Genomic DNA, 72,089 nt, shown 5'->3' with positions numbered 1-72,089 from the left:
CCCAGCAGTGTTTCTGCGTTCTTCCTTGTTCCGCAGCGGATGTCCTCCCACCTCTTGCGGCAGTGGGTGCCCCGTCTGTTGTGGACCCCCAAGTTCCGGACTTCCTTGGCGATGGCACGCCAAATCTCGATCTTCTGATGGGCGCTGACCTATTTGACATGTACAGGGTGGAAAGGAGGAAATCATCAATGACCTGCATGTTAGATGTGATTGCTCCCCCCTCCAACTTTGCCATATGGCACATGCTCTCATCTGTCGGGCGTTGCACTCCTCATTCGCCCCCCACCCCACCAACTTACATCCACCCCAATCCACACAGGCATAGCCCATTCCATGTGCACCCGGTGTACTCACTTGTTGGTCTGGAGGACCGTAGAGTAGCGCATACTGGGGGAGGACCCCATCCACGAGCTTCTCCAACTCTTCAGACGTGAAGGCAGGGGCCCTTTCCCCAGTCGCAGCAGCCATTGTATCTTCCAGACCGAGGTCACAGCAGCACTTGCAGTATAGGTCCTCTCCTGTGGATGATCAGGTCTCGAGTGATTAAGCAGATAGAAAATGGCGGTCACGCCCGCGGCGGTGCGTACCGCGGCGGTGCGTACCGCGACCGCCGGCGCACTTCGTCATTGGCTCCTGAAACCCATAGGCTTCAATGTTAACCAATGCGGCTTTGCGCCGCGGTCTTCGACCGCCTACCGCCACGGTGTGCCCCGCCAGCGCATTGACCTCACATCCCATTGTCCCACTTCACAGGTCAGGCAGCCGCCATTTCAAGGGCCTACATGGCTTAATTTTGACTGCGACACACAGGCCTAGGCCTTGCATTGCCACACATACACGCCTTTCAACCCATTGCCATTCTTTAACTGTGCAAGCTGTCTGTACGTACCTGTGGTTTGGCTGACTCTGTGCTCCATGTTGTCCTTCCTAGGCACCGTCCGCTGGGACTTGGGATGAGAAGGAGGAATCCTCGCGTGTACCGACCGCTGGTGGACCTGTCGACAATGGAAGAACGCCATATAATACTTCGATACAGACTTGACCGTGCCACTATCCATGAACTGTGTGCCCAGCTGGAGCCAGACCTGATGTCCCCCATCCGCCAACCCACAGGGATTCCCCCTCTGGTGCAGGTTTTGTCAGTCCTCCATTTTTTGGCAAGTGGGTCATTCCAGACCACAGTGGCCATGTCATCTGGAATGTCTCAGCCTATGTTTTCTAAGATTTTGAGCAGAGTGTTGTCTGCCCTGATGAAACTCATGCGGAGCTACATCATTTTCCCAGAGGAGGGTGACTTGCCTACAGTGAAGGGTGATTTCTATGCCCTTGGACATATCTCCAACATCATTGGTGCCATTGATGGGACCCATGTGGCTTTGGTACCCCCAAAAGACGATGAGCAGGTGTACCGAAACAGAAAAAGTTATCATTCGATTAATGTCCAGGTGGTCTGTTTGGCTGACCAGTACATCTCCCATGTAAATGCCAAGTTCCCAGGGTCAGTGCATGACGCGTATGTGATGCGAAATAGCAGCATCCCCTATGTGATGGAGCAGCTACAGAGACAACGTGTGTGGCTAATAGGTGACTCTGGTTACCCCAACCTGCCGTGGCTACTGACCCCAGTGAGGAATCCCCGGACAAGGGCAGAGGAACGCTACAATGAGGCCCATGGGCGTACTAGGAGGGTGATTGAGCGAACCTTTGGCCTCCTGAAGGCCAGGTTTAGGTGCCTGCATATGACCGGTGGATCCCTAATGTACTCACCAAAGAAGGTGTGCCATATCATCGTGGCGTGCTGTATGCTTCACAACCTGGCTTTGCGACGCCAGGTGCCTTTCCTGCAGGAGGATGGTCCAGATGGTGGTGTTGTAGAAGCCGTGGAGCCTGTGGAGAGTGAAGAGGAGGAAGACTCAGAGGACGACACAGACAATAGGGACAGAGTGATACAACAGTATTTCCAGTAACACCCAGGTAAGAATCACCCACACCATTTCACAATTGCTTATAGCCTCCTGCATCTGTACTTTCTGTAGTTCCCACCAGATCTTTTTGGGTAATTTTTGTTTTTCCCTTCCCTTCTCAGTGCTGTATGACTCAGTGCCTGACTTCTGCTTGGTTTGCCCATAAACTACAGCGTATTGACATTGGTATGTTGTCATCACTAATTGACAGAACAGATATTGAACAGTAATATGTAATACATTTGCTAATAATACAGCATGACTCCAAACTGATTTGTGTGCAATATGTGATTTATTTACAGTGCTAGATATTGGTACATGTGATTATAAGGGTGATGGGTGGGGGTGGAGTAATGTCCATGGCAGAGTCCAGTTCTCAGTCTCACAGGTGCATTGTCCTTTTGCCTGTGGAAGGATGGAGCAGAGGCAGTTCATGGTTGGACAGGGTGGCAATGTGGGACAGTGGGAAGAGTTCAGGGGGTATGTCCTGCTGGCGGGGGTCTTGACATCCTACTCTGTCTTTTTTTTGGATCTCAGGCTCCTCTTACGGGGTGGTTGTTCTTCAGCAGGAGGTGGGGTTCTGGTGGCCTGTCGTGGTGTTGGGGCCTCCTGTCCACTTGCGCCGGCGGAGGTGGTAGGCTGTTCCTGGTCCGGGCTAGTGACAGGGGCCCTGTGTGGTGCCACATGGTCCCGCAACGCGTCTTCTATCCTGTTGAGGGCCAGGACGATGGTCCCCATTGCGGTCCCGATGATTCTCAGCTCCTCCCTGAACCCCATGTTGCGTACCTCCTGCTGTGCCTGGATCTCCGTGAACCTGGCCAGTACCGTCGCCATCGTCTCTTGGGAGTGGTGGTAGGCCCCCATGATGGTGGTGAGGGCCTCTTGGAGAGTGGGTTCCCTGGGCCTCTCCTCCCCCCCCCTGTCGCACAGCAGCCCTCCGAGCTTCCCGGTTTCCCCCGGCCTCTGTCTCCTGGACGGTGTGCCCGCTCCCACTGCCCCCAGGTCCCTGTTGTTGTTGGGGTGTTGGGTTAGCCTGGGTGCCCTGTAGTGGCAGACACACCGCTGATTGACGTGTCCTAGAGACAGAGGCATGGGCCCGCTGGGTGGGAGCGGAGGTGGTGTTGGCAGAGGGGGTCGGGTCTGGTGTGGCCTGTGGCTGCCTGAGGGGAACCGACTGCCCAGAGGTCCCCGATGGTCCGGGCTGGTCATCAGGTTCAGTGTCGACAGAGCTGCTGTCCTCACTGTGGGCCTGTTCCGGGGGTGGGATGGACATTTCTGGACCCTCCTGGCTGGTGTGTTGGCGTTCGGGTCCTGCATGGGGTAAGAGAGTTTGGTTATTGTTTCTGTGTGTGCAATGGCGTGCGTGTTATGGGTGCCCTCGTTCCCCAGTGCAGGCATTCCCTTGAGGGAGGTGTTGTGAGGGTAGTTAGTGGGGGGGGGGTAAGTTCAGTGGTCATGCTTGGGTGATGGGTGTCCATGGATTGTGTTGGCATGCAGGAGTTGGTGTTGGGATGGGTGGGTTGTGCTGGTGAGACATTGTCAGGGAGGATGTGTGCTGGGGGTTTGGGGGTGAGGGTGGGGGTGTGGGTTGGCATGCTGGTGGGGTGGGGGGGATATAGTAGTTGAGATTGGACTTACCAGAGTCCATTCCTCCGGCTACTCCTGCGAGGCCCTGAGGATGCAGGATGTTGAAGACCTCTTGCTCCCATGATGTAAATTCGGGAGGGGTGGGTGGGGGTCCGCCGCCAGTCTTCTGGACCGCGATGTTGTGCCTGGAGACCATCGATCGGACCTTCCCCCGTAGGTCGTTCCATCGTTTGCGGATGTCCTCCCTATTCCTGGGATGCTGTCCCACCGCGTTGACCCTGTCCACGATCCGCTGCCATCGCTCCGCCTTCCTAGCTATACTGGTGTGCGGCACCTGTGAGCCGAAGAGCTGGGGTTCCACTCTTAGGATTTCCTCCACCATCACCCGGAGTTCTTGGTCCGAAAAGCGTGGGTGCCTTTGGGGTGCCATGGGGTGGTGTGGGTGAGGTGTGGGGTGGTGTATGTGATGATGAGTATGTTGGTGTGTGGTGCTTTGTGCTACTATGTGGTGTGTGTGATGGTGTAGTGTGCCTCAGTGTGTATTGCTATGGATTGTCTGCTGTGTCTCTCTCTCTTTCTCTCAGTAATTGTGGTCGTAGGGGTTTGTGGGTGATGTGGGGGTGTGTTTTATAGTTGATTGATTGTGTGGGAGTGGGTTGTGTATGTGTATCAGGTGTGTGTATTTGTAATTGTCCAATGTGCCTGTGTTTTGGTGCTGTGTGTGTATTTTGACCGCGGCGGTGTGTACCGCCAATGGAATACCGCGTTGGAAAGCCCACCGCGTTGATTCGTGGGTCGAAATGGCATGGGCGTATTTCTGTTGGCGTGACGGTGGAGGTTTGGTCATCTCCAGTTTATCGCTGCCCGCTGATGTGGCGGCCTGCAGTGGAGGTCGGATTTTTGGAGGTTTGGCCGTTGTGGGTCAGAATGACCGTGGCGGCTTTCCGCGGCCGCGGCGGTGTTATGGCGGTCTTCTGACCGGCGGTAAGCGCCTTTTACCGCCGAGGTCAGAATGACCCCCTTAGTGTTATACTTGTGTTAAGAAACTATACCTCTATGGTTTTGTGTGGTTAAACTGTCAACCTAACTATATCGTCCCCGTAACCTTTGTTTTTTCTGTGAATATCTATGCTTTTTGCTAACAGAAAATAGTATACAAATACTGTATGCTGTTAATACAACAACAGCCTGACCTGCAGCCAAACCCTTCACATGCACCTAACCCAACACTGTGGCACTGTATGGGGTGTCAGTGTATGAGTTTTTTTTCCCATTGAGCTTCAGATCTGTGGGTACCCGCGAATCCGCGAATGACCTGTGTACCTAGATATCTATATTTTTTTATTTTAATAATTCCTAAACTACTGAACAGAATTGCACCAGATAACAAGAAGAGATCTTTCTGGACCAAGGTCTAGCTTTCTATCAAATTTGGTGTAAATCCATTCAGCACTTCTGGCTGTAGTCATTTACAAAAAAATACTAAATCCTCAAAGACATTGCATGAGGATTAAAGGTTTTGGGAATCTCCCCTTTTTCTCAGCCCCCACTTGACTAATCACCCCAAAACTTTCCAGACAGCAGCTGAACTAATTAGCGTATGAGTTTTGAAAATTTTGTCAAGACTCATCTAACGTCGCCAAAGTAACTAGCGAAAAAACACTTCATCCATGTGAAAAGTTGGTCCTAACTATAGTTATGTGCAAGGCATGATACAATAAATAAATTTATATATATATATATATATATATATATATATATATATATATATATATATATATATATATATATATATAGTTTTCTTAATTGCAAAATTCATTTAGATGTTAACAAAACACATGGTTAATTCAATGAACAATCATTAACTCATTGAAATTCATTGGTCTGTGTATGCATAGTAATACTGTAAAACTATGGGGTCTTGGGGGATGTGAGGGCTTGCCCGATATCCCCACCAGGCTTATCGGGCATCAGTGGTGAAATCAACGATGCAAAGGGATCTGATCAGTGAGTGGTCTATAAGGGGTGGGGTCAAGGCGAAGGTTATAAGTGGTGGACAGGTTGAGGGTGGCTACTTTGGCCACTGTCCCACTCAGGTTTTCAGGGAAATGGTAACTAGCTGTCCTTTAGGAGTTAGTGTGAGGCTTCTTGGTTTTCACTGTATCGTGAACTGTCAGTGGAGAGTTGTGGCCCAGGCTAACAGGGTGGTTCAGGCATTGAAAGTTTTACAGGAGGTAGGCAGGGAGGACCTTTTGCAGGAAAGTGTGCTTGAGCAGGCATGGGTGTGCCTGAAATGCCCAAAACAGGTGTCTGCTGAATGCGTGTCATCACATGCACTTCACCAATACAAAAACATAAAAAGTATAGACAAAAAAGTGTGTTGGGTAGGACGGCACATTCCTCACCTGAGATGGCTGTGGCGTTTGATGTTATGTCGGGCACTGTTGTTTCTGGTCAAGTGATTGCTAAAGCAATACCGTGCTGTGGCCCGAGGTTGGCGTGTCGCTCCAAGCCTCTGTGAGGGAGCGTGTGGGTGGTCAGGACAGAAGCATCTTTGGGATGGATGTGGTAACACCTGCATACCACTGGGGGGCCACCGCGGAGTGCACGCAGGCCGCATAATAATAGAAAGAGGACAAGTAGTTCAAGAAAGGGAGGCTGCGTCACAGCACTCATGGATGTGGCCTGACATCTTAGAGGAAAGGCCATCTGGATTGCCAGACAAAATGGTGAGTCACATGGAGATTTTGGACCTTACAATTATTAATGATTCCAAAGATGATTTTCGGACATGGCCCAGTGAAAGTGATTGGGACCAGCAGGCATACAAGCTACAAAAGGTGGAAATAGGCATTCAAGAAGACAGATCATTAGTAGTGCCTACAATATTTAGCCCCATGAAATGTAAAGTACAATGCTGGGAGGTGGCCAATAATTCTATGATTCAGGTAGAACTGCATTGTAGTAATGATTATCAAAGGGGTTGCAGGCTGACAAAGGAGATTATGGGGGTCATGATCTGATGAGTTTTCCCTGTATGGACAAGGGGCCTCAGGTAGGTGCCAGTCAGGTAGTGGCATAATACAGCACAGAGCATCTGGGATGAATACTGGTTGTGACATCGCTTCTGGGTTAAGTGGCTTAGAGGAGCAGGATTTGATACAACAACAAGATAACAGAACTGTTCAGTTGGATCTTCGAGTGAGGGTCGGTGCATCCTTAAAGAGCCGGTTGGAAGGGAGGCCAAAGTTGGAAGCGATTTGCCTGACTTTGTGGGAATGTGCTGGAGCTACTCAGGAAGAACCAGACACAGAGATCTTCATCACACAACCATCTACCAGCCGGGGTGCTGAAAGTCTGTGGTGTTATGCTGGTTTGGATGAGGAAATTTTGGATTTTGAGGATGAACGGGAGGATGAGGAGGGTGAAATAGTAGATGAAATTGTGAGCAGTAATTTGAAAAACACTGTTTTTGGGAGTGGGTCTTTGTCCAATGAGAGGAGGAGTCATGGTGTGTTGCAGAAGGTGATTCCTAGGATGGTCTAGCGTGATCGGAGGGGAGAAAGAGAGGTTCAGAAACCTACAAGTGGGAACATTCTCAGAGGTGAGAAAAGTGTATTTTGGGTATGAGTGGAGCAGGGAAAAAGCACAATGGCACTGACGGATTTCCACCCGTAAACAGGCAGAAATCTGACACCGTCGGCCTGACTGATGGCAGGTGAAAGGCAGGTCCACCGTCAGCACTGCCACGTCGGAAGTACTCCGATTGCCATATTACGAAGAGTAACATGGCACAGCAGTCCTTGCACAGCGGTGCATCATTGGTGGTGGAACTGCCGACATCCACCCCCTCCCAGATGACCACCCTGAAGTGGGCTGCTGTGCGGCCCAGACAGGTAGGTGGACCGACCGGAAAGGGTGTGTGTGTGTGTGTGTGTGTGGTAGGTGCATGTGTGTGGTGTGCATGTATGTGTGCGAGCATGTGTGTGGGTCAGAATGGGTGTGCATGCGTGTGTGTGTGACTGTATGTGTGCACGGTGGTGTTTTGTGAATGTATGCAGAGAGTGGGTGTGTGTATGAATGTGGATGGGGTGTGTGTGTGACTGTATGTGTGTGTGGTGTGTGTGTGAATGTATGCAGAGTGTGAGGGTGTGTATGAATGCGGAGGGTGTGTGTAAATGTATGAGGAGGGTGGGGATGTGTGTGCATGAATTCAGAGGGTGTGTTTGTGTGAACGTTTGTGGAGGGTGGGTTTGTGCATTAATGCAGAGGAGGGGTGTGACCACTGCAAAAAGCCTGGCGGTTTGCTGATTCATAATACTGTTGTTGATGTTAGGGCTGCCGCCAGGCCAGAGAAACCAGCAGTACTGATGGCGTTGTGTCAATTTGGCTTCAGCCAAACCACCAGGACTGTGTGGCTGTCTTAAGACTTAAGACTGCCACACTCGTAATGAGGGCCTAGGTGTTCTGGGAGGTGAGGATATCTGCATCCAGGTAAATGTGGAAGGGGAAAAAGGATAGTGAAGATGAAAATGTGAATGCAGACAGTAAAAAAGTAGGATCACCGAAAGGTAAGTTAATTTAATGGACTAATGGTGGTTCTAGTGCTGAGAAATCAGATAAGATAGAGTCGGATTCCTTTTGGGGCAGCATTAAGAATAAAAAAATGCCTTACATGGGTGTATCAATGCCTTTGGGGGCACATCTCACTCAGGCTATGAAAGACAAGATCTGAAAAGGGGAATCTGTAGATGTGGTTAAGGTATTACACAGAGAGGTAGAAGCCAAGGAAGCATCTGAGGTGGAAGAATGGAGGTTGGCTTGGAGGCCTAAAGTGCCTACCACTATAGAAAATTGGAAATCAGCCTTCCTTATTTTTGCAAGTGTCTACTGCGAGTGGCATCCTGAGTGATGTGTAGCTCTTTTCAAATAAATGGATGTTGTCCGTTGGTTCCAGATGGATTATGAAGGCTTTGGCTGGTTTAGGTACGATGAATGCACCAGTGGCTAGTGGCCTACCTTTACAATACAAACCCTTTCAGGAATGTCCCACCCAATTCGGGGTGGGGAGTTTTGGTAGAGGAGAGTTTCCCCAAAATGGGTCATGTTGGTCATTCAATGGAGGACGATGTACTCACCTCTAGCGTAAATTCAGGCATGACTGCTAAAATTGTGGGGGAAAACACCAATTGATTCAGTGCTTTAGAAGAGTGAGATGGGGTTGGCAAGGCAACTCTGGTAGAGGTGGGGATAGGGGTAGGGGTCAGATGCAAGTGCTGGTAAGAGGGCCCTACTCCTATTAAATTGCAGATATTGAGTTACTGGTTGCAGTTTTATCCTCGGAAGGAGGAGGCTAAAGATTTGTATTGGGGGTTTGTTGAAGGTTTTAGGTTAATCTATCAAGGTCTTAGAGTACGCCGCTGGGCAAAAAACTTTGGAAATCTGCTTTGGAAAACCTAGAGGTGGTACGAGCCAAGCTTAAAAAGGAACTGGAGAAAGGTAGGATTGTAGGCCCCTTTGATTTTTGGCCAATTCTGGACGTAATCATTTCACCACTGGGCGTGGTCTCCAAGAAACATTGAAGGAGAATTTAGGCTTATTCACCATTTGTCATGGCCTTTTGGGGAGTCTGTAAATTATTTTTTTGTGTAAGAGGTGTAGGAAAGTACCATCTTGCCTGGCACGTTACCCCCATATTTCACTGTATATATGTTGTTTTAGTTGTATGTGTCACTGGGACCCTGCCAGCCAGGGCCCCAGTGCTCATTAGTGTGCCCTGTATGTGTTCCCTGTGTGATGACTAACTGTCTCACTGAGGCTCTGCTAATCAGAACCTCAGTGGTTATGCTCTCTCTTTGCTTTTCAAATTGTCACTAACAGGCTAGTGACCAATTTAACCAATTCACATTGGCATACTGGAACACCCTTATAATTCCCTAGTATATGGTACTAAGGTACCCAGGGTATTTGGGTTCCAGGATATCCCTATGGGCTGCATCATTTCTTTTGCCACCCATAGGTAGCTCTGACAATTCTTACACAGGCCTGCCACTGCAGCCTGAGTGAAATAACGTCCACGTTATTTCACAGCCATTTACCACTGCACTTAAGTAACTTATAAGTCACCTATATGTCTAACCTTTACCTGTAAAGGTTGGGTGCTAAGTTACTTAGTGTGTGTGCACCCTGGCACTAGCCAAGGTGCCCCCACATTGTTCAGGGCAAATTCCCCGGACTTAGTGAGTGCGGGGACACCATTACACGCGTGCACTATACATAGGTCAATACCTATGTATAGCGTCACAATGGTAACTCCGAACATGGCCATGTAACATGTCTAAGACCATGGAATTGTCACCCCAATGCCATTTTGGCATGGGGGAGACAATTCCATGATCCACTGAGTCTCTAGCACAGACCCGGGTACTGCCAAACTGCCTTTCCCAGGGTTTCACTGCAGCTGCTGCTGCTGCCAACCCCTCAGACAGGTTTCTGCCCTCCTGGGGTCCAGCCAGGCTTGGCCCAGGAAGGCAGAACAAAGGACATCCTCAGAGAGAGGGTGTTACACCCTCTCCCTTTGGAAAAAGGTGTCAGGGCTGGGGAGGAGTAGCCTCCCCCAGCCTCTGGAAATGCTTTGATGGGCACAGATGGTGCCCATCTCTGCATAAGCCAGTCTGCACCAGTTCAGGGATCCCCCAGCCCTGCTCTGGCGTGAAACTGGACAAAGGAACGGGGAGTGACCACTCCCCTGACCTGCACCTCCCAGAAGAGGTGCCCAGAGCTCCTCCAGTGTGCTCCAGACCTCTGCCATCTTGGAAACAGAGGTGCTGCTGGCACACTGGACTGCTCCGAGTGGCCAGTGCCAGCAGGTGACGTCAGAGACTCCTTCTGATAGGCTCTTACCTGTGTTGCTAGCCTATCCTCCTTCCTAGGTAGCCAAACCTCCTTTTCTGGCTATTTAGGGTCTCTGCTTTGGGGAATTCTTTAGATAACGAATGCAAGAGCTCATCAGAGTTCCTCTGCATCTCTCTCTTCACCTTCTGCCAAGGAATCGACCGCTGACTGCTCTGGAGGCCTGCAAAACCGCAACAAAGTAGCAAAGACGACTACTGCAACCTTGTATCACTGATCCGGCCGCCTTCTCGACTGTTTTCCTGGTGGTGCATGCTGTGGGGGTAGTCTGCCTCCTCTCTGCACTGGAATCTCTGAAGAAATCTCCCGTGGGTCGACGGAATCTTCCCCCTGCAACCGCAGGCAACAAAAGACTGCATCACCGGTCCTCTGGGTACCCTCTCAGCACGACGAGCATGGCCCCTGGAACTCAGCAACTCTGTCCAAGTGACTCCAACAGTCCAGTGACTCTTCAGTCCAAGTTTGGTGGAGGTAAGTCCTTGCCCCCCCACGCTAGACTGCATTGCTGGGTACCGCATGATTTGCAGCTGCTCCGGCTCCTGTGCACTCTTCCAGGATTTCCTTTGTGCACAGCCAAGCCTGGGTCCCCGACACTCTAACCTGCAGTGTACAACCTCCTGAGTTGTCCTACGGCGTCGTGGGATCTTCTTTTGTGACTTCGGGTGAGCTCTGGTTCACTCTTCTTCGTAGTGCCTATTCCGGCACTTCTGCTGGTGCTGCCTGCTTCTGAGAGGGCTCCTTGTCTTGCTGGGCGCCCCCTCTGTCTCCTCACGCAATTGGCGGCATCCTGGTCCCTCTTGGGCCACAGCAGCATCCAAAAACCCCAACCACGACCCTTGCTGCTAGCAAGGCTTGTTTGCAGTCTTTCTGCGTGGGAATACCTCTGCAAGCTTCTTCACGACATGGGACCTTGTTCCACAGGTACTCTCGTCTGGAAATCCATTGTTGTTGCAGTGCTGGTGTTGGTCTTCCTTGCAGAATTCCCCTATCACGACTTCTGTGCTCTCTGGGGAACTTAGGTGCAATTTACACCTACTTTTCAGGGTCTTGGGGTGGGCTATTTTTCTAACCCTCACTGTTTTCTTACAGTCCCAGCGACCCTCTACAAGCTCACATAGGTTTGGGGTCCAGTCGTGGTTCGCATTCCACTTTTGGAGTATATGGTTTGTATATCTGTGTATTGTGTTTTCTTATGATATTGTGCATATGACACCAGTGGTATAGTGGGAGCTTTGCATGTCTCCTAGTTCAGCCTAAGCTGCTCTGCTCAGCTACCCTTTTCTATCAGCCTAAGCTGCTAGACACCTCTTCTACACTAATAAGGGATAACTGGACCTGGTGCAGAGTGTAAGTACCCCTTGGTACCACTACAAACCAGACCAGCCTCCTACAAGAGGTTTCCAGGGTGCATTATGCATCTGTGGATGAAGCCATTGCTTTGGTGAGGGCATGTGGAGTAGGTGCTGATATGGCAAAGTTTAACATTCAATCTGCATTTCGGCTATTGCCAGTGCATCCTGATGATATTTCGCCGTTGTGTCTACAGTTTGATGATGTTATTTCCATAGATCATAGATAGCATGTTGCCTATGGAGTGCTCCTTTCCTGTTTCCTTCTTGAAACATTTAGTTATTTTTTACAATGTTTTTTTCAATGTCAGAGTGGTGTCCATCATGTTACTCATTACTTAGATTACTTTTTTTCTGTTGGGATGGGGTGGCTCAGATGAATGTCAGAGAGGCTTGGAGAGTTTTCAGCTAGCCATGGAAGAGTTTGGGGGACCCCTAGCCCCAGAAATAATGACAATCCCACAACTTGTATTACTTTTTGGGGACTGAGTTTGACTCTACTAGGACGGATATACGTTTGCCATCGGATAAAGTTGACAAGCTGATTTCATTTTTGGAGGAAGCATTCTGTAAACCCAAGCTGGAACTAAGGCAAGTGTAAGCTTTGTTTGGTCATTTGAACTTTGCCCGTCATGTTGGTGAGAGTGGGACGGGATTTCTGCAGAAGGGTTGGTTTTGCAGTAAAAGGTGCAGTGCTGCCACACCATCATATACGGCTTCATGCTGGCATTGAGGCTGACCTTTGGATGTGGATTTCTTTTCTTAAAGAATTTGAAGGAGTGACAATGTGGACTGATGATGAGAACTGGCTGTGGCAAGTGCAAATAGTTTCAGATGCTTCCGACGCTCATAGCTTTGGTATGTTTTGGGACGGTCACTGGGCTGTGTAAACTTGGCTAATGACATGGAATTTAGCAAGTCATAGTATTGCCTTTTTGGAGTTATTCCCTCAACTGGGTGCCTTGGTTCTGTGGGGCAACAAGTTGGCCAATTTAATGTTTATAGCCAAACTGTTGTTACTTTGGTAAATGTTCAAAGAACATGTGATGAAAAGGTTTTGAAGTTATTGAGGGTCTTTTTACTTTGCTGCTTGAAGTTTTACATTTTGGTTAAGGGCAAACATGTTCCAGGTGTGAATAATGGTATCGCTAGCGAGCTATATCATTCACAGTGACTGAGATTCCATGGGCTGGCATCGGGAGTGGATGCACAGAAGACGGCTCTGCCACAGGAACTTTGGGAGCTTGGAATCTCAGGATGTTGCTATTGATTTGACAGTCCATAGCTCCATCTACTTGCAAGAGTTATGATCAGGCAGGGTCTGAATTTATTCAGTCAGGTGCAGTTCGGAGGGCGGATGGTCCTTTGGTGTTGTCACACAGACATGACAATGCGGTACGCTTCATTATGGGGCAGATTGACACAGGTTTGGCTGCAGTTACAATATCTGGAAAGAAGTCAGGTATTTCATTTTACAGTAAGTATTATTGGGGTATGATCCAATGGATGGTGAGATATGTCAATGAATTGTAGCAGGTTGGGCTAAGGAGGGGGGTGTGAGGGTGGAGAGAAGGCGTCCCATTACTGTTAATTTTTTACAGGACATTTTGGGGGTTGTACACGGAGTTTGTTTTTCACCTTGGGAAGTTGCTTTAATATCTTTGTGTATATCAAGGATACATCACAGTGCTTTCTGGGTATCTGAATAGTTAGGTACAAAAGCAAAATGTGGCCTACTGCGTTGTAATGTATGGATGGTGGAAGTCTTAAGCTTTGGTTGGCCACCTCAAAACATTATCAATTGAGTAACGATCAGGAAGTCATCTTGCGGGCGACCTCTCATTCAGATAGCCCCATGGCTTGTTGGGTTTTGTTTACTATTTATTTGTTGGTTCAGGATAGAGTTCATGTTTTTATACATGAGGATGGATCTCATCTGACCTCTTTTCAGCTTCTTGTTGTTCTCCAGAAAGCGCAGGAGGTCTTTCTTAGCGGAAGTGAATGTGAGACTGCTGTTCGTCATTCTATGATATGCAAACAGGTGTCCCTTCACGGTCTTTGCAATGCGGGGGTCGCGAATTTGGCCTGTTTTCTGAAGGGTACTCCCGTCCCCTTGATTCGTCCAGTGTTTCATGTACTTTCCAATGGAAGTTATGTTCTACTGAACGATGAAAGCTGTTGCGGCTTGCGACCTGGAATTGCCTACGCAATTTCAGTCACGAAGGTCGTTACGTGTTGTGGACATGTTTTGTTTCCCCCCACATGAGAGATACAAGTATCTGAAATGTGGCCCCAAAGAGATACTATTAATATGAGCTATGGCAAGTTGAGTAGACTAAAGACTAAGACTAAAGGCGCTATTGTTTCAGAAACAGGTCGCCTTGACATCCGCAAAAGAGACGTATGCTCTCCAGATTGCGAGATCATCAGCCGAGATACAATCCCTTTTAAATACCGATTTCCCCAAACACTTTGGAGAGCTGGTATCCAGAATATTCAATGCTTCAAGCACAACTGGGATTATTCATTTCTTTAAGGCTGTCGGGTCTGGTTTCGTGTCCATCTTCCAGACTGTCTTCAGAGTCATCCCATCAGCCATCCATTCTCTCTTTTCCAGTGTGTTTGGTGGCTTTCCAATTATTTTGGCTTTAATTGGCGGACTACTACTGCTATTTCTTCTGATTCGCTGTGTTTGTTTCTTTCCAGCAAGACAGAGCAATGGAGCCGCTCCCGTCAACCCCACTGTGCTGTGAACGCATGGTTCGGATCTTCGGTACACCTTTGCTGGTGGAACTGGAGTTTCACTGGTCGTTGTCATTCCGGCAGCTACTCTGGTGTGTACAGCTGGTCTTCCGCTGCATATGGTGCCTCTTTGAACATCTGCCTATGGTCTGTCTTGCTGTTGCACCAACATCTCCTGTGGACCGCGAACTGCTGATGTCCCCGATGAGCGTTCATTCACGGTCATGCCCCTTGAGACTGAGGTTTCTCCTTAAGGCCACCTACGAGCCCTCTGTTATAAGATCTAACATGGATGAGGACACTGCAGCGAGTATCGATGCACCGATGAATGTGGCTCACTTCTGCTCTATGGATCCGTTTGTCCGTCCAGCAATAGATTTCACTTCAGACGATGTTGACTCGTTTTTGACCTCCTTGACTGATGGCTTCGATGACATTCTTCAAGATCCTGCGTATAACACATAAATTGATGAATTTGCTTACCATTCCCGATTCCAAATTATGCAATTATAGTATACGTTTGCTGTACTTGTCATGGTTGATATTGACATCTTGGTATGTGTTTATAGACAGATTTGTTTTGATGTGTTTTTCAGCCACATCGATTTTTATTATTAGCTTTTTATTAGCTGGGCTTTTGCCTTCGGCTTTTTTAGTTCAGAAGTAGCTTTTTTAACGTTTGGGTTCCTGTACCTTCATCATACCTGTTACAGCAATGGGGAGGGTGTAGTGAATCCTAGTTTGTTTTAATGGGATAACAGGAGTTAGCTTAGCCGTAGGCTTGTAAACTCGTGCCCCGTCACCTAGTGACTTTTAACCTACTTAGCTTGCTCTGTCTTAACTCATTTAATTATTTATTTCCTCTAAGATGGCTGCCCTGTTTATAGTTAGGCCACTTGTTATGAGTTTTATTATCAGTGTCACTGCGCCAAGGCGTCAAGATCAAGCACAAAAGACAAACAAACAGTATGTGTTCACACTTAGGGATTTTCCCTCTCTATACTTTTGAGGGATTGTTGATATTAATTGCCGTCCCAAGCATGCCTGTTATCTATTGTTTTGGAATACACCTACGTCAGGGGACCTTGTAGATCTGTATAAATACATCGCACTTCGGACAGATAATCAGGGGGATTCCGACCAGAGCGCATCGCCATCATCGCTGACACCGATGCTGCAGTCGTCTTGACGCTGACCCAGTCTTCGTGTCCCTACGGAGTCTGAGATAGAGACCTCATTCCAAGGTAACGAGGATTGGGGGCTCCTCTCATGGACACGGCTTTGGCAGATTAGGTTTAGCAAACCCAGCTCTCCTTTAGGTAGGAGATTAGGCCTATTCTCATTAGGGTATTAGGGCATATTCCATCTCATACATATATATATATATTTCTTTCATATATTGCAAAAATGGTGGGGGTCTTTATAACCATGACTATCTTCTTCACAATACCGTTGCTTGGTATATTCATTATCCTAATCATTGCAGTTCATGCAACTTACTGCAAATTGCAGTTATGTTAAATAAAAAACTATTATAACTTTACTGCATCTGTGTTTTTGCCTTTGTTTGAATGAGACATAATATATCTGTGAGAAAAGGGTAATTTCCCTTTCACCATGACAACCCTGAGATATCTTACTTTGAGTCCATGCGTAAGCGACTGCTACAAATCACCTTTTACTATTGTGTTTCTGGTGAGGTACTGCTAGTGAGCCGGTACGGTTAGGACAACAGTTACAACTAGTTGTAGGAAGAGACTTAGGCCCTGATTCTAAGCTTGGCCAAGCGGGAACCGCCAGAAGACCGTAACGCGGTCAAAAGACCGCGTCGGTCATTCTGGGTTTCCCACTGGGCTGGCGGGCGACCGCCAAAAGGCCGCCCGCCAGCCCAGCGGGAAACACCCTTCCTACGAGGAAGCCGGCTCAGAATGGAGCTGGCAGAGTGGGAAGGTGCGACGGGTGCAGTTGCACCCATCGCGAATTTCAGTGTCTGCAAAGCAGACACTGAAATTCTTTGTGGGGCCCTCCTACGGGGGCCCCTGCAGTGCCCATGCCATTGGCATGGGCACTCCAGTGGCCCCCAGGGGCCCCACGACACCCCATACCGCCATCCTGTTCCTGGCGGGTGAACCGCCAGGAACTGGATGGCGGTATGTGGTGCCAGAATCCCCATGGCGGCGCAGCAAGCTGCGCCGCCATGGCGGATTCCCATGGGCAGCGGAAAGTCGGCGGTAGACCGCCGGCTTTCCGCTTCTGGCCGCGGCTGTACCGCCGCGGTCAGAATGCCCGGCGGTGCACCGCCAGCCTGTTGGCGGTGCTACCGCCGACCCCGGCCCTGGCGGTATTTACCGCCAGGGTCAGAATGACCCCCTTAGTCACCTACAAACGAAAGTACTGTCATCCTGTGACCAGCAGTCTTGCTCAGAGCAAGAGTCCAAACTACGACAGTAAGTTGGGTATATCCCCTAAGGACTATGGGACTCACTCCTTTTGTATAGGGGCAGCCGTAGAGACTAAGAGGGCAGGAAAGGCTGATCAAGTGATTATGAATCTAGGACATTGAATGTTGCACTGCTTAAAACGTTCTATTAGACTGAGTCCTCCTATAATTTAGCAATGTTGATTATTGTTTATTGAGGTTGAGTCTGGATGGAGCCAGAGTAAACATTTGGTGGAGGGGCAGAAGCAGGGTGAGATGGGGTGAGTTGCTTGGTGTGCTCTTGAAGAAATTGGCAAAAGGATTCTGTCCTTATTTATTAGTAGTGCACCTGGGGGTGAATTACCTAGTGTCTCTGTTAGGGATTGGTTTATTGAAAGCCATGAACTTCAACCTGCTTAGGTTAAGGGAAAGATGGGCAGGAACACATATCCTCTAGGCGGAATTGGTGCCCAGAAGGCATTGGAAAGAAGCAAGGAGTTTTTCTGGTATTGAGAAACAGCAAAAAAATAGTCAATAGAGAAATAAGAGGTTTTTTTTGTAGAACACAGGCTATTCAGTTTTACATCATGTCGAAATTGTTCTTGATGATTTATCCCTTTGCAGGAAGGATGGAGTACATTTGTCTTTTTTGGGTAATGAGTTTTACTTATTAGAATTAAGACTGAGGATTGCTGATCTTTTAGGTGAGCAGCTTTGGGCTACTTAAGTGCACTGTTATTCATGGCGGTTAATGTGTGGGATGGGGCATGAAAACACCTATGGGTTTTCCTGGTTGGTGGATTTTAAAGCCATTTCTTGGGTGGGAAGGGGTACAGGGGTAGAACAATGAGAGGGCTGGGATATTGAGAAGGACCAAACGGATGGAGGGCAAGGGTAACAACATAAGGAGGAGACCAAGTGAGATGGGTACTGGAATTTTGGATCATGGGGGGAAGGGCAGGGGGAAATGATTTTTATTCGAGAGTGGGGGTGGGGTTAGGAGGTGTCAATGTATTAGTGAGGACTGTATTAGTTTTGTAAGGCTTAATGCCAAGGTTGATTATGGTGGCCAGACATTTTCTATTAAAGTTGCCTTTTACCCTTTTAATTCTGGTGAGCACGGTGTTTTGTGCACTGTTTTCACTTAATGGGGGCTTGGAGGGTGTGAGGGCTTGCCCGATCTCCCACAGGGCTTATCAGAGTCTGTGGTGCAATACACAATGCAAAGGGATTTGATTGGTGGGAGGACTACAAGGGATAGGGTCAAGGGGAGGGTTATAGGAAGTGGACAGGTTGTGGGTGGCCTCTCTGGCCGCTGTCACATCCAGGTATTTAGGGCATGGTTACTAGCTGTCATCCATCCCACCCTTACCTATGGTTGTTTTAGGTTCCTGTGTGTAATGTTCAATCATTCATTTAGTTGTTTATTTACAAATGTTTAGGTTTTTATTTTTTTATTTTTGGGGCATTTCATTATATTACAGACATATTTTTTTGTTTTTGTTATGTTTTAATAGGGCAGGTCATTTAGCTGTTGTGTCTTCCTACTGTTCGAAGGGTCTGGCATAGGTGGATTTTAACGCCATTTCTTGGTTGGGAGAGGGATCCAGAAGCAGAACAATGAGAGGGCAGGGATATTTAGAGGGACCAAAGGGATGGAGGGACAAGTGTAACAACATAAAGTGGAGACTAGGGCAGAAGGGTATTGGAATTTTGGGTGCAAGGGGTAATGGGAAGGGGCATTGATTTTTATTAGAGGGTGGGGTTAGGAGGTGTTAAGGTATTAGTGAGGACTTATTAGTTTTGTAAGGCTAAATGCCAAGGTTGAATATGGTTGCCAGACCTGTTTTATTACAGCTGCCTTTTACCTCCTTAATTCTGGTGAGCGTGGTGTTTTGTGCACTTTTTTCACCTGATATGCAAAACTAAATGGACCTGACCTATAGTTCTGATATCAACAAACAGCAGACTATTACTCGTCATGAGAAGCAAAATGAACACAATTGCAATACATCAACACCACTTTGAAATGTGCAATTATGCATTAACTCCTAATAAATGAAGCATACAATTCTACGTTTCATACAGTTGCATGATGTTAGCAAAACCTATAATTAATTCAATTAACATTCTTTAATAATTCTGCTTTCACTCACTAGAATTTATAGATCCATGTATGCCTGGTACGGCTGTACATGCAATGTGCAAAACTAGGTGGACCCGCCCCATAGTTCGAGATATCAACATAAACAACAGACTATTTATTGTCATGCAAGCATAAGTACCATATTAACATATGCATTGTTGTGTTAGAATATAAATAATAAAATGAACATACTTTAATAACTTTCTCTAATCCATTTTTTTAGGATATGCAAAATATAATTACTAACGGGCCTCTTCATATTAGGGTATACTCATTTGTGTATATAAATAAAAGTGTATTGTGAATTACATGAATAATCTAATTCCTTGTATACTTAAATTCTCCTACAACCTAGCCCCAGTGGGCAAAATAAAATCTGACATAATGATAAGCAAAAAAAAAAAAGGAAAAAGAGAGTTTTCAGTATGCAGTCAGAGACACTATACATCAATTAGTCGCAATAGATATTATGGACAGTCCTAAAGTGTTGCTCCAATGGGTCATTTTTATCCTGATCTTTAATTGCCCTGAGATGCTGCAGGCTATGTTAATTCAGTGGCAGGAAAATACTACAGTGAGTACAGTAGTATAATATAGTAGTATAGTTTGCATTAGTGGTTGGGCATCTTAGACGCAAGGGTTGCATTTAACATTTGTGGTGGCATTTATAATAAGGTACATCCTTCCTTGACATCCTGAATCATAGCATTTACAATATGATGTCACAAACCCTCATAAATCCAACACAGATGGTTTTATATTGCCCAAGTGGGCCCTCAAATATATAATGCGAAACACCTATTTTGCCATATATATATATTGCCCGAGGGAGCAAATACATATCTAATGCACAATAGCATTAACACACTCACAAATGTATGTGTCTACATCATTACTCAACTAATGAGTAAAATCAAATTAACTAAACATAAAGATAAAATAAATTATCTCTAAACACAATAAAATTGAGTCTGTTCAATCAAAATATTCAATTATTAATTACTCATATAAATCAGATTACGTATCTCTGTTTACCAAGATAGCTTGGATTATCCAACCAGACCATAGGCTCCTCTTTACTGGCTGCCAGTTTATAAGTTTCACGATAGTTGGTCTTAAAAAATACAAATAAAAATGTACATCACTTTTAATAGCAACACCATAAAATTAGAGAGAGAAATGTTAAATAAATATATGCAGTTCCACATCCACATTTAAACGTCTAGGTTCAGGAGCATTAGGTTTTAGAATATACATTGTTTCAAAGTCTACAGAGATTTTTCTCCCTATTGCCTCCCCTCAGATTTTTGCTAACAATTGTATGTTTCCCTGGTGTGTCTGCCAGAAGGATCTTGCTACTGGGTAACTGCTATCTTTATTCTTGATATCCCTGATATGTTGCAACATCCTCTTTTGTGCCTGTAGAATCATGCTACCAATATAAATCGTGTTGCACCCACACTTCAGCATATATACAGCAAATTCGGTTTGCATGTGATAAATTTGATGATTTTAAGTTCTTGCCAGAATGATGTGTTTAAAGACGTAATGTTCTTCCCACTTTTGCAGACCTTGCATTTGCTGCACTTATGGAAACCAGACATAGCTTTCAACCAAGTCGTGCTTCTTCTGATGTCATTGTTAACCAGTCTGTCTCTGAATGATTTAGCCTTCCTGTAAGTAAAGAGAATTCTATTGGCGGTCTTACTGGCTATCACTGAATCACTCCTCAATAGGTGCCAGCGTTTAGACATAATTTTATGGACTAAATGGTGATCTATATTATAAGATGTACTGTATCTCAGTGTGTTTTAATTCTTCTTACGTGGTGCATCTAGCGATTTTGTGAACAGTACCTCGTCACATGTGAGTTCTACCCTCTGAACAGTTGTTTTTAAAATATTCTCACTGTAACACCTATGTCTAAATCTTCGGCTTAAATCTGTACAGTAGTTCTAAAGTTTGCATCTCTTTTACAGATCTGTCCCACTCTCAAATATTCCCTATAGGAAATAATTTTCTTAAGGGTCTCTAGGTGGCAGCCCGAAGTGTGTAACCTCCACCATGCACAGTGTTTTTTCATTAATTTGACTGCTAATGCTTCATTTATATTTTTAATGACATTATAGAAGTTGTTATGAGTGCTATAATATCTGGGCTCATTAGCAGCGCATGGTAAGGGCCCAAGTTATAGTTTCCTTAGGGCATGAGTTATAGTTAATTGAAATTGCTCTAACTAAAACTGCTGAATTTCTAAGGTTTTGGAGTAACTTCAGAACCTAACTATAATGTCCCTGTAACCTTTGTTTTTTTCAGTGAATTTCTATGTTTTTTAATTCAAGTTCCTAACTATACTGTTCCTGTAACCTTTGTTTTTTTCAGTGAATTTCTATAGTTTTTGTAACATAAAGTTATTTTAATTACTATATGTCAATCCAACCACCACCGGGCACCTCTATAACCACTCAACCATGTGCAGTTCATGGTCTTTGACCGTGCCCGGCGGGTGTTAGCTGCAGGGCCTGTCTCTCTGGGTGTGAGAATAGGTGCAAGAAGATGTCTCTGGGTGTGAGCGTGGGTGTGACAGTGTCTGTCTGGGTTTGAGAGTAGGTGTGAGAGGGAGTCTCTAGGTGGGGCAGTGGGTGTGAGAATGTCTCTGTGAGTGGGTGTTTCAGTGTCTGTGTGGGTCTGCGAGTGAGTGTGTGAGAGTCTGATGGGTCTGTGAGCGGGTGCCTGAATGTCTGAGTGGGTCTGTGAGTGGGTGTGTGAGTCTTTGAGTGGGTCTGTGAGTGGGTGCATGAGTCTCTGAGTGGATCTGTGTGAGTGGATGCATGAGTGTCTAAGTGGGTATGTGAGTGGGTGGGTGAATGTTAGAGTAGGTCTGTGAGTGGGCACCTGAGTCTCTGAGTGAGTCTGTGAGTGGGTGCATGAGCCTGAGTGGGTCTGTGAGTGTCTGTCTGGGTGTGTCAGTAGCTGTGTGAGTGACGTGGCCACAAAGGAACAGCAGCTGCCCAAAAAGAGTCCACAGTGTTGCACAAAATGTCTATCCAAATGAAATACTTTCTACTGGTTTGCTAGTCAGTACTGCCTTGTTGGGTAAAAGTCCATTGTGCATTCTACACTACAATGGCATAATGGACCACAAGGAAATAACTCCATGTGACCATGTGTGCATTTAGCAATATGATTGTTTCTTGTGCATCTTTCTCCAGAATTCTGTGATAACATGAATTCTGCTATGGAGAGTCCAACAAGACTACAAAGGCGTAAGTCTACACCAAACCAGGGCCCTTCCTCCTAGCTATATGTTTTGTGGAGAAGTCCTCATATTCCTCAGCATCAAGAACATGCCATCAAAATCCATGGGAAACTCACTAGGGGGGGCACTTGGTAAGCTGTACATCATCCTGGTAAAAGGCAGGAAGAACTTTGCATAATACTAAGGTGGACAGTGAGGAGCCAAGTGGGCAGAGCTTTCAGGTGATGTGCACATTTGCATACTTGCAGTAATTTAGAGGGAAACCCATGGACTCTAGGGGAGGGGAGCCTGTGCGGCCCTCTTCCCTGGGCTTGTTTTGGCCCCAGGGGCCCCATCTCCGGCGGCCCAGTCTTCATTAACTAAGGGAGGAGCCTTTGGGGCTCCCCTTCCAGAGATGATTTCAGCCCTAGGACCTCATCCCCAGGCTCTGGCCATAGATAAATGGAGGAGGTGGCTGCACACCACCCTCCCCAGGCCTTTCACAGCCCCAGGGACCCAACCTTCAGGGCCCGGCCTTCTCTAAATAGAGGCAGAGGGCTGTGCAACCCCCCCTCTGAGGGCTGATTTTGGCCCTGGGAACCTCATCCCCCAGGTACCAGCCATCTCTGCTGGGTGCCCCCCAGGGCACCTATAATGCAATGGGACCCTGGGAGGATCCTCAAGGCCAAGGCTGGCCCAGCTGTCTCCCTGCCTCCTGCAGGAACCGGCATTGCCTTTGCACACAGGGAGCTGCTAAACATGCAGCTCACTCTCTGTAAAAGCAATAGTTTCATCTCTTTCCCTACCCATATCTCTGTGGACAGGGAAAGAGATGAAACCTCTGCTTCCAGTGGGTGAGAGGACTTTGACAGCTCTCGCCAGCTGGAAATAGTGTTTTCTCTGACTTGGCAGGAGCTGCCAAAGCTCCCGTCCAGTCAAAACAAGCAGCTATGTCCTGGGGATGGGCACTATGGGACATAGCATGAGCCTGCCCTGGGGGAGGCTGTCCCCGAGGCCATTATTGGCTCCACAAGGGCCTCCAACCTTTCCATTTAGCCCCATGGAGGTGGTGATTCCAGCGGACCAAAGCAGACCCTCTTCATCATGTTATTTCAGCCCGGAGGCTGTGGTGGTCCACGGGGCTGTGGGCACCCCTCTTAATTGAAGTCTATACATACATATTTTGTCTATGTATATATGGAGATAGAAAGAGAGAAAGTTAAATGTAACTTGAATAATAATAAAAAACAGTCTATTGAATTGTACACAAGTATCGTCTTTGCAGGAGATTTACTACAGCCATCTTACATCTATTAGCCTGTAATGTGTGTCAAATTTGTATATAGAATTTTGTCCCTGATCCAGGTATGCTCTTTGATGGACCACCTTCCGTTTGGTGAGTGTATGATGCTCAAGGCCTACTTCAAAATCCTGCTACACATGGGCAAAGACCTTGCAGAGAGGGGATTGGCCCCTGCAGCTGAATGGCTGCATGCGGCCAGTCCTCTGCTGCAAATGGTAAAAGCGTTAGAGGTTGGCCATCCAAGAAGCAATGTCCACTTAACCTGTACAAAGGACATATCCTGCAGCAAAGGACATATCCTGCAGCAATCCCCCACTTTACATTGAGAAAGGGAACAATTTCAAAGATGTTGGATGTAATAAACCAGCAAATTATTTCTCTAAAATTGGTTAAGTATGCTAGGTATGTAGAAAAAGCTAGTAGCCTCTTCAAATTAGGTCTAGAAAGTGTAATTGAATGTGGTTGGACTCTTATCTTAAAGGGGTTTGTGTATAAATAAGGTGTAGTTTTAATATATTATTAGATGAGTAGTTTTTTCTTGTGAATTTGGCTAAATGAATGTAATTTCTTTACCTGTTCAAAATACTTTCATTCATAAGTAAAACTAATTTACAGCTTAACCTGTACATGTCTATACATTTGGAATGAAAGTGTTTGTGATATGTTATGGTTAAATATATACTATGTGATTGCTAATGTGTATTCTTGTTTTAAAGGACTGTACTCCTCTTTTTGTTAATTCCAAGAATATTTTACTGTCCTGATGAAAACTCATTCTAAGAAATATAATTGCAAGATGCTACCTTGACGAAAAGTTAAACCTGCACTACTGCAAAACACAATGAAAAGTGTGAAAGCTAACTGAAATGACTATACATTTCATGAATGTAAAATGAAAATATATAAATGTTTCTATATGCAAGAGGAATAAAGTAGGGAGATTAATGTTAAATAGTGTATGTGTCTGTATGTATTTAGAGAGAGTTTCTTAAATGTAACATGAACAATATCGAAAAAAAATTGTTTTTTTTTTAATGCACGGTGCACAAGCTGAGCCTTATTAAGCAATTTACTAGAGTTGTTTTATATCTATTAACTTGTAACACAAGGTCTGCTTTTGATATGCTTATAAAGGGGGTTGTCCCCAAACCCTGGAATGGTCTTTGAATGGGGTACCTTTCATTTAGTGAGAGAATTCTAACATTCATTTAAAAAGAACTCTGAAATTCACCTAGAAATCATAGCTAAAGCGCAGTTGTGTTTTACAAATTAAAACTAAAAAATATTAAAATTCACCATTTATTGTTTACTCCACAATCCATAACTGGCTAACAACTATGCAAACTTGTACACCAAATTAAATGCTTATGACCTCACAATGTTCATTTTTGTCTTTTGCAAAGGCTTCAGTCTATATTCCCACCATCTACAACAAAGCATATGACTAAACCGAATAAACCGCATACTTTCTTCAACAAAATTACTCCTAAGAGACAGTTTTAGATGCAGAACCATAACCTATATGATAGCAATACTAGGCATCAACTTATGCCAAACTTAAGTTACACTCCATGTTTGCTCTTACCTTAACCAAGGATAAGGAGTCCCAACTTCTAATCTTCTATCTGAGGTCAGATGTCATGGCCCCTGCATATTAATCCTTCAACAAACCTTGAGGACATCTGTAATACAGTTTATAACCAAACTGAATGGACCACATTGTTTCTGAAGTAACAATTACCCCTTCCTCCTATTTCCTTCTGACTCATATAATGGGGGAGAATAAGCTCCATTGATTCTGTTCTGAGTAAATATTTTTGTAGGACTACATGGAATCTGGTAGGCTAGAACAAACTAAATATGCTTAATATGTCTTGAAAATTGTCTCTTGATCCCCTAAAGGACACACGTAGCTTAAGCTGCCTAAAATAATCACTATCAGGTATTAAATCAGAATTCACTAACAATAGACAACAGGAGTTGCCCTGAGTTCCTAAGTCATGCACCATCATCTTTCAATACCTTTCAGATCCAACCCTGAAGATTCTGATGACTGCAGCACCCAATTTACAAAATCAATATCTGTCAAAATAATTTTCTGAAAGATACTGAGGGAAGTTTATGCTATCAAAATAGTCACACTACTCACACAGAGAGACTTGAAGCTCTTGCACATAACATCAACTTATTTGATGACCAAATGGTGCTTCTAATAGAAACAAAATTAAGAAGGAAAAACAAAATTGGCAAAAGTAGCAACTACTGTGGAAAAGCACAAAATGGATACAAACTTCTCTTCAGAGCAAAGATCTCAGAAGGGCCAGAAATGCAGTGAAGCTGATAAGATAGCATGGGTTGCTCACCTTCTGAATACCTACGTCCTTAACAAGGACTCTCGTCCTAGCAGATAGTCAGAGGAAATCTATCTGTTCCAAGGACACACAGAGTTCCAGCTGGCCCACTGAAAACGGGAGCCAAACAGAGAACAATGAATTATCTTGTTTCAGGACTTTAATCTTAAAGGTAGTGTGCTGGGTTATGCAGGACATTTTAGGCAAATCACTACCAAGGAAGACTACACCTTTGTGGTATTCCCACAGAAACAGCTTGAATGGGAAAAAGTTACCTATCATAGAGTAATTAGAGCCTTGATTCTGGAATCCGAGCTCTCTCCATTCCTGCAGCAATAATATCTGAAGCCTCATTGAAAAATAACCTTCAACAATCGTTTCAGATGTTTTTCAAACCTGTACAAGAAAAACTAATTATGTCAGAACATCACTAATACTACCCATTTCTAAATTCTCTGTCTTTTTTCCTGGGACATAAACCTTGAAGAACCATAATTTGTTAACAGCAATGGAGGACTTCTTTCTCCATGTTGCAGGGTTTCTCTTTTTAAAACTACTAAATCATGCATAAAAGAAGTTTGAGTTGAAGTTTAGCTAGGGGTGGGGATGAGCAACAATCAAGTGCATGGGAGTCGGGTGAATTGTGGGTCTGAAAAAAAGGGTAAAAATGCATCAAATCTGATTAATATGAGTTTAGAAATTTATTAAGAATAATTGAATGGTCCAGATTGATAGTTGGATTGCTAATGTTCAGCGCAAAATGATTTAAAGAGCTCAGATTATATATGAAGTCTGTCTGTTGGCAGCTAAATTCCAATTGTAGGGAAGCCATTATCATTATTGGCAAATTGGATTATTTTCTAATACTAAGATGGATACTTCCAGTTCAGTGCATTCAGGGCTGATGAAACAAACTAGGACCAGTGTCTGCAATATAAGGAAAAAGGAAAACTTTACATCTTTTAGATTTATTCAACATTCTTGTCTAGCCGTCATAATCAGTAATCAAGAAGAGACCTTGCTTTGGTAAGCACACAAATTAATAACAGATGTGCTACAAATATGTACCACTTGCAATATTCTGATCATTACACCATTTCTTTCTCAAGGCAACCGTCATCAGATCCAAGAGATAAAATAGTTTTCCTTTTTGATTATTGAGCAGTTAGGTTTGCATCACACCCTTAAAAACTGTAGCCAATCAGCTTATTTGAAACCGTTTATATGCAGCATCCATCAGTCCTGTGTGAGACTGTCTAAATGCATACATCAGCGGTGTAACTTAGGCATTCTTAATTCAGTTTGGGAGGATAGAGCAGATAGAAAAAGGCATGCTCCAAGACAATCTTAGTCATCTTATTAGCAGACCCTCACAACAACGGTCAGATACCTCTCTCAAAACACACCCTTCATTCTTAAGAATCATTGCCGTTAGAGATCAAATGAAATTGATCATCAATACTAAAGTAAACAGAAAAGCCTTTCTTCTTAAATTAAAACTTTTGACACTGTAAAAACATTCTTGAAAGCTACTGGTTTTTATGAGCAAATACACAGAAAATTGTAAGTACATTGACTTCATGAAAAATGATGCTGCCAGAATTTGACCAATCCTCAACAGCAAACTATGTCCAGGGTCTATTAATTATAGCAATCTTTATACTCACTTCTATCTTGATCAGTGAGGTATTCATCTAGTTGAGGAAACTGTAAACATTCACCTAGCTGCTAAGTTTACAGTGGAAGAGATTACAACATTTATTTCTTACTTATCAGCTGGTAAGGACACTGGTCCTAACAAACTATTAATAGAATAAATGAAAACACGTTTCACGTATGTGGTTCGAGATGTTAGAATAAATAAGACAATTGCACCTTCATTGACTGATGATTTCATTTAACTATTCTTAAAAAAGACAAAGAGCAATCAAATGCAAATTGTATTGCCCAATATTGTTGTTAAATTCAGAATCCAAAATATTTGCCATGATAATAGCAAATAGGCTAAATACCATCCAGATATTACCTCACACACCAATTTAGCTGTCTTGCGGATTCGTTCTCCAGAGGTGTTGCAAGAACCACTATTTACCATACTACTAGATGCTGCGAAGTCTTTCAATCAGGTCTCATAGCATTTTGTTTGGGTAGTGATTCAGATAATGAAGTTTTGAATTCATTAGCTGGATTCTATCAATCACTTAAAGCTCACAGATTAATTAATGGTAAACTATCTTCTGTAATCAGTACTAAATGTGGTGCCCTCACACTCCAAAACCTTTTGCTCTTAACATTGAGCCATATCATCATATACTGCAAGCATGCCTCTATTCATTTCCTAAGTTAAATGCTATTGCTACTGAAGCCCTTGCTGACTTTTTTGCTAAAATCTTTCCATTACTTAGCCCAACAATTCACTAAAGAAAGAAAACACTGATGTTTTTGACCTTCTTTGTGGCTATAAAATTAAACTCAATAAAAACTCAACTAAGACTCAAATCATTATGATATGGGAAGCTGCAACTGACACATCTCAGATTATACCTTCTGCATGGTATCTGGGGCTTATGCTCTTTTCTACACCTACTTACTCATTAAAGCAATTACCAACTTCTGTGGTGGGTCAGATAAACTTTGTGAAAATTAAAATTTGTCAAAATTTGTCTTACTATTCTTTGCTTTACCACATTATATGCCTGCTTCATTCTTTAGAAAAAACAATACCATAATCTCACTGTTCATCTAACGAGGGAAAGCACCACACTGAGCTCTTAATTTCCTCGAACTCCCTATAAACAGAGGTGGATATGTAATACCAGATTACAGATTGTATAATTGTGCTTGCTTTGATAAGTGAATATCAGCTCTGGATATCTTTCAGAGCTGTTGGATAACTTGATGGCTGTTTTCGTAATGATATCTGGAGAAACTCAGTGCTGAAACTTGCCAATTGAAAACTCTTTCAGAAAAATACAGCTCAAAACTCTCTCCACTCTAGGGAAGATTTGGTAGAAAATCATATTTCTGATCTTCATTCACTGACACCATTAAATGATAACTATGAGCTACAGAGGCTCTTTCATGATATCTGTTTTCTTAAATGGCTTCAGACAAGGATCACCAAGTTGGAGATTAATTTGAAGAAATGTGATGAAGTCCTTTCAACATTTACAAACATAGTTTAGTTCTAAAAGAAACATTTGTGGGTATTTGTAGATGAGACACTTTTTGATTGAGAAGCCTATGCTAACCCTTCTATTATGCCAACACACATTTCTAAAACTCTTATTTGCCTTTCATACACCATCCACTTCTTATCTATACACCTAGGCCCATATTTATACTTTTTTAGTGCCGCATTTGCATCATTTTTTGATGTATTTTGTAAGTTTGCGCTGCTTTTGCATCACAAAATGACGTAAATGTGGCACTAAAAAAGTATAAATATGGGCCCTAATGCCTTAAAGTTGAACCTATTGTTGGACTACAATTGGCTGTATGGTTATCCAAAACTGTTTCCACTGATTCAACCTCTTCAATATTTAATATATTCTTGTAGAGTTATTGTGTCATTTGGCACATTTATCATTTTTTATACAATTTCTATATGACTCCTTCAAAACAGAGGGATTTGTTTTGGGGGTGTCATGATTTTAATGCCTAGCCACTTTCTACCTGGTATATACGGAAATCATATTCTACTAAAGGCTAATTTGCTAGATAATTGAGTATCCATAAGGGGACTTCATTTGTAATATTTGCACATTTTGGGACATGATACAAACAACATATGGCTGCTTGACTCTAATACAAAATTGTCCGACTTTAAGGTTCAATTATTTTCAACCACATTAAGCCCAAAGTGAAAAATGAAAATAACAGGAATGCTACCAGCTTATCTCTGATAGATTTACTCTCTACCCTAATATTTGTTTATTATTCATAATATAAAACTCTGAGGGGCTGATTGTCAAACTGCACTTTGTTATACAAAATGCAATTCACAAATTACACACAGAGTTTCACGACTTTGTACTCCCGTTACCTGTGTGTGCAGAGTTTTCCTCCCTGATGATGGAAACTCCGGGTATGGAGACTTCTGCGCACATAAGCATGGGGAGTGAAGAATAGCAAAACTTCACTCATACTTTGTGAATACACTTATTAATAAACTTACTAAAAAGTGTAACTTTACCTTTTAGAATCAAAGTTGTAGTGTGAATGAAAAAAGATTAATACTGCCATCCTATTTGAAAGATGGCCGCCCTACTCTCTCCAATGTTTGTGATTCTCATAACAGATTAGACTATTATTTGGGGTGGGTGATTACCCATCTCAAGGAATGATTACAACCCTTGTCGTGTGAATTGTTAAAGTCACAAAATTAACCTGAGCACAGCCCCCTTGGCAGCTGTGCCACAGAGCAGACAGGTTTAACTAAGAGAAATGTGGGAAGCATTTATGCAGTATCAAAACATTAACAAAGTCAAAGTGCAAAAAATAAAAATCTTAAACTGAATTAGAAAATTGAGTAAAATCTATTAAACAAAATTACAGAAAAATTACAAAAATCTAAGAAACTGGAAATACGAATGTTTAAAATTTTAAGTAGAATCAGTATAAACAGTGACAATGATAGTCAATAGTCAGGGAAGACAAGGGTCTCTCACAATTTGACCATAATCACGATAGATCACCAGTCAGATACACCATCCTGGTTCACCCTAGTCAAGATTTTACCCTGTGCCATTAGTCCTTTAAGTCGGAATCTACCCCAGGTGGCTACCTCTAAAGTCCTCCGGGACCTCAGGGGAAGCACTTAGAGACTCACAGAATGTTAAGCAAAGGCCAACAGTGGGCTCTAGTCCAGGTTTAGTTGCCAATGATCAGCTGAGCAGCATTGCTGGAAAGGCCCATTGTAGGTTGTTTCCTGTAGCATGAACAAGAGGTCAGCCTTATGGTCCTTGGAGTCCACTTTTTTGTCCTGGGTACAACAACATAAGAAAATTGGGTTGCTGGTTGAAGGGGGAAAACCCCTAATCAAGCAGCAAACACAATCTTTGTCAGAATGAAGTCACAAACAACCCCAAATAGGCCTGCACTCAATCCCCTGCTAGCTTGGCACAGAGCATTCAAGTTTAACTTATAAGCAGTGTGTAAAGTATTTGTGCAACACTTCAAACAGTAAAGCAGTGAAAACACAACACAAAATGATTCTGCAACAGACTTAGAAAAATAGACTAAGCTTTTCTAAATAAAACAAGACCAAAATGACAAAAACTCAATCAGTAGAACAGGAGATGTGCAATTGTAAAGATTTCAGTGAAAATAGCATCAATAAGCACAAAGCACCAACAGTGAAGATCTGGTTGTGCCGGACTGGGACAGAGTCACAAGTTTAGGCTGATGGTGATGGAGAGCAGACTTGCTACAATAACCCAGTTACGTCTGCAGAACAAGAGTACCTTAAATCCTGGCTGTGTAGCATTGCAAGGTCCGGCATAAAGCATGTGCCATGCAGCCGAGACAGCGCATCAGTTCCAATAAGCTACAAAGCTACGATGCAAGGTCCTGCATCATTTTTGAGGAACCCATCAACGAGAGATTTGCAAAGTTAAGGCCTGAATCAGGGAAGCTTCCTGCAGCAAAGGGGATGGGGCAGTTCTGCTGGGTCCACAGATGTGCTAGTAGAGCACCTTGAAGCCCACTGCCAAGGGCCTAGTACTGGGATGGCACCACTTGGCAGGGTAGAACTCTCAAATGGCAGATTCTGTGTTTGAGGTTGTTGGAGCTTTTGGTCCCTGAGGCTCTACTCAGGAAACCAGTCAACTACCCTAGGGGTAATTCTGGGATTCTAGGTTCAACAGATGCAGTTCCAGTCCTTCTCACAGAGGCAAGAGGGCAGCAGGCAGCAGGTCCTTTTAGCAGCACAGCAGAGCTTCTTCCTTGCAGAGTATCCACAGGTCCAGACATGTACTGAGAAGCTGGTGGCTGAGGTCAAATATTTATACCTGGGCTTTTCTTTAAAGTTGGAGAAACCTCTATAGGTTTCCTTTAAAGTTCACAGGTTTCCTGCCTTTCCTGACCTAGCTCCAGACTAGCTACAGGGGGTATGCATCCCTTTATGGGGAGGCCAGCATATTTCAGTGTAAGGCTGTACCATCATCCCATCCTGCCAGTGATAGCTCATCCAGGCACACCTAAGCTCTCTATTGTGTGTGGCTGTCTAGAAGGAATACACAAACCCCAAGTGCCAGCTACACCCAGTCATGCAACCCACAGTAAGGGTGCAGGCTCTAAAGGCTAAGGAAACAAATGACAACTTTCTAAAAGTGGAATTTTGAAAATAAAAGGGGATCTTTCATTACAATCCCAGAGGCACCAAACATGAACTGGTTACTGGTTCCCATTTGGAATTAAGGCTTATTAAATGTAATAAGGTAATTCCAATATGTTATAGGTGCCATTACAATGTGGGTGATTAGGTAGACATATGTTTTACTTGCCCCATCCTCCAGGAAGTTTGGGGAGAAAGTTTTGGTTGATTGAGTGGCCAAGTTGGGATACAAATTAGTCCAGACACCTTGAGGGCATTCTTTGGTTTCGCCAGTAGCACTGGTCTCTCAGTATATCAGAAAAAGAAGGTTAACATTGCATCCCAAGTTGTAAAATCATTGATATTACAGCAATGGAGAATGGTAGTACCTCCATCTATCAAACAGTGAGAAAGTAAGATGAAACAAGTCCAGACAATAGAAGAGAGATGTGCTCAAAGGATGGAAGCAATGCGCAAGTTCGCAAATATTTGGAGAGTGGGATAAGCATGTACGGTTTTTGTATGAGAATGTGATCCAGTGATCTAGAAGGTGATCAGAATATGCTGAGTAACAAACTTTGTTAATTTCTCTTGTTTGCCTCTCTCACCTGTAAAATAATAATATGATTGAGTAAATAAAATATTTTAAAAAGGTAATCCCAATACTATCCTATGAGTGAGGTAGGCCTTATGATGGTGAAAAACAAATTGAGGAGTTTTTCACTACCAGGATATCTAAAACTTAAAATTACACATTTTTATTTTTTAAATACATTGTACCTTGCCAAGGGGGCTATTTAGTGCCTATCATGGGAGTGGCATATGAATTAAAAAGGAAAGTTTTGGTCCAGGCAAAAGGTTTTTTGCCACTTTGAAATGGTAGTTTAAAACTGCACACACAGGCTGCAATGGCAGGCCTGAGCCATGTTTAAAGGGCTAATGAAGTAGTTGACACAATCAGTGTCAATCAGAGCTATTGGGCCACTAGTAACATTTAATTTACAGGTCTTGGGCACATGTAGTGTCACTATACTTGGGACATCCAAGTAAATTAAATATGCCAATTTTAAGGAGGGAGCACATGCACTTTAGCACTGAAGGCAGTGGTAATGTTGGCAGACACCTAAGGGCAACAACAATGAGATCACAAAAAATAAGAGGGTTTAAAGCAAAGGTTTGGGGTAAGATGACTCTAGGGCAGACAGGACTAACAAAGGGAGAACATGTCCAGTTCCTCAAGGCTCTTCTCAGGCTGCAGACAGCGGTTTGCATCCATATCCTAAGGCACAGAATTGTTTTGAAGCGGAAACTAGAAAGCACATACACAATGATTGTATTTCATTCTGTTCCCGCTCCTTTCAATTGTGCCTCCAGTGCTATAAATAGTCCAGCTAGACCTGTCAAGCAGGATTTGGCATTCTCACAAGACATAGCTCTGTAGGGTCAAAAAGAAGTCCATTGTAACTGCAGTCTGTTTGGCTGGGAGAACTAATAAAAGACCCTGTGCAGGTGTCAGTAAACATTTGCCCATGAAAGGGGAGGCCTCTTTGAGGTGAATTCAGTTCCTTGGCCCAACCCCACTGGTCTTCCTGCCAAGGGAACAACAATACCCCCATACATACCCTAGCCTTTGTTTTCTTCTTTGAAAACACTTTTCACACCTTCTCAAATGCTAATTACTGACAGAAAGGGGAAAGCAAATGCACAGTTAGCCTATAGAAAATTCAGGCAAAGCAAAGGTAACTTTCTAAAAGTTACCTTTCCTTATTATTCATAGAAATGTATTTTTCAATAACTATTAAAAATAGGTATTTAATAATTTTTTATACTGACTCCCATTCTCCAGATTGTAATCTGTAATCTGGTTTTCTGTATAGGTCAGCTAGACTTTCCAAAGTGAAAAATAGCTTTCAAGTGCTACTCACTGTAAGGACATTTTAACATAAAACATTTCAACTTGTCCTACTTTTAAACACTATGCATGTTGCCCTTTTGGCTCCAGGGGATGCATAGGGGTGATTTATTCAAAACCAAAAGGGAGTATTGACCTGTCAAAAGTGTTTATTTTGACAGGTCAAATTCCAGCTTGCAGTTTTTATTTTTCTAAAGTTAGGCCACAGTAGCAAGCCTGAAGCCATGTTTTAAACTTTAGGTGGCACAATAGATGTTGTAATGCTTTAGTGATATTTAACCTAGAGGCCCTGGTTACATTCTGTACTATATAGTAGGAATTTACAGGTAAGCTAAATATACCAATTAGGAATATGCAAATTTGATCATAATTATTGAGGAGCGCAAACACTTTACTGCTTGTTAGTGGGGTTAAAATATCTGGAAATAAAATGGTTCAGCATAGATGAAAATTAGAATGATTATGCACAAAAGGCAGATTTCCTAGAGGGGCATATTATTAATTACTTACATAAGGTTTGTTTGAGACAATGTTCTTTGCATCATCATACATGAAATAAAAACATTAAATAAAAACAAAAATAATGTCAACACACCTAAACACTTATTAGACTCTTAACTATTTTATTTTTATAGAGCTTTAACTGTTTAGCGTGGGCAGGTCAGACATGTTGTCCTCCTGTCACCAGCAGTAATAATGTAGGACATTCACTGAGCATTAGTCAACACCGAGTGCCAGTGTTTGCAGTGCTGTGACTTCACATTTGGTGGGTGGCACTTTAAGTCCAAGTTGCATCATTAATATGTGTGATTACATTTATGTTCTTGTCTTTTTTTCCAACATGCTACCATAAGAATAAGCACATTAGGTACAGATAGGTACCAATTTCTTCATCTTTACACTAAGTAGAAAGCACTTACGGAAGATAGGTGGAGTACCTAGGTCCTGATGAAGTTTGAGGGGGGTCAAGCAGCAACCTCAATCCTTTCCAGAATGTACCACAAAAAGGGCCTGATTAGAGGTTCAGCAGACAGTTTTCACCATCCACCAAACTTCCGATGGGGAGGTTGCCACCACACTGGTTACCTCCCTGCCGTACCCAATAAGACTTTCCCGCTAGGTTTCCGCCCGCCAGCCCAGTGGGAAAGAGGCTACAGCATTGTCTTCGGCTTGTAATCGAGCCTGCGGCAATGCTGTAGTCAGCACCCTCACAATGTTTACTGTCTGCAAGGAAGACAGTTAACATTGTTATAACGGTGCTGGGCAGGGGACCCCTGCACTGCCCATGCCAAGTACATCAGCAGTGCAGGGGCCCCTCTGTGGCCCCCTGTACCTGTTCTGAGCCAGACAAACTTCTCCAAACTTCTGGATCTTCTTCGACAAGGTCTTTGAAGATCCTTTTGGAGTCAACAGCTCTCCCCAAGGTTCCAGAAGCTGTGAGTTGCTCCTTGAGGGTTAAGACTTCAACTCCCAGAATGCACCTCCACCAGTGGTCAGCTGGTCAGGTTCTTCAGGATTTGATGCAGGGGACTCTGGTTAGCTATTTTCCACAAGTAGCTAGCAGGGAGCCCCTTCTTGAACCAGTTGAAGCCAGGCAAAGTCCTTTTGGTGGTGAAGCCCAAGTGTGCAGCTGGTGCAGTCCTTCAGAGTGCTGTGTCCGTCCAGGTGCAGATCAGGGGTCAGGTAAGGCTCTTCCTTGCAGGGATCTGAGGTGTGGGTTCAACTCTGCCATATCTCTACTTGCTCCTAGGGTTAAAAGCAGGGGGAGAGTGAATGTCTAATCACAGACAGGCCACTTCCCCCTTCGATGACCACTTCCTGGGAGGTGTGGCAAAAACCAACCCCAGGGAGCAACATTCTTCAAAAATTCTACTTGGCTGAAACTGATTTTTGGAGGTTAGGTCTGGCTGAGCCCACCCACTGTTGTGGCTAAAAATCTGATACACACCCATCTCCTGCCCTCTCCTCATCTAATCAAGAGGGCACCTAATAGTTAAGGGTTGCTGGAAATGGGGGAGGTCCTGAGCTGCTCCAAATGTCCTTCCCTCCTCTGAAGACCAGTTTGGCTGCTCTCCCCCATCCTGTTTCACCATATGATGAGGCAGGTATCCTCCCCAAGGCACATCCTTTGTGTTCAGCCTATGCCACTTCATACCTCATCAAGGCAGCCTGGCCCAGCTGCCAGAGGCTGGCCAATCAGAGAAGGGAACTACAGAGCTCAAGTTGGCAACTTTCAAGTAGAGTTTTAAAAACTCTTTACCTGCACTAGGTATATTAAATCCAACAATGGCAAGTTGTGGGATTTATTATAAAAATTAATTTGATGCCAAACTCAAAATATCTGGCCCATATGGGGACTTTGTTAATTAAAATAAAGTCTCCCATTTTAGCCTATGGATGTCATTCACTGCGGAGAGGGAAAAACAAAGTTGGATATTTTACCTCACAGTGGCTTATAAAACAATTTTTAGAAGGTCCATGCTTATAGTTACATGGTACCCAACCCTAGGGGCACTTAGCGCACACTTTAGCTGTGACTTACATGTAAAAATAAGGTCTTTAAAATTACACAGGGCACCTCAGCAGTGAACCTATAGGTGCACTGCCTATGCTGAGGTCCCTAACCTACATGCCCTACCATATACTAGGGACTTATAGGTAGGTTGATACTGCCATTTATAATTAGCCTAATTTGCATATCCATTTTACACAGAGCACTGGCTCTGGGATTGGTAAGCAGTACCAAGGGTATAACCAAGAGTCCGTAACCACCAGTATCTGTCCAAAACATTTGGGGGTGACCAGGGCAAAAAGAAGGACTTTCCTACACAGCCTTTTCATGGGGGTGTTACCGCCATGAAAAGGCTGGTGGATTAGGGTCTCTTCCAGGCTGCCAGGATCCAAGATCCTGGCAGAGCTGGCGGTCGGACCGTCAGGGTTGTTATCTGGTGGTCGGACTGCTGCATAGGTCGTAAGTCCGTCACACTCATAATGAGGCCCAAAGTCTCTACATAAACCTGTGGGTAACCCTCTGGTAGCCTAGGAGAAAAGCAGTTGTGCTCAGATTTGTTGCAATATGTAAAGTATTATGCAGCACTAAAAGACTAATAAAGTGAATACAGAACACAAGAAAAATACCTCACCAATTGAGAAAAATGAAGTACATTTGAATAAATTATGATTTTTTTTTACATTTTAATTGGAAAATAGCACCTAAAAGATCAAATCATCAACCGCGACATCTAGAAACATGAGACGGGGCAAAGTCAAAAGTTATAGATGACCGCGATGGAGAGTGGGTTGGATACACAAAATGAATTGGGCCCAGTCTCCACTTACCTTTGGATTTAGAAGACATTTTGGAACAGAATGTCTAAAAAGGGAAACTTCAGTGTTGCAAGGCAGGTGGGGGTGTCGGAGGAAGTGTTGCTGTCATCAAGGAGAAGCTGTCGACGACACAGAGAAGATTCTTCTGTTTGCACTTAGTCTGCGTTTTGAAAGTTGAAATATTACCTCAGGAAGAAGCTGCAGGATGTGGCTGACAAGGTCTCCATTAGGCCAGATAGCAATAGCCCTTCTACGAGGAACTGCTGAACAGAATTTGCTGCTGCAGAGAAGAAAGTAGCAGGACATGCTGTGAGCCAGGACTCACTCTGGTAGGGTCCAGATGCTGGTTCAAAATGGTCGGAGCATTTTCTGTCCCTGTGGTTCTGATCTGGAGACTAGACAGCTAGCCCTTGGAGTCTGGAGTCACTCTGAAAGTCTTGGGTTCAAGGAGCAGAGCAGGGCTCAAGCAGCAGGGAAGACCCCTTTGGTGCAAAAAAGCAGTCCCTCTGAAACACACAGCATGCCACAGAAGCAAGCAGTCATCAGAGAGTCCTTCAATGGGTCAGGGAGTGAACTGAAGAGTGGGTCTGAGAGTCCTATTTTTATACCTGGTGTCTCCTTTGAAAAGGGATAAACTTCTGGGGGCTTCTTCTACCAGAAGTGTCTGGAATTTTCTGCCTTCCTGTCCTGTTCCCCATCTGTCTGCAGGAAAAATAGGATAGTGTGAAGTCCTTTGTGTGAGACCAGGGCACTATTTTTTGAAATGCAAGTGGGGCTGTGCACATCCCTCCCCCCAATCCTTCCTGAGATGGCCTATCCAGGCACATATAGCTCTTAGCATTTAGTGGCTGTTTAGTAAGAATACACAAAGCCCAATTGCAAACTACACACAGTCATATGCCCCAGGTTCAGGCTGTAGGCACCACATGAATACAAGAAATTGCAACTTTCTAAACATGGCATTTTCAAAATTGTAAATTACAAAGCCCACACCCCTCTCACTGGCCACAACCCCCAGCACTTTCATGACTATGGGGACAATGGGTTCAAGGTCTCGCCCACTCCCTAGGCCCCTCCCCCTTTCTGGTATCTGCCCCTGACACAGTAAGATTTTGTTCTAGGTTGGCAGGACAGCTGAGGTCCTTGCACAGTGGTCTCGAGAAAAGTTTAAGGATTGAGGTAAGGCCTGGCCAGTGTACCGAACCTGCAGCCAAACCCAACAGAGCATGGCTTGTGCAGGGTTTGTGAGTAGGGCCTGTTGAAGGGTCATGCCCTTTGGCCATTCCCACTATGCCCTTCGGCCATTCCCACTGTGCAAAAAGTATTGGGCACACAAAAAAGAGGCATGCAGTGTATTATAAAAAAAGGTTACACATATCAGTGAAAAAAACTCACAAAGTGAATTTATGTTTTTTTCTTAATATTATATCAACATGTTTACATATATTAATGAAAGTTGACTTAAAAAGTGTCACCAAAGTGCAGAATTTTTTTTCTGTTATTATGGACCAGGGTAAATTTTTTCAGCTCTTGTCTGCCACAGTGGACAGGGGCAAGGAAAATGAGTGACAGTAGTTCTACCCTCAAAAGGACAGGATGATCACCACTTCGAGCAGGTGACAGTTTGCAGACCAGGCGACAAATCAAAACATTTACTCCTACAGAGACAGCACAGGCTATTTCAATATAAACTTGGCACTTCTCATGAGTCTAAATGGTGCTGTTGAACAGCAAGTGTGAAGTAGCGGCAGCACCCACTCTGCTGTACTCTAAATGAGACCCTAAAATCTTGCAGAGAACCAGTCACAGCTGCTGCCAGGAAGGGGTGGGAGGTTCGGGGCAGTGCAGGGAGCTGGAGGCATGGAGGACAGTTAAAAAATAAATAAATAAACTCACTTGCCACTCTGCGATCCGCTGCTCCCTCCATCCACCTCGTCTCGTGTGCTTCCCTCCCAAACCAATTACGACGCTTCTCTCATGCTCTTACACAGCATGAAAAAAGTGTCATGATTGGCTGGAGTGGGCAGAAATGCCACTCAGGGAGGGAGTGGGGCACTGCACTTGGTCTCCAGCCGGCTGTTAAAAACAGCTTGGTGGAGAGTTTCTAAGTGCGCATGTCAGTTTGGCTGGCCTTGGACAGCCGCCCAAACTGACATGCTCACTGAGAAGAGCACATACCACTCCTCCTCCACTTGATGTGGAGAAGGCTGGGCCTTCCCTATGAAGGGGTAAAAATAAAGGGAAAATGAACTACTTTTATTATCCCTTTATTTTTCTGCTTTTTGTCATTGGGTCAACGCTCCTCCGCCATAGTGGAGGTGCCGTCCTTTCGAAGCACATCACTTTCTTGGTGTGTATTGGGGATTGTTATGTAGCTTTGTCAGGGAAAAGTATTTGTCAGATAGCGCTGCTAGCCCTGCCTTTGCAATTACAGACTATAATGGAAGGAAATGTACATGTACAGGGCAGTACAATAAGTACAGCAATAAAATGCCAGATTGACACCATTAATTGTTTAAATCTTATTCAGAAAAATGAGTACACTAGTAAATCTGGGGATATTTGGAGTACCTTGGAGATGGTCAGTGCATTTCCAAAGGGTATGTGTGCAATAACTTGAAGATTTCATTTTCACATAAGCTTCTTCCATTGTGCTCGCATCGTTTTGCAGTTGACACCCTTGAAATTATCATGAACACGCTACTGTGTTTTTTACAGCACTTTGCAGTGTTATAGACGATTATGTCATATGAACTGCTATCACAGAATTGTTCAGTGAATGTTTTCATATCCAGTTTGAGCTACTATAGAACTAAAGCTACTACAAAGACTACTGTATGTCTCAGTCTTTCAAGAGGCGTGGTAGTATTGCTGATCGTATTGTCCATGTTGGTGTGATACTTAAGAATGAGCGAGATTTGTATATATAATTTATCTCAGTTGCACATGCACCATGTAAATATTTTCCACTTTTCTGTGACTACTCCAATGCTACATTAGTGCCAAATTCTATGATAAGTTTTTGTTTCAGGCAGCAAATGTGTACATGCATTAATTAACTTTCAATTGTTACCTATCAGCCTTTTGGTCTACTTAATGTAATAGGATTTTATTTAAAGTGCGAAGAAAAATTAATTCGTTGTTTTTCTCTCATGTCTATGTCACATGGCTTCGGCTACGGATGGTCAAGGACTTCAGAGATGTTCCGGTGTGTTTTACGCTTGTCTATTGACCCCCACGGCCAAGTCTCCGTCTTAAATACCTTTTATGCCCTGTAACTGCAAAGCTGTACCTTGTCATCTGGTTTAAAGTTGGTTCTTCTTTCTGAATCTGTACAGAACACCACAAGCAGCGCTACAAGGCACTGGAACTGGCCCAGGACTGCATATCATAACACAAGAGATCATAAAAAATCTTCCAGTAATGAAATGTGCTCATTTAATTTCATCTGAACTCCTGGGATGGGCAGTAACACATTCCGATGTTTTCAACTGTTTTAGCAGACAGGCAACTCCACAGCAAAAGCTTTGAGACAAGAGTTTTCCTTGAGCGCAACACTTATATATTTTGCATTAATTTGCACAAAAGCCAGTGTTTATGAGCAAAAGCCTCTTTTGATTCCAGGCTACTGCCGGGATAATTGCACCACTGCTGCGTTTTTCCCAGCATCCCAATCATGTTGCTAGTGCTTCTCCTGCAGCGGGGGCCCCTTCGAGAGCACCTGAGACAAGTCATAGCAGCGGGGGATATCTCAGATATATGATTTGGCCTCTGGTGCAGTCGATTGAGGGGAGAAGGATTTAAAGATAAATCCTAAAATTGTGATGTTGAAACAATGGTGCATTTACGTTGAGGCGCGTCTGTGACAGCACAGATGTTTCTGTGACGCAAATGCAAAATCAAATATAACAATGCGTTTGCTCTATAAGTATTAACATCCTTTTATTGCAGTTATATCAGGAACACAGTTGGTGGCGCATCATTTTGGGTGTACATTATAAAAGCGACATCATAATTTAAACAACAATACATAGTTTTGTGCGCCTTAATGCTTTTAATTTAAAACTGAGAATCTAAATTGTATTATTGAAGGTACTTTCACAGTAGAGGATTAGTAGTTGATGTGTATGCTTGTTCTAATGTTTGACATTAAAATGCTGAATGGTAGTATTCAGGTACATTTATATAATTTTTTTTAAATTTATATTGCTATGTTGATTGCATATAATCACGTTTCATTTGTAATCCCCATTTCAGTTATAATAGCAAGATGCACTTATAATCATGTATTTTGAATGTGCATTGGATGTTTTATTAGGTTAGCCAAACTAAAGCTCTGAAACATTTGGCCTCTTGTTTAACCTTCAATGTTGAGTTTTGTTCGTGTTGCAATATTCTTTCTTTGCAGGCTCGTTTGTGTGAGTCTAGAGTAATGAAAGACTTAGGCCCTCTCTGCCGCCCCACCGAACTCAAACTGCACCGCACCGATAGACTGCCTCTGCGGTACAAACACTGTCTGCCCTATTTGGAGCAGCCGGCTCATAATGAAGCCGGCGGCAATGAGGCTGTGCGGCGGGTGCAGCAGCACTCTTTGCGCATTACACTGCCTGTAATTTGGGCAGTGAAATGCGTTACGGGGCTGTGCATGGGGGCCCCTGCACTGCCCATGCCAAGTACATGGGCAGCGCAGGGGCCCTCCAGGGGCCCCCGATGCTCCCATTCTGCCAGCTTTTCCATGGCAGTGGAACTGCCATGAAAAGGCTGGCGGTATGGGGACTCGTAATCCGGAGGGCAGCGGATTACAACTGCCAGGCCCGCCAGGCTGCCGGCTGGTGACAACCTGGCGGTGTTGGTGGTCCGACCGTGGCGGCTCTGCCACGGTCGTAATGAGGCAGTCAGACCGCCACCGTGAGACCTCCAGACACATCATGAGGGCTATATTGTGTGTTGAAGATAGTGGGGTACAGCAGGATGTAAGGATACTTTGGCAAGGACAAGGAGTGCTAAAGAACTGAGAAAAAAAGACTCATGTTTATGTACCAGACACTGGGAAACCTTCAAGGTCGTCCTGAAGTTCGATTCGTGGGATGAGAACCTGAGGGGAGTTACCAATTTAAACTGTGCAAGGAAGATGGAAACTTCTGGAGCAGATGACATGGCTTTCTCAAAGGTTCTGTAGGTTTAATTGGTATTCAATGTGAGAGGGCAGTTCTGACTAACTGGACCATCCAGATTTTTTGCTCTTGGATCACCTGGTTTTTGACCTTTTACTGGGGCTCACCCACAGTAACCCATGGTAAAATGGACTACATGTGTTTTCAGCCAGTGCTGTATTGTTAAGCAAAGGCTACTGTGATGCAGCAAGGGTAGGAGACCCAGGGATGGGTACACATGGTCACGTTTGCACACGTGTATGCCCCCATGTGAGGGCTACGCAGGGAGGATTCCTGTCATGCACAGCCCAAGAACTGCGCCTGTGTAGTCTGGCGTAGAAGGGACCATGCAGATTGGGTGGTGACCTGGAGAAGGCCTTATGAGATGAATGTACACATGTTAGGGATAGTCAGTGTGCTAACTATCTTCATCGTAATGACACTATTATATGAGAAAGGGAAAGGCTGCCCTAGGGCACAACTCCTAGTGTCTACAGTCTCCAGAGTCGCACCAATGTACACTGTAAACCTGTATGAAAAGAACAATGCAGCAGGTTACAAAAGCATATCTTTACAGCTTATGGATTGTCCAGGAATGCCCTCTTTCTCTGACTCATCTCAGGATCAGGGCCCAGGCCTTTGTGACCCTGCTGGACTGGATTAATAACTATTCTCTCCAGCTGCAGAAATAGGGTCATGCCTCAATCAGCCAGCTCTCATTCCATGCCAGAAACTGGGCCTGCCGCAGGCCCCTCAACGAGGAGGGACCCCATGGAGGAATTGCTGGGAGAGGTCCTGGCAGGAATGTCAGGGAGGAGGATGCTGAGACCCTAAGAGCCCATGTGGCAACTGACTCCTAGATGACACAATTTTGAGCCATCCCGGAAGACTATGCAGGAAATTTGGGACAGGGGAGTAGAAGTGATGTGGCACATCGTGATAGGCCAGAGGCGCAGCACTTTTTGACACTTCTCTCCCCACCTAAAAGGTCTTGCACAAGGGAAAGAGCTCTCTCTTGGATGTGTTCTTCCGCAAAACATTAGAACTGAAGACGGGTGTCATGGACAACTGGAAAGAAGAACCCCCTAACTGCCCAATGGGGCAAGGACCCTGCCCCTGAATGACCTGAGACTCAGTGGGGCACATCAGGTGAGCTGGTCCCCTTACTCCCCCTGAGGACCACTTGGGGGAAAGACTTGGGTTCAGCACCAACAGGGTGAGCTGCAAAGAGATGAGAGAGAGGCACCCAAATGGAAAGCTGGTGCAAAGAGTCAGTGAGACTGGCTCCCTACCAAGTTGGGAATCTAGGCCTGAGGAAAGTGCCCTAGGTGGCAAGGCCTTGTCACCAGGAGCAAATGATCCCCCAGATTGGGCCACAGGGGGACGAGATATCTCAGAGAGAACATAAGTGACCTTTGATCCCCAGGGAGGACCGGCCTGTGAGGCTCTGCTGCTGATTTCAATGTTGCCACCGGGGTGGCCAGGGCCAGCGAGCTGCCCCCAAAAAGATACGATGGCAAGGGAGTTTCATCGCACATCCCCAGCAAAAAGCCTGATGTGAGGGAGCACTGTTGTTCCCCCTTGAAGGTAGAAGGAAGGGGCCCAGGCCCTCATTCCTGGGACCCCAACAAAAAAAATGTAGTTGGGGTGCCATCATGCTCCCTGTGAAGATGCCCCAGCCATGTAACAGAAGTTGGGGAGCGCCATCATGCTCCCAATGAAGGTGCCCCTGAGGACAGTAGAGGTGGGAAAGTGTGTTGCGCTCCTACTGCCAGTGCTAGGGGCCCAGGACCGCATCCCTCAGCCCCAGGAAGACACCCAGGTTGGGGTGGTGCCATCATGCTCCCATCTAGTGAAAAGGAGGGGCTCAGGACCCCATACCTAGACCCTGCATTTCTGGCCAGCAGCAGGATGAGCGGCAGCCAAGGAGGAGACAGAAGCTAAGTACCGGCTCTAGTGGCAGCACTCCAGTGTGCTGGCTGGGTGGGAAGCCAGCGGGAGCGGTGGTGGTGGCCCCTGTGCTGCACTCCAATGTTGCCTACCTCATGTGGGGTGTCAAGCCAGGACAGCACAACCCAAAGGGAAAGAGTCCACCATAGTGCTAGGCCACCAGCAATGATGGAGCAAAGCGACTTTCTCTGGCATAGTGGGAGAGCCACACTGAAATGAAGTGCTGTGGACACTTTAAGAAGTCCTATGTTTTATGTGTCACCTCAGTCACCTTGCTCGCTTCTCTCCACAACAACTCCTTTGCTTTCTTGGAATCTTAACCACCCTACATTCTAATTACCATTGATACTTTACAGGAGACTCATAGTTTATAACATCAAACTTATCCTCTACCATTCCTTAAGGAGAAGCAGCAAGGTTAGCATGGTACAACTAAATGAATTTATGAATACAAGCAGATACCACACATCCCCATTTTTAATATATATATATATATATATATATATATATATATATATATATATATATATATATATATAGGTATATATATATATATAGAACTTTGCACATAATCCTTTTAATATACATATAATTAATAATAGGAACTTATTTTGCTAAACTATACCAACTCCTACAAGTGTATGATTTGACATATGTATCTATCACTACCGTTGTGCTAGTCCCATGCCTGGCTGTGGCCTACTACAAATAATCTGCCAAAAACTTTCTCACATAACCTTCTACTTCTTCAAATAACGATTTTATGATCATGATTTTCCCATTCTTTCACTTTTGACAAGTTAAATATACACCTACTTTCACCACTCTGTTTGGATTCCATATCTTGTGATCTTCTGTTCTTATGACATTATCAAACACCTTGATCGTCTTCATCGAACTCGAAAACTTGTATGAGGATCTTTGAAGCTCACAACGTGGACATTTGATTTTAACCGTCTCCAACTTGTACCTTATTTTTTTTTTTAGCTTTGCTATAATCGAATCTAACTTTTCTTTCTGTCATTTTCTCCGAATCTCTTGTCAGTTTTCTTTCTTCATCACACTTAACTGACATACCACACTCTGACTTACTGTTTACTCACAATGGGCAAATTAGCGTATTAGCCTTTCACTTCTGAAATAGTTCAAACTGTGATAGTAGTAGTTGTGTGAGGAGTCATCCTATAATTTTTTACTTTTACTAATAATTCATTTTTCCAACACAAATTGTTGGCTATTGCTCTTTGTATTGTTTCCTTCCACACTTTATTGAGTCTCTCCACCATTCTATTGGTTTCCGGATCGTAAAGAGCTGCCTTCATGTGTTTGATACCTCTATCTTTCAAATACCTCTCCATTTGATGTGAAACTAGTCACACCCCATTGTCTGTCAAAATAGAAGAGGAAAGTCCTTCTCTATAAAAACTTTGTTATACAAATTTAATGACGTCTTTTATTTCTATGGAGTTGGTGAGCCCCACTTCTGGCTACCTGGAGTACATATCTATAGCACAATTAGGTATTTGTCCACACTAGAATGTCTAATAGGTCCCACAATGTCCATGGCCACCTCCTCCCATGGCTTATTTGTTACTTCCCTTATCTCCATTCGTTGAACTCTACACTTGAGAGTTGTGTCACCATTCATGCATTCACAGCACTCTCTTACAGATCTTTCTCCTTCGATATTCATCACAGGCCATGTTGGAAAATGGGTTATTGGTAGGGCAGGTAGGTACCTACACCTAGCAACAAGCCACTAACCTCCACATAGGTACAGTTAGGTCTCAGTAAATTAATCCCAGCTCAACCCTTGGTAGCTTGGAAACGAGCGTCAAGGCTTAACTTAGGAGACAAAGTGTAAAGCATTCAAATATCACAAAACAGTAATCAAATAAAACACAGGAAACAGTTTAAAAATCCAAAACCAATTTATAAAAATAGTTTATATTTTTTATCTTTAAAATGACACAAAAACGATTAAAATCGGTTCAGGGGAACCGGAGATATGAATTTTTAAAGAATTACTATTTTTCTAGCGCTTAGGAACAAAAAGCGCCAATCGGGTCATCTGGTTGCACCAGGACCGGGGCAAAGTCAAACTTTCAGGCCGACCGCGATGGAGCCCTGCTCGGCTACAGGTCGCGGGAGGCCTCGGTTAAAAAGTTACCTTCTGACTTAGTCTTTATTTTGAAGTTTTTCTTCACCGGGACGAACCTGCCAGTTGAATCCGACCTCCTGGAGCCCTTGTCCGGATACGCGATGTGGGTTTCCTCGTTGGAGACTTTTACCTTCGGACTTAGTCGTTTTTTCGAGATGAAAATCCTTCGACCGGGGTAAACCTGGATCTTGATCCGACGTCCATGGAGCCCTTCTCGGATACGAAGGCTGGGAGGTCCCGGTCAACTTTTTACGTTCGGACTTAGTCTCTTTTTTGGATGTTTTTCTTTACCGGGACGAACCACGAAGTCAGGCCGGGTCGCGGTTGAGGCAAGCCGGCTAGAATTTCCACGGCAGGTCGGTCCCTCTCTGGAGCTTTTTTCCAAAAATTCTCAAATCTTTTCCAAACTTCTGGGGCTTCACCCAGATGTTCTTTTAAGGTTCTTTTGGGGTCCACAGCTCACCCCAAGGGTCCAGAAGTTCTGTGATGGTCCTTGGGGGGTGCAGACTTCAACTCCCAGAATGCACCTGGCGCAAACTCCTTTTTTGGCCACTGGACAGTGGTCAGCTGGTCGCTTTCTTCAGGAGTTGGTGCAGGGGACTCTGGTTTAGCAATTTTTCACCTGTAGCAAACAGGGAGTCCCTCCTTGAACCAGTTGAAGGCAGGCAAAGTCCTTCTTGTGGTGAAGCCCAAGTGTGCAGCTGGTGCAGTCCTTCTGAGTGCAGGGTCCAGGTGCAGGCCAGGGGTCCAGCAGGGCAGTCCTTCTTCTTCTTTAGTTCCTTTCTTGTTGAATTCTGGAGGGGAACTGAGGTGTGGGTGCAGGTCTGCCAGTTTTATCCTTGCTCCTGGGTGAAAAGCAGGGGGGCCCTGGTTCTCCAATCAGGGACAGGGTCGTCCCCCTGTGATGACCACTTCCTGGGAAGTGTGGCAAAAATCCATCCCAGAAGGCAACAGTCTCTAAAAATCCAACATGGATGAATCTGATTTTTGGAGGTTACATCTGGCTGAGCCCACCCACTGGTGTGGCTAAAAATCATAAACACACCCCTCTCCTGCCCTCTCCTAATCTAATCAAGGGGGCACCTAGCTGTCTGGGGTTGCAGGATGTGGGGGTGTTGCTGGGTGCTGCAAATGTCCTTCTCTGCCTTTGAAGACTAGTTTGGCAGCCCTCCCCCTTCCTGCCTCACCATCTGCTGAGGGGAGATTCTCTCCCCCAAGCACATTCCTTTGTGTGAAGTCTGGCCACTTCACACCTCATCAAGGCAGCCTGGCAGAAGCTACTGCAGGCTGGCCAATCAGAGCACAGCAGCAAAAACAATGCAGAGCTGAAATTGGCAACTTTTTAGGTAAAGTCTAAACTTTTTACCTGGACAAGTTATATTAAATCCAACAACTGGAAGTTGTGGGATTTATTACAACAATCAATTTGATACCACATTCTTGGTATGTAACATTTAAGGAGACTTTAAAATTTAAAATAAAGTCTGCCCATTCTAGCCTATGAAGGCCATTTACTTCAATGAGGGAAAATCAAATTTGGCTGTTTTTACCTCACCAGGGCTTATAAATCTATTTTTATAAAGTCCCTGCTTATAGTTACATGGCACCCAGCCCTAGGGGCACATAGGGCACACCTTAGGGGTGACTTATATGTAAAAATAAGGTAGTTTAAGACTTTGGAAGTACCTTTAATTCCAAAGTCGAATTTGCATATAACTTTAATTTAAAAGCAGCCAGCAAGGCAGGCTTGCTTTTAAAATGACACTGGGCACCTCAGCAATGCACCTAGGTGTGCACCACCTATGCTGTGGTCTTTAAACCTACATGCCCTACTATATACTAGGGACTTAGAGGTAGGTTAACTTAGCCAATTATAATTAGCCTAATTTGCATATCCATTTTACACAGAGCACAGGCCCTGGGACTGGTTAGCAGTACCCAGGGCACCTTTAAAGTCAGGAAAACACCAGCAAAAAGTGGAAAATTGGGGCAAAAAGTTATGGGGCCTCTGCAATCAGCCCTGTTTTCTCACAGGCCACCAATACATCTGTCTAAGTCACTCCTTGGTTTCAGATATGCCCGGATGACTTTTATTTGCTAACAATATCATATCATCTCTCAGTGATGCTGGTGGAATCAACCTGGTGCCTCTCAGCAACAAACCATTTTACATGGATAACTCAACCTTGACCCTCCAAAAACCCTTCAACTCATCATGACCTTTTTCCTGATAACTTCATCTTCATTTCTTTTACTCCAATACATGTTGCAGAATATCATCCTTGCTCATTTCATCTGTCCATACATCTTCTTTTACTATACTTTCCTTGATCACAGATACATCCAGATCATCATCAGTAACCACATTTTCACTCATCATGTTGTCCTTTCTGTCAACTAACCAGAAACAACAATCAGCCAAGTTATTGCTGATGCCTGGAATATATGTGATATTAAACTGAATTTCTTGCAATGCTATTACCCATCATCATATTTTGCCAGATATAGCATCCAAAACATTGTTTTCCCAAATATTTCTTTGAGAGCTTTATGATCTGTTCTTATTTGAAATTTGTCACCCCACACAAACTTTCTCAATTTTTGAACTGCCCAGTATACAGCTAAAGCTTCTTTTTCTATTACCAAATTATTTACTTCTACTCCTTTTGACCCTCTTGAAATCAAAAATAAATCTTTCTATAACCTTATCTTTTTGCAATAAAACAGTACCTATGCCCTTTGCACTTGCATCTGTCGTTATGATGATTTCCTGATCAGGCTCAAAACTCTGCAGAGAAACCACTTCACAAGAAAACGTTTCATTGCTCTGACTTCCGATTCCTATTCACATGCTGTATTCCACATAAAATTGGAGGCTTTCTTTAAGAGCTGCCTCATATTCTTTGTTTTTTCTGCACAATTCATTACAAATTTACTGTAATATTCTACCGTAACTAGAAATTTGACTAACTCTTCTTTTGAGTTAGAACTTGCAAAATTCCCAATTGTATCCACTAACTCTTTCTTATGCTCGAAACATTTGGAGGTTATTTTGTGCTCTAGATAATTTATCTCATCCAAGTTAAACCTGCACTTTTTGGCCGTCAAAGTCAATCCACATTCTCTCAACCTCTGTAGCACTTCTCGCACATTTTTGGTGTGTTCTTGCATATCATTAGTATATACTAACACTGTCATCCTGATAGGTTTGAACACAAGTAGCTTACTTCAACACTTTCTTCATTATCAGCTGGAAAACAGCTGCCACTGAGATGAGCCCAAATGGCATTCTTACAAATTTGAATGCATCAAATGGTGTAAAAAAGGCTGTTAGATCTTGCAACTCTTCATGTAGACTTATCTGATGGTAAGTGGAAGATAAATCTATGGACGAAAAACATTTTGCCCCATTTAACACGTTAATGTTGGATAAGGGGTAACGGTCGACTACAACACATTTATTTATACCTCGCAAGTCCACATACAATCTGACATCACAATTAGGTTTTTTTGCCATGACCACTGGAGTCAACCATTCAGTCACTTGCACTTCTTCAATTATCCCTGTTTCTTTCAATCTCTTCTACTCAATTCTCATCTTATCTTTCACCATGATGGGCACATTTCTCATTTTACTAAACAGAAAAGAAGATATGCAGTAAGCTCCTATGAAACGCTCTATCCCTATATATATCCCCAGGGTGTAAGAAGCATAAGTAAAAAACATTACAAAATCAACAATAAAGAATAAACCGAGCGTGCAACTACACCTTAGTTCCTACTGCAATAAAGAACTACGCAGAGCTAAAAGAAAGCTCCACTGAAAATGCTACCAGAAGGTGGTGCACTGCAATAATACAGAGAACCATATAACAAAAAGGCCGAGGCCAGTATAACGATGTAGAGAACAAAGATTATTACGAATTTATTTAGTCATAAAACAATCCAAAAAAGTAAATCATTAATTGCCAAACAAATAGGCAAAGTCAATAACAAAAAAGGAAGAAAGAATTATATAATGTACAGTCAAGGAAGCCAAGAAAACAAAAAATCCTTATGTCCTTGTGGTCATAGCGAGTTCATAGATAAGTAATGAGTTCATGATGAATGGCCAACGCGTTTCGCCCAGCATGGGGCTTCTTCAGGGCTGAAAACATAACCAAAAGAAACATGTGTATTCCATAATATGGTGCAACATGAATACGTCTGATAAACCAATAGAAAATACTAGTGAAACTGTAATTGTATAAGAAGTGTGTCAATAGATGATGGAGATTAGCCAACCCGTGCATGATAAGAAAAAAATCCATATAATAATTCTAGTAATGTGTGTGTGACAAGTTAGTAATTCATGTCAAAAAGAAAGAAAAAAGTTATCACAAGAGTGAAACAGCCAGCAGTGAAAAGAACGAATATCAAGTAGCATAACAAGAAATTAAGCGATATCATACCCAAAGCAGTGTCCAGTCAGTAGTAATAACGCAATATTTATTGGTATATGAGTCACCTGAGGGAAATATTCCAATGGTAAAAAAAGGGGTAAGTATAGTATGTAACAGATATAGAAGTAGAGACCCTCATGATAATGAGGGAGAAGGAAAAAGAAGGGGAGAGGCTTACCGCAACAAAGAATAACTGAGCGAGAAACTCAGCAAAAAATAAAGGGACCAACCAGTAGCAAGTCCAAAAAAGAAGAAATAATAAATAGATGTTTGGCTCACAAAATAATATCTGAAAAATAAAAAGACCAAAAGTTCTGAATTAGAATCTGAAATAAGTAAAATGTAATAAATGCAAGCAAAACAAGGAATAAAGGCGAAAAGCGAGCCATAAAAAATGGCGAAGACTTACCAGCGGTAACAGAGTGAGTTGTAAAGCGGCAGAAGTACGGCAGGAATACAAGACAAAAATGGCAGCAGTAAAAGGCAGTGTATTCAGCGCAGTGCGCTGATCTGAAATACCCGAAAGTGCAGTCGTGGCCAAAAACCGTGAAAAAGGATCCAAATAGCGAAGGTGTATTCAGCGCAGCGCGCTGATCAGAAATGCCAGCAAGTGCGGTCGCGGTCAAAGACCGCGAAAAAGATCCAAAACGAAGGTGAAGCCGGTCCCGAGGTACAGGATATGTTCCCGGGAACCGGAAGTAAAAACAGTGAAATCCCCTAAGGGAGGGAAAGTGGAGATGAAAATAAAAGACAGACAAAGGCGGCCGCCATATTGGGAGGAAGGTAGTCAAAACGGGGAACAGAGGGAAGATGTGTAAATAGAAAATACAACATATACCAATACAATTGTGAGCAATCAATAAAGAATAAAGAAATAATGAATATATCACACAGGATAAGTAAATAGAAAAGGAAAGGAAAAACAAATAAATACGAAAAGAATGTATTAATGGAAATAGTGAAATGAAAGAGAGTAAAAGAAAGAAAGGATTTATACCATAGGAATAACCCCAATGGAAAAAGATGTGTCATATAATAACTCAGGTACAAATAATTATTCATAGAGAAGGGGACCAATAAAACATATAATATAAAATATATATTATACACAGAGTAAGTGCAATATAACCAAATGTCCACATTAATGTAACATAATATACAGAAGACAAAAGCACAAAGTAACATGTAACAGAGAATAATGACAAAATATATAATAGTTGAAACATGACGGAAACAAGAAATATATGCCAAAGTATAACCATAAGAATAATGATAATAAGATGTACAAAAATAACAGATTACAGAAAATAATGAAATTCATGATCAGTATTATGACCGAGGTCTACCGCTTGTAAGCGGCAGATCCAGGCCGCCTCTTTCTGGCGCAGAGTCAATTCTCTGTTGCCTCCTCTCGGATTAGCATGAACATGTTCAATACCGTGAAACCATATCGTAGAATCATTGATATGAGCTAGTAACATATGTGTAGCAAAAGGATATGTAGAATCATATTTTTTATAGCTCGCAGGTGTTCCTGTATTCTTAGTTTCAAGGGGCATATAGTGCTCCCCACATACACTTTATTACATGAACAACTCAAAATATAAACAACATATTTCGTATTACAATTAATGAATTGCTGAATAGTGAAATTTCTTGAGTTGTGGTAACAGAAATCCCTAATTTTATCACAACCAAAAATACAAACATTGCAACCATGACAAATGTAAAACCCTTTTGGTTTTGATGGAAGCCAGGTGACAGAGTGAGTAGGAGCAATATAACTAGGGCACAGATGATCTCTAAGGGTTAACCCTCTGCGATAAGTAATCTTAGGTTTGCAAGATATTATACCCTTCAATCCCGGAACCTCAGTTAGGAGATGCCAATGGCGTCTAAGGATTTTGAAAATACCCGGGGTATGGACCGTATATCGAGTCACAAATGCTAAAAAGTTTTTGCCAGTCTGTCTAATGCTCTCCATGTTAATAGCCAATGTGTTTTCCCTGGAGTTTTTGTAATATGACGAATTGCCTGTGTTAAATTATGGGCATCATAGCCCCTAGTGATGAAACGATCACGCGTATGCTGAATATGTGTCAAAAAGGTGTCATTAGTACTGCAATTTCGACTAACACATACCATTTCCCCAAAAGGAATATTTTGAATCACCGAAATTGGGTGAGCACTGGTGGCATGAAGTAGACTATTACATGCCGTAGATTTTCTAAAAAGTGCACTCTGTATGCTGTTGTTTTGTATAAAGAAAGTAATGTCCAGAAAGTCAATAGTATTCTTGTGATATTGTAAACTAAGTTGTACATTATAGGGATTGTTGTTGAGAAAGGCATGATATTCATTGAGCTGATCGATAGTCCCATTCCAAATGATAATAATATCATCAATGTATCGCCCCCAGAAGACGATCAAGTCAATCCATGGTGATGCTATTTTACTCCAGGCATGTGTTTTTTCGTACCAGCCCATAAATAAGCAGGCATACGATGGGGCAAATTTCGAACCCATCGCCGTTCCTTGGGTTTGTTGGTACCATTTATTGTCATGCATAAAATAATTCCTAGATAGAATAATGTCAATCATCTCAAGAAGCATGTGATTGTGTGCGAGACAATCGGCAGTCCTAGTGTTGAGAAAAGAGGTAACTGCTTGAATCCCAAAGGGTTTACGCATACATGTGTAAAGACTGTTAACATCCATAGTAACGAACAAGAGGTCTTCGGACCAAGTAAAGTCATCAAATTTGTTCAAAATATCTTTACTGTCCTGTATATATGAAGGCAGATTGATGACAAATTTCTGTAAAAAGAAATCTACATATGCCTCTATTTTTTCTGTGGGCGAGTCAATTCCAGAAATGATAGGTCTTCTGGGGGGAAATATACCACCCTTGTGTACCTTAGGAAGTATATAAATGCACGGAAATTTGGGGCTCGAGACACGTAGATATTTAAATTCATTATTAGAGAGTAGCCCTAATTCATACCAACCCCAAAGTTTGTTATTGATGAAATCAGTTACATCACCAATAGGATTATATGTGAGGTGTTTATAACACCAAGTGCCACCCAGTTGTCTATCAATTTAATTCATATAATCCCTGTAGTTCATGATCACCACGTTTCCTCCCTTATCAGCCTCCCGTATAACAATAGATTGGTCATTCTTAAGATTCCGAAGTGCTGCCCTTTCAGTGGCTGATAAATTGTTCACCTGATGCCAGTTGTGGATACGAGTGTTTAGTGTATGATGTAAGTCCAAATAGACTCTTTTAGCAAATAGATCAATGTTACCATGAGTATGGGCCGATATAAATTTGGAACGGGGTTTGAAAATGGTTGTCCTTTCAGTAATCTCAGAAATCCCTAAATCTGCCCGAATATCTTCTATTGTCCTCATATCATCATCTAAGGACATAAGAAGCTGTACATCATGGAGATCAGAGACTAGTTGGATGGAAGAGTCGGAATCAAAAATAGGAGTCGCTAAATCTGCGGTCTCAGGTCGATGTTCACCTCTACCTGTAACGGGTACAGATGAAAAGTGATTTCTAAGTTTAAGAATGCGTGTAAATTTGAAAAGATCAACAAAGACTTCAACAGGATCATTGGTCTGAGTAGGGCAAAAACCGAGGCCCTTGCTCAAAAGCTTACATTCAGCAGTACTCAGAATTCGATCAGATAAATTAATAAAGATCGCCCTCGGTGGCGGTGGTACCAGTTAAAGTTAATGGACGAAGAGTTATTTCCTCATCCAGAAAAAAATTATCTTGGTGATTATTGATATTTGATTGACAAAAGAATTGTTTAAAAGTCATATAAGACTTGTTTAGAGGAGATGTGGCTGTGCCTGTTTAGAGAGGGATAGGAGGCATCTTCTAAAGATACCACAGGTCATTCTATGGCAATAAATGTAGGGCTCTACACATTTATTTGGCTTGGTCAATGCTACAAGATCACATTGAGGTGTCCATGTTATGACACATTTAATTTGAGAATTATTGAAAACTTAAGGAGGGTATTATACTGGTTGAAACAATCTCCTTGACCTGCAAAGTATTAGATGTTAAACATGTGGGAATATGTTGCTCATGCTAGAGAGAAACAGAAGTATCAGGGGATCGCTCGAAAAGCAGTGTGTACTTATGTCGATGCTAGATTTGATGCTGAACAAAAGAAGTGACAAGGGATTTAGATTGTACCAAGCCTTAATGATTGAAACATACTAGAGAGAGAAGGAAAAGAAAAAGAAAATGAAGCAAAAGATGGAAAAGATGGAAATCAAAAGGAGGCAGATGATAGGAATGGGATCAATACTAGTTATTCTGGTGATATCCTTTTAGCTGTATTGTCATAATGTCTACCTCTCATAATGTTACTAAAGGGGAGGGTGGATATAGCACTAATAGTGGTGAGAATTTTGGATTAGCTACTTCCCCAATTCTCTGGTAACGGTCCATTGTGAAGTGATGGGAGGTGGTTTGGGAATTTGTGTGCTATATCTGCTCCCCTAAACTCTGCAGATACTCTTACTGTCCCAGTTCCTGTTGGTCCTGTGGTCCCCATCTATAAGCCTGATTTCACAGGAAAGACAACTTATAATTTGGCTGTCCTTGGCACAGCAGGTGCTTCAGATAATGTTGCCATAAGTCCCAATAGGAGAGGATATGTTTTTCTACTCCAAATACCAACCAAATATTTCTAATGTACCTGTGGTGTCACTAAGGCTCAGTGCTAAGGAAATAGACAAGCAGGTGAGACTTTTAATACTCCTTTGAGTGATAGCAGGAGCTCCAAGTTGAGTCAGGGAACGATTCACTCACCTCTGAGAGAGAACTTGGTGGATGTGGCTAAACTAAAGTTTGAATTGGATGAGATGATTAGCGGGAATCTTGAAATGTTTCGTTTAGACTCTCATCATGAAAATTAGCTTATATTTATGTGTAAGGATGTTACGAGACATGTAGCACAGGTTCATGACAGACTATATGAGTTGGCTCAAAAATATGAGATATACTTGAACAAGTCAAAATCCTTGCAGAGGAGTTATCATTTATGCTTTAATGAGGAACACATAGCCTGTATGAGAACCTTGTGGATAAAAATACAAATTAAAGAACTAATTCAGAGCATTTGGAAATTGAAGGAGTTAGCAAATGGCAAAGTCAATGGGTGAGAAAGAAAGAACCAAAGAGACAGACAAGAGAATCTCCTCTTCTTGTAGAAGGAGTGGCAGACATATCAAATTTTACATTAAGGGAAGTGCTAAGTGAAGCTTATGTTCATGAGCCTTGGAGCAGAAGTGATCTTGCATCATTCACTAATGACTTTCTGACGCTGAGGGACAAGCCATCACAGTGGTACAAGAAGGTTGAATGATTTTTGAAGATTTCACAAGTACTGTGGGTCATTTTAAGTTAAATACTCTGTTTGACATTATGGTTCTGAGCAACTTGTGGGCAGAGTGTAAGATAGTCATTGAATGGCCTGAAAAAGAACTGATGAGTAACCCAGTGACAAAAGGCCCTTTGCCGTTGGTGATGAAAAAGTATCAGCATGTGATGAAATTTTTGAAGTTGAAGGTGTCAACCAAAGATTATGAGTGGGATAAGATTAACAGGAATACTCAGGACCCCAAAATTCAACTCGCTCTTTCTATGAGAAAGCAGCATAGTGAAATGGAGATGCATTATTTGAAGGTTATGGGACATTTTGTGTGGAGGGTTGTAACAGGATTGAGACCTGAAATTAATATGATGATTCAGCAGCATTTGACCTATTGGCAGAATAAATCAGTTGATAACATTTTGAGATATGTAAAGTACTGCAGTGATGAAATAGAGAGGAAATACAAGAAACTGAAGGAGAAGTTAATGGCAGCTCAGATGAAGGCTGTTCAGAGAAGTAGTCAGACCCAGCCTTATTTTGGGAATGTTGGTACCATGCAGGGAGTGAATCAGCAGGGAACCACTGCAATGCAGGATAGAGATCAAGGTGTCCCAACTGATTCCAGTATAGGGATGGATGTGGGAAATCTGAAGAAGACAAACCTTTGTAATTATTGCAACAAGTTGGGGCACTATAAGAGGGAATGTCGTCTTAACCTAGCTAATCAACTCCATAATTTAGGGTTTGTACAGCCCAAGAGTAACAACCCCATAAATACGCAAAATTAGCAGGGACAGAAATGGCAGAATTTTGATGTGCCATAAGCTCCAATGATGCAGGTTCCACTGCCTAATGTCACAGAGAAATGCAAATGGCCCTAGGTTGAATCCTAATCTAGTTCCAAACATGAACTCTGCTACATTTCAATTTAATAATCCTTTCCAACAGTAACCTGTGTTTGACATCTCGGAGAGCAATGGCTCTGATCAGTCAGCCTGACGGTGCTTGAGGGAGAAGGAAGATTGCATACTTGGCACAGTTTTGGAAGTAGACCAGAGTGGTCCATTCATAGATGGTGAAGTGACACTGGTGCTACCTATTCTACTCTGAGAACAGTAAAAGCCCCAAACCTACCACTCTCTGGAAAAATGATCCAAGCTACAGAAGGTGCGAATTAACAATTGACAACAGATGACAACTCCAGAAACAACAGAAATGCCAGTGGAAATAGGGTCTTTAGAGGAGAATTACTGTTTTGTGGTGCGTGATTCAAGTCCAGTGAGTCTTTTGGGGGAAGACCTCCCTTGCAAGCTCAACTGTGTAATTTATTGTACGCCGAAAGGTGTTGAATTCCAGACTCATGATGAAGATCAGATATGTGGTCTAAATCCATACCTGGACTTAATGTAGGTCAACAGGGAGTCCATATGGAGGGGCAGAACAGCACTTTACAGAGTCCTTCTCGGACTCAAGCACGTATCCCTCTTGTAGAAGCTAGGGATGTTGCCTTAGCAAGTCCTCATGAACAGTAGATAGCAGCTCCCTGTGAAGAATCAGCCAACATTGCAAGGTTGGCTGCTCAGTCAATTTCAGTCTCTTCATTAAATCACTCCTTTCGCTAAAGTGGAGCACTTTCTATTGCTTTCCCCAAAGCTGGCGGCTGCATACCACTCAATGCACCACTTATTATAACAACAGACCTTGCAAGAAAGACACGTTTAGTCAAAGTGCCACAAGACTTGCCTTATCAAGGAGCCGTCTGCTTGGAACCCCAGGTACCCGTAGACATCCAGGTGCAGCATCAGCATCTCAAGGGTCTGCTTACCCTTAACTAGTAACTGACAGTTTGGTGCTTCAAACTTTGGATGTCCCTGAGCCACAAACACTGGCACCCTCTTATGGCAATGTAAGCATAGATCAACTTTAACGTATCAAGACTATGAGTCAAGGGATGTATTTGATCTGCTTAATCAGAGTAACATTCTTCGATTGCTGAGCAAGATCTCTAATACTGCAAATTTAACTTCTGCTGATATGGTGTTGGTGAAATTTTTACCACCTTGCTCAGCCCAAAAAAATGAAACTACCAATGTCACCTGCATCTCTACTGAAGTAAACAAAACTACGTTCTGGGAGCAGCAGGTTTCTTCAGAAACTGGGTCATTCAAATCTCTCTTGCAACTGAACTGCATATCCTTATCTACTCTTGCCATGACCAGAGTATGGAGAAACTAGGCCTTCAAAGTTTGTCACTTGTAGCATCTTAAAGAGTGCAAAAAGTAAGTTGCCACTGTTTTTAGCTCCATGAGGCATCCGATTGTCATTGCAATCCCCAAAGGCTCCCTCTTATGGCGATGATTGGAGTTGGCTCCAAGGAACCTTGACTTCAATAACAAAGCAATTATGAAAAAGGTAGACTGGCTAGTGATCGTTTAGAGCACAAAGTGGAACTTAATATATGCTCCCGGAACATCAATGATTTACTCGATAGGTTAGAGGGCATGGATATATTTAATTACTTAGCCATCTTTCAAATAATTATGGTGCAAGGGACCTGGACCAAAACAGCGCCGGTAATCCCAGGATACGTGAACTATTATGTGCCAGGACAAAAAGAGCCTGATATGGTCATCTGAGCAGAGGTCTAACTACCTATATTCACTCTTCCATGAAGGGGAGCCATCTAATGTGCCATCCCCTACAAACATCTACAAATTGTTTTACTTCTATGACTCAAGGCCATTTATAAATTAATCTAGCCCTTATGAACATCTAGATCCCCCTGAAAAAAGCTTGCAAATTGGAGGCCTGGAGATAGCAGGGCTGCAATAAAATATCCTAAGCTTTCAGCTAGTCCTGTCAGAGGGCTTTATTATGAATTTATTTGGCATGCGATGCACTGAGGAGGCCACTGTTGCACAGAGCATCTACTTGCAGGTTACTGATCAAATTACATGCTGCGCCTTTAAGGGAGACAAACTTGTGAAACTGCTAATAAATTACCTGGAATCCATGGACTTATCATTTATCAATGGCCGCTTCATCTTGGATCAGCCTTCCTCTTTCACTTTCTATAATCAGAGGGCAGGATCGTTAATCGATTTCATGATTCTTTCACCCTCCTTGTTTCATCAAGTCCCAAAGCTTCAAGTAGCAATCAGAGGCAAAAGTGATAATTTGCCTCAAGAACTGTTCTGAAATTCTTCTGATGTTCTGGAATTGATCATCATGATCCCACAGATGCATCACAGGGTATCACATATATAAACAATGGTAAGAAGCTTGAACGGCCATTAGTTGCCATTTCGGAGTTATCTGAAAAGGCCATGCTCCCCCCCTACAAAAAGTTCAAGTAGCCTGGGGTGAGTTTATTAAGGAATTTGTCGCCACTTGCTTGCATCAATTGAGAGGCCTAGGGCACAACAAATCAAAAGAGCTACCATCAAATCAGGGAACCACGATAATTAAACATAATTTAAACAGAACCCTTTGTTTACTCCAATGTGATAGTCGAAATGTCGCCTTTAAGACGCTTGTGAATGCCTCCACGTCTGTCTATAGGAAACATCTGTGGAAGCAGCAAAGAGATGCTGCATCCATTCTAGCGACTGTGCTTTTGGTTGCGCTCAAGACAAATAGGCATGCACAGTTTTGGAAGTGCATGAACAGCCTGAATACCACAATGCACCCTAATTCTCTGATAAATATTTCTAAACCCACCTGCCATTAGTACCTTTTTCATCATTTTGGGCCTCCAAATCAAAAGTCAACTCAGGATCAGGACATGGTTTGTCCGGCATCTAAGTCCACTCCATGGGCTGAACAGAGTCACAACAGTCTGCATGTCCTACCAGAAGTAGTTAAGCGGTGAATAATTAAAAGCCGGAGGGAGCCCCAGGTCCTAATGGTATCCTTGCCAAGCTTTTTAAAGAAGATCAAAGCATCTGGGCAAAACACTTGTCAGCACTTTATAATGGCATAATCGTCACCAATGTCATTCCACATTCATGGTGAGGTTCAATAATCTCCTCAGTCTTTAAAGCGGGCTCAGCCAATGATCCAGCAAACTACCAGCTAATAGCACTTTTAGATGTTGAGTCTACGTTTTTTCTGGGGTGTCTTTTGGAAGAACTAGAAGCCTGGCTGCAGATAATGAAATAATTCAGTTCAATCAAACAGGCTTCACAAAAGGGTAGGCACAACTGCTAACCTTATGGCAGTATCTCTATTATGCAATCAAAGTCAGCATGCCAAATTATCCCTCTATCTTTCATTTATAGATTACAAGGCCTCCTTCGATCATGTGGACATAGGGAAATTGTGGGCCAAACTCACAAAGTGGAACATCCTGAGTCATTTGTTAAGAGTGTTGATTCTTCTCCACATAAATACCTGGGTGACAGTTCAGTTGGGGTGGTGGCACTCACCACTCTAGAGAAATACCAACCCCTCAGGACCTGCAACAAGGGTGCGTGCTAGCATCTCTTTTTTTTAATCTTTTTTGGTCAACTTACCATCTAACCAACCTGGACCAACTGAACTTACGTCCCCCCAAGCAGAGGAAAACGGCCCTGGCATGTTTGATGTTTGAACTCTACAGCTGCATGTTCTAAAGAAAATGCTAATCATCAATGTGGGTAAATCTAAAACAATGTCCTTTAGAGCAACCACACAACATCGGCACCAGTGGCTCCTGGGTGACAGTAAGCTTGAAGCTGTGTAGGAATATAAATATTTGGGGGGGCTCTTAGATTGCAATGGTTCTTTTAAACCTCATATGGAGGGACTAAGGAGGAAATCTCTCTTTCTCACCTCTACATTTAAACACATTAAAAATGTTAAAGGGAGCTCGGCTTATCTACCTTTGCTAAATGTCTGTTAAACTAGTTCCTACCATAACATAAGGTAGAGAAGCTCTGAGAGGAAGAGATGGGGCCCAATTGGACAAAATGGTTACTAGGCTCCTCCAGGCAATATTCTGTCGGCCAGATTTGCAAGAAGAATTTGGAGTCCCTGGTCATGCGTTACAATTCAGTTCTAGTCCAATATATCGATGACCTACTGGTGGCGAAGAATACCCAAGAAGCATGTAAACAAGACACTATTGCATTGTTGAACCACCTGGCTGAGAATGGACATAAATTGTCCCCAAACAACTTGCAATACTGTCAGAAAGAGGTCCAGTATCTCGGACATCACATTGAGAAAGAAGCAAGGAAAGTGTCATAAGGGAGGATTTCAGCAATTTTGAAAATGAATCCACCAGCCACCCAGAGAGACGTCATGATATTTTTGGGAATGGTGGCATATGGTTGCCAGTAGATACACCTTTCCCTAGTGGCCAAGAATTAACAGATGCTGACACACAAAGATGTGTCTTATCCAGTACCTTGGGATAACGATTGCTTGATTGCCGTCCCAAAGCTGAGAGAAAGTCTCTGTCATGACCCAGCACTAGGAATGCTTGAATACAATAAGTCATTTGCACTTTTTTGTCATGAGTAGAAGGGCTGCATCACTCAGTCCCTACACATTTACGCAGAAACGCCGGAAAGCCTGTGGCCTATTTCTCCGCTACTTTGATCCCATAGCATTCATGCTGCCCTGTTGCATTAAAGCAGCGGTGGCTGTTAGTGTTAGCATAGTGAAAGGTGAAAGTATAGTTATGGGTCACCCAGTAACTCGTTATATTCCTCATTCTGTTGAGGTTTTGTTAACAAGAACTAGAACCCGGCGCTTGACAAGTAGCCACTTTACTAAGTATGAAAAAACAGACTTGCGGTAGCCACTTTACTAAGTATGAAAAAACAGACTTGCAGTTGAAAATGTGATTGCCAAGCGCTGTGCTGTTTTAAATCCTACTACTTTGATGCCTATACCAGATAATGAAAATTATGATTGTGAAATGGAGCATGACTGTCTCAATGTCACTGAACTATGCACCAAGCCAAAACCAGATATACAAGATGAGCCACTGACTGATTCCGATTTTATGCTACATATATGGATGGCTTGTGTTTACTGGACAATTGAGGATGTTTGAGAGCTGCCTATGCAGCCGGCACAATTTCAGGAGTTGTTAAAGCTTCTTGGCTCCAAGGAATATTTACTGCACAAGTGGCTGAATTGATTGTCCTTACCAGAGTCTGCTGTGTTTCAGACCAGCAGACTGTATTGATATTTACTGATAATGAGTAGGTTTTTGGTGCTGTGCATGACTTCGGGCAGTTATGGTTTATGACCTCTTCCGGATCACATATCTGGAATGGTGAACAAGTGAGGAATCTTCGTGAGGCATTACAGATGCCTGCTCAAGTTGCAGTGGTCAAGTACCACTCAGTGGACATGATCATGTTATTTTGAACAACATTTATGCCCACAAAGTTGCATAGTACTGTGCTGACAATATCTGTACCTTTAATGGAAAATACACAAATGAGGAAATGGATGGGCCCAATTACAGCCTTTTGTTAAAACTGCAGAGACATGTGAACAGGTAAAGAGGCTTCAAAAAGAGGCGTCAGAAGAAAAACAGCAGGGTTGGGTAAGAGACGTTTCTGTCAAGAGAGAGGGTGAAATTTGGGTTTCAATGAATGGAAGACCTATTTTGCCAAACGCCTGTTGCCTACAATGGCCAGGCTTTTCCATGGTCCAGCTCATGTCAGGAGAGATACCATGGTACAATTGTTTACACAAATGTGGGTTTTATCCCAAGTTTAGTTGATGGCTGAAGCGTTGAGTCACAAATGTGTTGTGTGCCTGCAGAACAATGTTGGAAAGAGAAGTGCAGTAACATTTAGTCACATAGGGAGATTAAGAGATCCCTTTAATAGGATGCAGCGGGACTTTATTGAGATGCCTGTATGTAATGGACTGGGATGCATCTTCTCACATTGGGTTAAAGCTTTCCTGACCCGAAGAAATGACAGTCTCACTGTAGTTAAATTGTTGCTGAGAGAACTCAAATGGGAAAGTGGGCTTCTTTGCAGATGCCCCCACACTTTTTCCCACTTTTTGAACTACTAGATGCTGGTTTTTGACTCTGACAGTTCACTGATGCCGGCTAATAAGACCTCAGTGCCAGTGCTCTTTCCTTAGAACAAGGTATATTTGATTGTTACAATTGGAACAAGACTTAGGTACGGGGACTAAAGAGGGTCCTTAAAGGCTGCAGCATGACTTATGCCACCCTAAGGGATCCCCATAGAAATTGCACAGAGCCTGCCATTGTAGACTGCATCTCAGAGTGCAAGCCCAGAGTGCAAACACGACATGGCACACACATTATGAGCCCTACCAAAGTCACAGCATGCATAATATGTATTCACCTCTCCAGCACACCTTAAGAGCCGTAAGGCAGGGTGCATTATAATACATGTGAGGACATACCTGCATGAGCAGATATGGCCCTATAATGTCTAGTTCTATTCCTAGACATTGCAAGTGACCAGGCAGCTATTTTAAAGCATGTATTGGACACTGGTCAGCATGAGTGACCCAGCTACATGATAGTTGCAGGGAAAATATGACGTCAATACTTGATATGTCAGTAATGGATTTATTATGATATGCATTCAAAGGACACCTTAGAGGTACCCCCTGAAACGTACTAGTCCTCTGGTGTGCTTCCAGCAATTGTCTTCTGGTGTTCTTCCAACTATTGTGGAAGAAACAGACTCACCCTGCTGCTTTGCAGACTCCAATAAACTGTGAGGGCTGTCAGTACTTTGCTAATCACCAAAGGATCTCCCTACACTCCATTGGAGTGGAGGAGCTACTCCTATACAGCTTCAGACACCAAAGAAGCAAGGTCTGGTTCACCATCCTGCTGCTTACTGAGACTACCGATGCAGCAGCCACCCAGGAAGAGGCCACCGTGCTCCTACAGGTCAGATCCGTCCTTCCTCCAAGTGTGGGGATGCCAAGACTGACTAGAGGTGTACAGCACCAACACCCGGGGTACCCGACCCCTTGGATCAGCCAAGGCTTGCTATGTCCTGTCTGGACACCAACAGTTAGGAAAACCAAAATGCATGTTGAGGGACTTTAGGGGCAGTGCAACCCTCAATAAGAGTGGCCCAGCTGACCTGCTTGCCCCATTCTGCAGAACCCAAGACAAAGAATGAGTCCTCGACCACTGTCACCTGATACCTCAAAGTGCCTCTGCACCCACGCCACAGAACCCAAGTTCGAGGGAGGTGACAGTGCCCACAGTGTTCTGAGACCAGCAAAAGCTGAGCCCATCCTTGGGTCTGGTCAGACTCGACTTCCAGTCTCCTCCTGCAGCCTCTCTGCAGACCCCCTCCAACCGCCAGTGACTCTGGCACACAAATCCAATGCCAAAAGACACCACTGCACTCAAACCTATCCCCTCGCCCCCAGCCCAAGGAGAAGTGGACAAATGGTCTCTCTACTTGACGGAGCAATTCAAGGATCAAGCCTTCCCGTAGATTCCTAGGATTGCCCCCCCCCCCAGTCCCTACTTGCAACCTCTTTCCAACTGGACAAAACTCCAGCTCTGTAACACACCTCTGAAACCAGATGCCACAGAGCCGTCCAAGGTGACATGTTGGTGTGGCCTTGGACCTTGCCACCTACTTACCTAAAGTGTTGAAGAACAGTCCTTTAAGTCGCTGGCAAGTGCCTGAGTGTAATACATGTTTTCCCTCATAGGATAAGATTACCACTCCAGAAATTGCAACTTTTGAAATGTATAAAAATTCATAACTGGAATAGTATTTACTTTATTCTGATTATCTTTGTATTTAAATTCATATAAAACTAAGTGTTATTTTTATAATTGGTGTTGGGTTTCTTTATTGAGTGTGTGTCTCTCTTACTTGCTCTGTGTGTGCAATAAATACTTAACACTGTCCTCTAATGAGCCTATCTGCTCCCACACAATACTACGAAAGTGCTGTTTTAGGGTTATTATTTTAAACCCTGTCAGCAAATAAGGGTCTCCCTGGACTATCTGCATAGTGTCTCCTTACATTGGTACATAACATAGATAGCCAGCTTCCTAAAACTCATTTCTAGATTTGGCTTACCGAGTCAGAGTGGGGGATTCATTTTAATAATAATGTCCTGAAATTGTTCTGTGCAGCATTGCAAGTGGAACAGAGACTACTTTGCAGCTATAGACCTGATGCTTCAGGTCTTGATGAACAGGTTAATGGCACAATGAAATCCAGATTGACGAAAGTGTGTGCTTCTACTTCTTTGAAATGGCCTGAGGCTTTGCTGCTTGTGTTGATAAGTCGTTGCAGTGCACCTGATCGGAGGACAGGACTGACTCCTCATGATATAATCATGGGCAGAACTATGAGATTGCCAGCTATACCTGGAATGCACTTATGAACATTACAGATTACATGATCGTTGATTGCTGCAAAGGGCTAGTTGACATTGTGCATTCTGCGTCTCATCTGGTCTGATCAGCCACATTCCATTTGCATCAGGAACAGTGCCATGACCTCAGTCCAGGGCTTTGGGGAAGAAATATGTAAAGAAGATGTATTTAGAGCCTTGTTGTTGTGGGCCACATTATGTCATCTTGGCGACAGCGACAGCTGTTAAATGTGTTGGTCTCCATAACTGTATACACATTTCCCATACTCACAGAGTTGAGTGTCCCCTTGAAGTGACATCACCTGTCACAGGAGTACCGTGGTGGCAATGAGACAACAGGAGCAGGTTAGTCAAGCTGTAGGAAATTAAAGAGAGCCTGAAACAGGACATGCTTGGTTTGAGGGGGGTCTGGAGAGATCCATCATTGAAGCTGAGATGGAAGGGTCTATTCCTGTAGTGCGAATGAGTCAAGTTCAGACTCAGACCATGATGGAGGATCTAGTGCTGTGAGAAAACGAGAGGAAGCTAGAGACCTTAGATCCAAAAGTCAAGAAAGTGAGAAACTGCATCTATACAAGGAGTGTGTGACTCAAACAATTCCAAAGGACACTGAGAACTCTGATCTTAGTGAAAGTGAAAACGATGGACTGGCACTGAGGACAGCAATAAGAATTAGAGGGCCCTGTTGGAGGTACTCTTCAACTGAATGGACCTGCGTTGCTGCAAATGACAGAGAGAAAAACGTTTGGTAAATTTGGGATAAAGCTGCAGATCCAATTGAGCCTCCATGAACTTGAACTGAGTCCCATATTGCACTTCCCTGGAACGATTTGAATTTAGAAGTTTCTGATCATTTGAACTAGACTGGTCTTTTTTTTTTTTTTTAAAGAGAGACTTTGGGGCATATTTATACTCTGTTTGCGCCGGAATTGCGTCGTTTTTTTTTACGCAATTCTGACGCAAAACTAACTCCATATTTATACTTTGGCGTTAGACGTGTCTAGCGCCAAAGTCCATGGAGTTTGCGTCATTTTTTAGCGTGGACACCTATTTTGCGTTAATGATATGCAAGGTAGGCGCTCCCGTCTAAAAAATTTACTCCGAGGCATGTGCGCCGTATTTACACTCCCGGGCAAAATTCACGCCCGGGAGTGGGCGGGTCAAAAAAAATGACGTACGCCCACTTTTGCGCCGTTTTTTTGCGCCTGGTCAGGGCAGGCGTTAAGGGACCTGTGGGCTCCGAAGGAGCCCAGAGGTGCCCTCCCATGCCCCCAAGGACCCCCCCTGTCACCCTTGCCCACCCCAGGAGGATGCCTAAGGATGGAGGGACCCATCCCAGGGACATGAAGGTAAGTTCAGGTAAGTGTTTTTTAAAAAAAAAAATTGTGGCATAGGGTGGCCTGATTTGTGCCCCCCTACATGCCACTATGCCCAATGACCATGTCCATGACAGAAGTCCCCTGGGCATGGCCATTGGGCAAGGGGGCATGACTCCTGTCTTTGCTAAGACAGGAGTCATTTCTATGGGGGTTGGGAGTCGAAAAAAATGGCGCAAATCGGGTTGAGGCGAAAAATTTGCCTCAGCCTGACTTCCCACGTTTTTTGGCGCCCAAGCTCCATATCCCCCTACGCCGGCGCTGCCTGGTGTACGTTGTTTTTTTTCACGCACACCAGGCAGCGCCGGCGGCTAACGCCGGCTAACGTCATTGAATAAATACGGCGCCCGCATGGTGCTTCAGAATGACGTTAGCCGGCGCTAATTTTTTTGACGCAAAACTGCGTTAGCGCAGTTTTGCGTCAAAAAGTATAAATATGGCCCTTTGTTTATTAAAAGACATAAGAAGGGTACCCAGGACCGAGGCATAGAAGAAGGAGCATAAAGGAGTCCTTTAGAAGAACACGGAGTAGAGCTAGGGAAGACTCATGAAGGCACTGTAAATAATTTCTTGGTATAGAACTTGGACTTTGTTTTGCAGCTTTGCAAAGGTGGAACTTGAAATAGAACACTCGCTGATTTTAGAAAAGTTATGGAAAGTAACAAATCCATAGATGCAAATATTTGATAGGTGCAGTGTTGATTGTTTTTCCTGTAGTATTTATTGGTAAGAATGGTTTCCTCTACACCTTCTGTAGTAAATGAGTTTCAGTCTACTGCTCCTCCGCACATTTTAAGTCCTATGGACAGTTGCTTATACACATTAGATGTTAAGGCTTTGCACGTAGATGGTTCTAGGGAAGATTATTCATCAAATGTATATTTTAAATTGTTTTTGAATATATTGACTCTATGGATGGAAGGGATTTCTATGTTTGTGTGCGATTACCTGCTTCAGTTTCAGAAGGCATCACATATCATCACATTCCCTTGGCCTATGGAGTTGTCTGTAGTCTTTTATTGAGCATATTTTATGGACAGAAGAGCTTTTAATATTACTTCTCGACTTATGATTTATGGCCTAATTTAGAGATAGGCAGATGGGTTACCGTGTCACAAACATGACAGATATCCTGTCTGCCGTATTACAATCTCCATTTACTATAATGGGATCACAATACGGCGGACGGGATTTCCGTCAAGTTTGTGATGGGGTAACCCTCTCCGCCAAACTGTAAATAAAGCCTTTGATTTTTCCAGAAGTTCCTTTGTAAAACTCCTTATTTTAAAAGTGCAGAAATTGCAGACACATATTTTGTACCTGTCATAACACTAGACACTGCATATAGATATAATTTGACTAGTGAAATTACAGAAGTAGAGAAGACATTTTTGAATCTAGTGGAAAAATGAAGGAGGGATATAGAGTTTAAGTCGGAAACAGACAAAGACCGTAAGAGACAGCACAGTTGGAATCGACATTGCACATCAAGTGAAGTGAAACCAGTCAGCATTAGGTTCACATTGGCAGCATAAGAGCAAGTTATGTATATGAATTGACAAGTTATTTGGATCCATTATTTGTGGAAAAGAGTGAATGTGACCACATCTTTAAGGTTTGAGGAAAGGGATAATCATTTTTAGATGGAAAGGATCCTGTGATTCCAGGAGGTGGAAAGAATGCTCTTTTTAAATTTCCCAAGAGATGGAATGAGGTATTTAGGTGTAGCATTTTGAAAGATTTAGCAGGTTGAACATTTTACTGATCCTGTTTGGGAAACAAAATCTAGCTTTATGAGGTGCTAATGCTGGAGAAGGGGTGGAAGATGTTTTTGGTGCAGTGAGTCTGTCTGTAGGTGTGATTCTGAATGATTTGAAAATTAGAAACCTGCCTACAAAGGTGGATAAACTGCCAATGAGTACAGCAAGTTCTTTATTGGTTGTATATACTCAGATGGTAGCAATAAGATCTATGGTTTTGCAGAACAGACTTGCATTAGACCTTCTTCTTGCAAAGAAGGGCAGAGTCTGTGGGATGCTAAAAGTTCAGCAATGCTGTAGTTACTTCCAAGACTAGCGAAAAGAATCAGAGAAATACATTCAGAACATTATTGGCTTGAAGATGGATTTGAAAGAGTTTAAAGCAACAGATGCATACAAAGCAATTGGAGATGGCTTTCTTGTTTTACGCAGATGGTTTGGAAATTGAATTGTGACTTTTGTTCTTAAATAGTTGTTATTTATTGCCATTTGTGCTATTGCTATAGTTTTAGAAATTTACATAGGATAAAAGCCAAATAGGCAATGAAAATGAAGAGAGCAGATGTGGAGCTGGAACAGAGTCAGTGTAAATATTATGAAGGCATGACGCCTCTGGAGGAGTCTTGGTGGAAAAGGATGAAGACTACAAACTTTGAATTGGTCTCATTCCAGGATTTTATCATGATTGTGATGACAATTCTTCTTCAGAGGGGGATTTGGTGATGTATAATTTTGGTTGTACCATCATGAGTTGTAGAAGTAACATAATAATTTGATCAACAATACATTTGTGTGCCTTAATGCTAATAACATTAAGCAGAGAATTTAATTTGTGATATTGAAGGTACATTTACAGTAGAGGATCAGTAGTTCATGTATATGTGTGTTCTAATGTTTGACTTTAACATGCTGAATTGTGGTACTCATGCACATTTATATCCATGTATTTCAATTTATATTGCTATGTTAAGTTGCATATAATCAAATTACATTCATAACTCTTGCTTTCGTTTATAATTGCAAGATGGACTTATAATCATGTATTTCAAATGTGCATTGGATGTTTTATTAAGTTAGCATAACTAAAGGCCTTAAATATTTGGTCTCTTGTGTTTAATCTTCATTGTGGGGTTTTGCTTGTTTTGCAATGTTCTTTCTTTGCAGGTGAGTTTCTGTGACTCTGCAGTTAATGGAAGGCATATTGTGTTTTGGAGAACCTGGGATACGAGAGGATACTTTGGCAAGGACAAGAAAATACTCTTTTTTGTGTACCAGACACCAGGAAACATTCATGGTTGTCCTAATGTTCGATTCGTGGGATGAGATCTTGAAGGGAGTCCCCAATTTCAACTGTGCATGGAAGATAGTACATATTTGAAATATATGAATGTGGCTTTCTCAAAGGTTCAGTAAGTTGAATTGGTATTAGACAAGAGCAGATTCCCTTGAGACTTGGAGGGGTACGGACCTCCCTACTCTTTATTCCTGTGAGTGGCTTTATGCTTTGCAGCACCTTTTCATCAGAACCTCTACTGAGGTTTCTGTCATGCTGACACTTTCCTATATTCCTTGAGACTTAACTAGGATTTCCCTTTAGTTTAGTTTAGGAAATGTAGATTAATTTAGTTTGTCCAATGATTAGGCAAGAATACCGGAACTTGTGTACAGATTGCCATATTCTGTTTCTCATCTTTAGTATTGCCTCAACTGAAATTCTTGTATGCCTTATATTTATATGATTGATCTTCATTCTAACCTTACCTCACATTTGGTGATTTTGTCCTTATATAGCATGTTTTTGAGATTCATTTACATCAGTTTGACTCTTAGGCCCATATTTATACTCCCTTTGCGCCGGATTAGAATCATTTTTTTGTACACTAATTTGGCACAAATTTAACACCATATCTATACTTTGACATTGGACTCGTCTAACGTCAAAATATCCTAGTGTGCGCAATTTTCTGGATGCGTGAAACTGCCTTGCGTCAATGAGATGCAAGGTAGGCTTTCCTGTCTAAAAATGACTTAAATACCCGTACGCCATATTTATCCAACCGCGCACAAAAGGCTCACGTCTCATAGACAGAGCTGGAAAATGGTGCAAATCCCGATTTGCACCAAAATTTTACACCTGGGTCAGGGCAGTTGTTAAAATGGGGCAAACACACCCCTACTTAAGGAAAACTCACAGAAGCAACATCAGAGCACAAAAAGGAAGACATGGAGGTGCTATTCATCCAGCATGCACGAAGATGCAGAGCACAGGAGCAACAGCAGCAGCTACCACCACACCAACAGGGACCCCAAAGGCAATGCAGAAGGCAGGAGAGGATATTCAGGACCAGGAAAACCCTTCAGGTACTCAGGGACCATGACATCATCCAGAGGTACAGACTAAACTGGCAAGCCATACAGCAGCTGCTGTGCCACATTGAGCCAAAGTTGGCACCCAGCTTGCAGACATACCACATCATTCCACCGGAGGCCAAGCTGCTAGCTGTCCTGCATATGTTGGCAAGTGGCTCTTTTCAAACCACTGGTTGCCGGGATCTCACAGCCCTCATTTTCTGCCTTCCTTCCCAAGGTACATGATGCCATCATCACCCTCACACCCCGCCACATGAGCTTCCCCAACACACAGCAGAAGCAGGAGGAGACCAAACAGGAGTTTTATCAAATTAATGGCTTCCTGCACGTGCTTGGTGCCATTGACTGCACACATATACGGATTGTGCCACCTGCTGCAATGGAGCATATATACTGCAAGAGGAAGCACACACACTCCATCAATGTGCAGGCCGTTGTGGATCACCATGGATTGTTCACCAACATCATGGCAAAGTATCCTGGGAGTGTACATGATTCATTCATCTTCTGCCACAGCACCATCAATCAGCACTTACAGGATGGACGATATGGCAA

The sequence above is a fragment of the Pleurodeles waltl genome, chromosome 5, assembly GCF_031143425.1.
Source record: "Pleurodeles waltl isolate 20211129_DDA chromosome 5, aPleWal1.hap1.20221129, whole genome shotgun sequence".
NCBI classification, from domain to species: domain Eukaryota; kingdom Metazoa; phylum Chordata; class Amphibia; order Caudata; family Salamandridae; genus Pleurodeles; species Pleurodeles waltl.
The sequence above is the reverse complement of the archived record's forward strand: the minus strand, read 5'-3'. Positions refer to the sequence as shown.